Genomic DNA, 72089 nt, shown 5'->3' with positions numbered 1-72089 from the left:
GTTTGTGCAATGCTACATTGATATGGGTGATGAATGATGGGTGAGTTGTGGACACTTCGATTAAGAGGGGGTGTTGAGAGATGTAATCGTGGTGATGTGTGTATGTGGGAAAGCACACGAGGTGCAAGATATTGTGGTGAGATAGGAATGCCACATGTAATATTGCATGGTGTGTGAGAGTTGACCAAAAGAGTGGAAAAGGAGTTTCCACATGGATGATGATGTGTAAAGTGGGATAAGGCTAGAAAGTCTATATCATTGTATGGTTCATTGTGATATGCAATACAAGTGAATAGAGCTATTGTTGAGTGTGCAATCTCTCTCTCTTGTCATGGAGTTCTTAGTGTGGTTTAATCCACCTTAATTATGTTGCTTAATCTATGTCCTTCACCATGATCAATCCCATTTCTAGAATCTTAACATGGTATCAGAGCTTGGGTGGGCTCTTGGTCATGGTGTTTATTATGTATATTAGCTTGGTTGTGAGTTTCTTTGATTAAGCATTATTTTTAGCTTATTATGAAAAAAAAATTGTGCACACTCATATTATCATTTGGATTTGCATTTGTGAGGATTTGAGAGAGATTTGGAGCTACCATTCTCAAGTTTGAGAGGAGATTTGCAACAAGGAGGTTGCATAGAAGCTGCCCAAGAGAGTTGCAAATAGAGTTTTGCAACATGGAGAGCTTGCTCATCATCAAGGAAGCTGAAAATGGAGATTTCAGCATTATGAAGGCTATGGAGTCTTCATCATCGTCGTCAAGGAGAAGCTGCCAAGAGAAGATATGCTGCTGATTATGCCTCAAGAAGGTTGGTTTTGTGAAGTTTTGCCTCAAAGTTTTGTGTTTGAGCATAGAAGAATGCTCTATGAAGGGTTACTATGTATGGGATTTGTGTATCCCATGAATCTTGTGTGGAGGTGCATGCTTGTCAAGATGATGGCAAGTGAGATGGTGGACTCAATGGAGTTCACATGTGTGTGCATCAAGAAGAAGATGCACTTGTGAATGTTTGCTCAATGAAGGAGAGCAAAGAAGGGGATGGAAACCATGGCAGTTTCCACATGTTTATGCACCTTGGTTTCTTGTGGGAAACCTTAAGTGAAGCACCCTTGAATGGTTGCATGAAAAGGAAGAGCATGCAGATTTGAGAGCTCAATAGTAAGCTCATGGAAGCCATTTTGGATGGCTTGTCTCACGGAGGTTCTTGAGGAGAGCTCTGTGAGAGAAGATCCCTCGACATGTAAAGGGACAAAAGAAGTACACTCCACTCCCAACAACAGAGGTATTGAAGCCATGATGGTTGCGATGAAGAAGCTCATGGTATAGTCTACGAGGGGCCCTGAGAAAATCAGAGAGCACGGCATGGTTCAGCTTAGCAAGACATCAGCAGGTGACTAAGCAGATGGAGTTCAAGCGAAGAAGAATGGGAATAGTCCTATACGAGTGCAAACATCACGGTCAACACAGCTAGATAACTTTGAGTGCATCAGACAGATAGTGCTCACACAGAAATTACGGCCGCCCTTAGAGGAGGACACGTAGAACAATACTCTCACAGACGGGTGAAGTGGGAGAGAGCCCATGCACATTGTGGAGCCGAAGGTCCCATTAAAGGTCAAAGGAGATTTTGCACAGAACTCAGTGTGAGAAAAAGGAGACGAAGCATAGCTAAAGCAAAAACAGCAGCAGTGAAGAGAGAAAGAAAGCAGGTACATTGAGAGGATGGCGAAAGCTGGAATAGCAAAGAAACGGAGCATTGGATTTGAGCTCCAGGTGTGGCGATGCAGAGAGTCACAAGCAGGTCATGGAGAGAGAGGCTGATGAGCTATACAACCACGTGGAGAAGAAGACGACCACGTGAATGCAGGTCCCAGGTCGTCAGAGAGCTAGCCATGTGCATTTGCTGGTTTTATTTGGCCGTGTAGCAGATGTCCCCATCGGCTTGTCATGCTATATTCTTTTAAAGAGGGGTTTTTAAACACACCCTTAGGTCATATAAGGGTGGTTTTACACGTGTATTTTTCCACAAGAAGATGTTCACACATAGATGTTCACACATAGATTCCTTGCTTGGTTGTGGCCACAAGCAAAATTTTAATTATCACATAAAATTTATGTTACCTTGAAAATACCATGAAAATATTGGCTTCATTTGAGATGGGTGCCCTGCCCTTGGCTTCATTTGAGATGGGTGCTCTGCCCTTGCATAGTGCATAAAAAGCATAAAATTTATATTACCTTGAAAATACCATGAAAATATTGGCTTCATTTGAGATGGGTGCCCTGCCCTTGCATAGTGCATAAAAAGGATTGTATTCTCTCACACAGATTTTATGAGGGTCCGCTACCTGGATTTGGTCAAAGGCATTGTATTTTTCACCCATGTATGAAAAGGATAACCGTACCTAAGCTTGAAGCTCAAAACGAGATATGTATTCACCCATGGTATGAGGGTAACCATGCCCGAGCTCACCGAGAAACTCAAAATGGCTGTTGTTGTGATGTGTGCATGAGCGATGTACGTGAGGTGCATGCGCATGGGTTAGTTCCCACCCGAACTTCTACGTTCAAATCGGACTCAGTGGTTCTACTGTGAGCGAGTCGGCTCAAAATGTACTATGTGTCTAAGATGGTAGACACGGGCACACATGTTTGGTTGATTGAACACTCCAATGTATCATTGAGGGGGAGTGTTGCGAGGTAGCGATTGCGTTTGTGCAATGCTACATTGATATGGGTGATAAATGATGGGTGAGTTGTGGAACACCTCGATTAAGAGGGGGTGTTGAGAGATGTAATCGTGGTGATGTGTGTATGTGGGAAAGCACCCTAGAGATGCAAGATATTGTGGTGAGATAGGAATGCCACATGTAATATTGCATGGTGTGTGAGAGTTGACCAAAAGAGTGGAAAAGGAGTTGCCACATGGATGATGATGTGTAAAGTGGGATAAGGCTAGAAGGCCTATATCATTGTATGGTTCATTGTGATATGCAATACAAGTGAATAGAGCTATTGTTGAGTGTGCAATCTCTCTCTCTTGTCATGGAGTTGTGGTTTAATCCACCTTAATTATGTTGCTTAATCTATGTCCTTCACCATGATCAATCCCATTTCTAGAATCTTAACAATGTGGATCGGGGTAGATGTGAATGGATGAGATGTGATGTGATGTGATATGGATATGGGTAGATGTGAATGCATGAGATGTGATGAGGATGGATGTGATGTGAGGTGATGAGGATCTGAATAGATGTAATTGGATGCGATGAGATGTGATGTAGATGAATGTGATGTGATGTGGATAGATGTGATGAGATGTAATATGATATGATTGGATGAGAATGGATGAAGATGATGGGAATACATATGACTAGATGTGGAATAAGTAATGTGAATTGATGTAGAAAAATGTGGAATAGCGAGAAATGATGTGAAACACTGTGGAAAGATGAGAGTTCGTTAGAAACCGTATTTATGACCTATTTTTAAATGATTGTTTTATGTCAAGAATGCTGGGAAAGCATTTTGACCATCTTGTGAATGAGGTCGTGTGAAAACCTAAGTGATAAAGTTGCAACAGCTGATGGAGAGTCAATCGGAGGACATCTCACGTAGCAAGGTCGGCCAAGGTCTTGACCAGTCTCGGTTTGATTTAAATGGTGAGCTTCCGGTACAGTGGATGAGGGACCAAGGAAGCAGCCTATGAGTGAAGCGCTAGGTGACCTGCGAAGGAACCTAGAGAGTGCTGACCATACGGTTCTCTGGCTCTGGGTCGCCAAAGATACCCACGCGTGCGTCGAGGAAGAAAATGAAACAAGGAGTTAGAGTTGTTTTCTGAACTCGGGCATGGATCTGGTTGATTGTCCTTATTGCTGGTCCTCAACGGATGAGTCCATGGCTCTTTTATATGGATCTGTTGGTTGATCTTGTTGATCTCCAACGGAGAGTCCATCTGGATTTTCTTTTATGTGATTATATTACTGGGTACTATGAGAGCTAGGAACTATTGAAAAGGCCCCTGAGTGAACAGGTGGTGAGCGTTCTGGTTGCCAATGATGCCATAGGTACATCGATGAAGGAATGATTAGCAGAATTCAAGCTAGATATTTTGGAGGATTATGATCAGTGGTACTATGGTTTCATTAAAAGATTGTTTTAAAGACAGCTGAATCTGTTAAACATGCAATTTCATATTGGGTGCGTAAGTGGTGTGACTATCTTGAAGTTTGCTTAAAGCACCGGCTAGGGGGCCTGGGAACTCTTTTCCCTGGTACCCGGGGCAAAACATAACCAAATTTCTAAATGGATCCTATCACTACAGTGGTTGGCTGGCTAACCCATGGGATTGATGGGGTTAGGCTCGACTAATGGATCCCTAAAATGAGACTCAATTTTGTTAAGTTACGATAGTTGAAGTAAATCCCGAATAACCCTTGTTCTATGGAAAATAATCAACGGTTGTGCCTCTTGATCAGAAAAAAATGTTGGACTCTATGATCCAAGTGCAAGTCTTTTCCTTGATCTGGCCAGTGAGACTTACGGGTTCAGTCGGATCAGTTTGGTTAGTGATGACCTTGACTACGTTATAATAAAATTATCCTAGAGGAATTGCCTATGTGTGCAGGGCGAGGGAAGTTTTTCTGGGTTCGGTTTTGGAAGAACCGAGGGATTAGTCTCTTGTCCAAATATCCGTGGTGGGCGAGGCCTCAAGTGAGAGGATCTAGCCTATGCAAAAAGTGCTAGCACCCCTGAATTTGTTGCGCGGAGGGTGCAGGGATCTTTCAGCTGGTACCAGAGCGAATTAGGTAAAGTGGAACAACCGAGAAGCCAGAAATGTCAAAAATTTATGAAGTACTAGTAAAAGATTGTAATTGTGTGATGAAATTCATACAAATTGATATTCAGAATGAAGATTCATAAATTGGAAATTGGGTCTTCAGATGAAAGTACCGCAATTGTATGGAATCCCTGACTTGCTTAAGGCCTAGATATGATGGTATTTACCTTATAGCTCCAAGGACCATGACTACCCGTATATACCATGGGTATATTTGTAGCTCTTTACTGACAATATATACGAGTAAATCTAAGACCTTGAAATTATAAGCAAAAATGCTATCCAGAGGATGAATTCGAATGCTAGTTGATATGATTTTAGAATTTTGGTTGAGAATCGATGAGTTGATTTGGATTCTGATTGAAAGATGATGATTTCTGAATTTTGGTTGTTGAAAGAAGATAAGTTGAACAAAGCCACAATGAGGATGAATGGGACAAATCCTAGTGATGATGTTAGTAACTCAAATGATGATTATGACTTCAGAGCAAATCACTATGAGATTAGTGGATTATGCTGACAGATTGCTGCTGTTAACCTTTGACCCAGTGGATCTAATTAAGGGATGACAAATTGAGAACCTGCATAACTGAAATTCTCATGGAGGAATGTTCAGATGAAATTTTCGGTATGATGGACCATTATTGTGTTAAGGATAGAAATGATATGTTCTAAATGAATTGTTCTCTCTGATAATGAGTTCTGTGTGTTCTTCTTGTAGAAGGGATCTTTATCCCAGGATTCTGTGAGGGTTGACCAGACTATAAGGAACCCCAGAATCAGTTAAATCTTAAGGTGAAATAGTTTTTCCTCCTGCTTGAGATGAGGACATCTCGCGCTTTTAAAAGTGGGGTAGGATGTAAGATTCCTCCCTCCAGCTTTTGAGGTGTAAAGGTAAGAACCTCCCCTTCTGTTCTTGAAATTATTCCCTTCTCTGAAATAGGAGAAAGATCTTGTTTTACCCTGTTTTGGCCTAGAGAGAGAAAATATCTAGAGAGAGATAATCCAAAATTTAGATATCCTTGGATATAAAAATCCTCCTAGTGTCTAAAATGGATTCCCCTGAAACAGAAGATCAAAATGAACTTTCCAATGTGCATTAGGAATTAATTGAAAAGGGTATAAGGGACCTTAGCCTAAGGGTCTCCATTTTCAGAAATTTTTGGATTATGGTCCAATTAAGGTTCCTATGGGCCAATTGGATTAATCCAAGTGTTGGGATAAGATAAATCCAAAGAATAAAAGAAAATACCCAAAAATGAGTAAATGCTCACATAAGATAAAGAGTTGACTGAGTAGAAGGTTTATTAGTTAAAAATTATGAGATATTACTAAAAAATTGAGAAATTTTGGAATAAAAATTATGAGATATTCCTAAAAAATTAAGATATTTTGGAATAATGATGCATTTTTGACACCTTGGTAAGGAGAGGGGGACTCTTGAGGTAGGTGCCTTTTTCACATGTGTGGAAGGGTTTTTAATTCAAAAAAATTGTGATATTTTTATCTCTCCTCTCTCCTGGATTAAACCAAATCAAAAACGGAGCCAATCTGGTCCAAATCTTGTCCAAATTGAGTCAAACTGAATCTGAAAAATTCTAGAACCCAATTGGACTTGGTTAGTGGCCTCCCTCACCTATAAATAGACCCTTAGTCTTTTGTTAAAAAATATTTTAGCTGTACCATGCCAGTATTATATTAAAATAATCATATTTTCTATTATCCCTTAAATTTTCCTCTCTCTTGGGAGCTTGGAGCTCTCTCTCTCTCTCTCTCTCTCTCTCTCTCTCTCTCTCTCTCTCTCTACAACAACTCTTGGAGTTACTCTTCTCCTCTTGGTGGACTAATTGATTGGTCGGGGGCTTCACTGCTAATAGAGAATCAAGCCAAACTTGAAGGTAAAATCAATTTTTATGGTTTTTTCCAATTTATCTCAATGACTTTCTTCTTCTCAACGCCTCTCAAACTTGAGAAGCTTTCTAAATAATTGTTTTAATTCAAATCAAGCTTTCTCTTAAAGTCTTAATGCTAATTAAGAGAAAGTTAATCTTTATGCTTATTTGTAATGCTTTCTTAAGTAAATCTCTCTCTCTAAAAGAATAGCCATCTTTATGGCTAAATCCTTTGAAAAAGGATGCTTCTCAATGATAGTCTCTTAATTCAAATCTAAACTCTAGGCTTGATAAGCTTGAGATTAAGAAAATGGTATTTTTATGATTTTGTGTTAACAAAATAATGCTTATTTCTTTTAGATTATTTAACTACTTATGTATAAGTAGTTAAAAACTACTTTGATTGATTCTAAATGAGAAATAGATTATCCTATCAATTTGGGAAAAAGAGAAATAATGGAATCTAGTGGGATAATCATAATTAAGTTTATGATTATGATTTAAATTCATTATTTGATTTTAAGCATAAAAGAGGAACTACTATCATATTTCCATTACAAGTTTTTATTCTTTAGAAAAATTTGAGAATTATCAATAATAGCAGCGAAGCTATGGTAAAATTTTTAAAAAATAATACATATCTTATTTATATGCATAATGCTAAAAGAGGACTTCCTACCATATTCTAGGATTGGACATCCTATGCAAAAAGAATGATTTTCATCATATTCATGAGAAATAATTTTTTTATAATTATGCTTAATTAATTGATTAAGAGAAAAGAGTAATTTTTGGTAAATTTAGTTTATGCCAAAAGAGGACTTCCCATGATATTTGAGATCCAAGTAATTAAATGGTAAAAGAGGAATTTTTGGTAAATTTATTTTTATGCAAAAAGAGGAATTCCCATGATATTTGAGAATCAAGTAATTAAATGGTAAAAGAGGATTTTTTTGTATATTTTTTTAATGCAAAAAGAGGAATTCCCATGATATTTGAGATCCAAGTAATCAAATGGAAAATAAAAAGAGGCGAGTTTTTACCAACTGTTGTTTTGCTTCGTGTGCATCCCCTGAGCAATGATTGCACACTAAAATCTTCAAAGAGCTCCACCCTTACATGCTTGATGTAAACCTAAGAGTATTTCAACCAATTTGAAGTGTGCTCGTTGAGTTTCTCATATTAGCATAAATACCTATAGCGTCTGGAAATAAGCGAGCTATGCATGATAGAAAGCAAATTGGCCCAATTCCTCTGGTGATTAGAAGCACCTTGATGTGCCCAAGGTGCCCACAAAGTTTTGTCACAATGGTTGAGTGTGCAAAGAGCACCAACAAATCCATGCTCTGGTGGTCCAAGAGAGAGAAATGGATTAATGGATATGATTAATGAAAATGCACTAATTTAGACCAAATTTGTCAAGGCAAAATATTGGGCTTGATTCCAGGCTTTTGCTTTGGTACCATGTTAAAAAATCACAAGGCTAAGGAGGATTGAAGATGATGATGGACTTCATTGTAGAGAGATAGCAATAGTGAAAGAGATTCATCTCTTAATCTTAATGCTAATCAATAACCAAGGTTTAAGACTCACAATCCATAATCTCATTGCAATAGTCAAGGTACATACACACATGTTTATAGTGAAAGAGATTCATCTTAATCTTAATGCTAATCAATAACCAAGGTTTAAGACTCACAATCCATTATCTCATTGCAATAGTCAAGGTACATACACACATGTTTATAGCCTTCGGACGGGCTTCCATCCACACTATGTGTGCACCCTTGTCCTAACCCTAAATAAGAAGGTGTTCACACCACTAAGGACACTTGACTAGACTCAAGACTAACTCCAAAGTACCCACCAACAAAGCCCCTTTGGAGTGATGGTGGAGTTGTATGTATAAGCTCCAATAATCCCCATACACAAACACAAGGAAAGAGACAAGACATGGTCCCCCATTTTAGACTCAGAGACTAGTAAGCATGTCTCAGAGGCCAATGATGTCCCCCACTTTAAACTCAGAGGTTAGTAAGCATGGCTCAAAAGGCTTAGGGGCTAAAAAATCATGGCTCAGAGGCTTAACAAAAGCATGGTCTTTTGCGAAAGACTTAGAGGTTAAGTCATGTTTTGGGAGACAAAGACAATCAACATACCAAAACACCCCCCCCCCCCCCCCCACGCTGAAAGTAGGGGCAACAATGGAATGGAGAGGAGAATTTTATAGAAACAAGGCATTATAAAATCCAAAAGGATCCAAAATATATAACTCATGGACAAGCCGGGCAAAGAACCCTACAGTCAAACTTAAAAAACTAAAGTTGAGGAAGATTTCCCTCTCAATGTCAATGAAGAACCTTTTTTGGCATTGTTTCCAATATTCTAACAGTTGATGGGAAAGTGTGGGACAACTACTTTGCAAGGAGCAAATGCTTTGTGATGGTGCTTGTAGTATAGATGATTGAAGTCCTTTTTGGCACGATGGTGGCTAGGGCAAAGGACTCGAGGTTCTTCCATGATACTTTATGTCAAAAAACTAATGATATGAGCATTGAATACCTTATGACAAAAGTAAGTTGTTGTAAAGGCCGATGGAGCTAAAGAGAGAAAAACCTTGAGACCGGCACCGAAACTTTGATGGTGTGGAGGAGCTCCAATTAGGAGAAGGCACAAAAAAAATTTCTTCAACAATATGCTATTGTTTGAGAAACGTAGTAGTGACGATGATGTTGTTGATGGTTGCCTACTGGTCAGCACATGAAGTGGAGTAGATGAGAACATTAAAGGCAATTGAGATTGCGGGTAGTTCAAAAAATGCAAGTAAGAGATTCATCATGCCAACAACATAAAAACATAGATTTGCATGATGAGGAAAAATCCAATATCTTGAGAAACACAAGACTGATGAGACTGTTATATGGGTGCAAGTTTATGGCATCTTATGTGGGTGATGTTTAAAAAAATGCACAGCAGCAAAATGTCAACTATTTTTCATTAATGTTTGGAAGGAAAATGCAGCATGAGAGGTGGATAAAAGTGTTGCTCTATAGGGCTGAAATGCAACATATGTAGCTTTCTATAGTGCATTGTAGTGGATTAGATGAGGTGGCTTAAGGGGGCTAGGCATCCAAACAAAAAAGGTAGAGATGAGGCAAGCATCATATCAAAAAATGCAAGTAGACAAAAACGCAAGGATAAAGCGAGGAAAGCATGGTGAAGGAATCAACTAGGCTCTAATACGATGAAAGAAACCATGGTGCTAGGACCAAGAATGAGTGAGAGTGGAAGAAAGAGATGGAGAGATCAAGTCATAGTGTGTGGGAGCATGGCAGAAAATGCAATTTACGATGCCTTTAGCTCCAAAATTGTCCTCTAAAAACATTGTATGCCCTACCCTCTGGCACCGATGATGTAGCCAAGGTAGAAGAAATAGCCAAAATTTGTAACCCTACTCTTAGAAGAGACCTCTAGACCTAAAAGATAGTTCAAGTCTCTATCAAGGGTGGCGACCTCACTCTTAGAGATGACCTCTAGGCCTCAAAGATAGGTCAAGTCACCAACAAGGGGGGGGTTTTAAGATTTGAGGTGACATGAGAGCTAGAGAGAATGTGATAAGAGCTGAAAATTATCCCACATGCAAAATAAAAGCCAAATTGTACACTTCTTGTATAAAAGGGAGACATTTCAAGCAATGGAACATAAGCACAACATCTCAAGTATTTTTATGAGTACAAGTTTCCATATTGTAACCTAACTAAACTTGATTCTAATTTTAATTAGCACACACTCACAAAATGAGTGTCCATTTCTATCCACCTTAGATTAGCAATGTCATTAGATTATATTAGTGTGTGATTAGGATGCGTAGTTAGGCAAGCTCGATCCATGCTTTTGAACAGGGGAGACATGGAGCTCCTCTTGGACTTAAATGAAGGGTCAGATTCAAATCAAACAGCCTTTTACTACCACCGTCTCAAGTTTCTTTCTAGACGTATGCTTGTAGACTTTGAGACCATGGTGGTGGATACAAAGTTCAAACAGCCTTTTACTACCACCGTCTCAAGTTTCTTTCTAGACGTATGCTTGTAGACTTTGAGACCATGGTGGTGGATACAAAGTTCTGGGCCCCAGGCTTTCAGAAGGACACAACATACTCTCAAGCTATGGCATTTACATTAGTTGGTATCCTCTAAAAAATTCTTGTAAAATGTCTAGTCAAGTTGTGCCAAAAATTGGCCAACATAAGCATCAAGAATCAGAGTCACTGTTAATCTTGTTGGGCTGAAAGCATAGTCTTTACTCACACTGCACACACACACACACACACACACATTCAACAAAAAGATACTATAAAAGTTTTTGTGCATAGTCGCCAGTTGGTTTTCCAACCACATTGGCATAGTCCTATTTTTTGCATAAGCATGTAGAGAGTCATTAGTTTAGGAATTTAGCAAAAAAGTCTAAAGGCGTTGTGCCAAAAATTGGCCAACATAAGCATCAAGAATCACTGTCACTATTAAGATCGTTGGGCTGAAAGCAAAGTCTATACTCACACTGCACACACACACACACACACACACACATTCAACAAAAGATACTATAAAAAGTTTTCATGCATAGTCACCAATTGGTTTTCCAACCACATTGGCATAGTCCTACTTTTTGCATAAGCATGTAGAGAGTCATCAATCTAGGAATTAACAAAAAAGTCTAAAGTCACCTGAGATTTTAAAGTCAATGGCACAGTCCTGCATTGAGTCTTTCTAGGTAAGCATCTCATCGATGGTTTAGTTCTACATTGTATGAAGGGTACATCCCTATAATACTTTGTGGGAGAGGGAAAAAAAGGCTTTCCAAGTCTCATCAAGATTTTTTAATTCAAACAACCTCTTAGCTAGATCATTCTCCCTTAGACGTTCTTTCATAGCTATCCTTAAGCTAGGCACTAAATATTCTATAGGTGTCAATGTCTCAATTCCATAAGCAAGCCAAATAGGAGTTTGTCTTATAGCTACCTTATATAGGAGGTCCTATAGGCCCACATTGTTGCTGTTAGCTTATGCTCCCAATCGTTCCAACTTACTTCTATAGTCTTGGTCAAGATACCACAAAGTATTTTAGTCTTGGTCAAGATACCACAAGGTATTTTATTAGTGTTTTCTATCTTGAGGGTAGTAAGGTGATGACTTACAGTGTGCCACCATAAATCCTATCAACAAGTGTTCAATGACCTCATTAATAAAATGAGAGCTCTTATCGTCTTGACTAGCCCTAGGGGACACCCAAATCTGGATTTGATATTTTCGTATAAAAATTTAGCAGTTCTACTAGCATATGCCTTTTGAGTGGCTTTTGCTTCTACCCACTTTGTGAAATAGTTTGTGGCCAAAATTATATATTAGGCTTACATTTGTCAAACAACTAGACTAATTGGTCCAAAGAAGTCTATTCCCCATTCCTCAAAAGGTTCCTACATAATGATCAAAATCAAAGGCATTCTATCTTGTTTGTGGGGAATGCTAAAGCATTAACATTTGTCAATGTCTGACAAATTCCATGGCATCACCAAACATGGTTAGCCATAACCTAGCTTACAAGATCGTTCTTGTTATTACTTTGCCTGCAAAATGTCCACCAACGATTCTACTCTGAGCCTCCTCTATAATGGTCAGGAATCGGCTCAACATGTGATCTTTGCCTAACTTATACAATTGACCAGAGCTATTAACTGATAAGGTGTATCTAACTTAATAAGTCATTGCATCCTATCCTTTTTTAATGGCTTGTCACATGGAAATCCTATACTTGTTTAATGGCTTGTCCTATGGAAATCCTTAGGTAAGATACTCAAAGATTTATTCACTCCATTCGAGTACCAGATCTAATTTGAATAGAGAAACATCTGGTCATTCCATCAATACCAGTTGTAGGTTCTCCATTAGGTATTCTCGACATGTGGTGGTCTACCAGTACTTGTTGTGATCCTTGCCTTACTATGATAGTAAAATCAAAGTCCATTAATAGTAACAACCAACGAGTAATTCACCCAACCAATAATGCAAGGTTTGTTGTTGACAAGATACAACAAAGCTTGATGATCCACAAAGAAGATAAACTTATTAGCCTAATAAGTAGTGTGTACTTTTTTACTGCATACACCATGGCTAGTTATTCACTCTCAGCTATGGTATATTCATCTTAGCTTCATTGAGTTGTCGACTCACAAAGCAAATTGGGTAATCCATTTTATGCTCCCTTGGCTATGCCAGAACACACTCAATTGCGAAGTTTAATGGCCTTGAACCTTCCATGATAGGAATGGTATGTTGTTGTACCACTTCTAGCACTCCCTTCATGTCTTTATAGTTCCAAGAAAAGCACTCTTGGAACTCTTTTAAAAGGATTATCAATGCCTCTTCCTCCTACAGTGTTAGGTCCCTAGCAATGAAGACTAGTTTGGTGTCCTCATCACACTCTATAATATCTGCCTCTTTTACCTTCGCAAGTCCATCATATGAGGTCCCTATTTGATCACCCTTTGAACATTGTGCCCATAGGTGAACTACCTTTCTTTCATCAACATCAAAAGATTTGAAATGGCTTGAAACCTTTTGCAAATCTGGCTCCTCGTCATTCTCCTCCTTGCTGCCAAGGCCCTTTTTGCTTCTCATTCCGTGTCATCCCCAAGGCTTTGTTTTGTTTCCTTCTTGCCAACCTTGTGAACTTAGGAGGGTCTTAGCTCACTTCTAGATCTTGCGGTGTTTGTAACATTACCTAACTTAACTTTTCTCCCCAATTCTTTTAGAATTCCTTGTAAATTTCAATGGCTTTGACGTATCTTAGCCATTGTACATCTGTGGGTTCTCTTATAAGAATTTCATTGCAATTAGCTCGGCAACGTTTCTTCTTTAGCCATTTCTAGAATTTCAACCTTGTAGCGAAAATCAAGGCTTCTTTCCCATTATTGGATTTAGACTCTTTCTCTTCTGAAAAGCTTTCCCCTAGCTGGCTCATCTCATTAAGAGATATCAATCACCACCACAATATGTATGATGGGAACCTCCTTTCTAGTTTTTCCCATGATGTCTACTATCATGGCTAATATATGCATCCAATTCTCGTAAAAATCATCATTCAAAAGAGAAGCATACAATATGTGATGGTTCTAATTGCTCATGGGTTGTACATAGTCACACCGAGTGTAGCATTATATGGTAGTGATGTGTGTGAACACACTTAGGACCATCAGGGCACTTTTTCCCTCACAGGAGTTTTTTTTCCCTTGTGTGTATGTACACCCTCTTATCTACTCATTTTGGGGTGTGTACTTATCTTTTGTATCTGGCACACATTTGTTCATTCTAATCTAGTGAGTTTGTGTGCTCTCAAGCTTCTCTATCTTGTGTGTGTGCATTGTTGCAACCCTAACCCTAATTCCAACAATTGGTATCAAAGCTAGCTTCCTTGACACTTGATCTAGTAGTCCGCCTCCCTCTTCACGACCCTGTTGTTTTTGTCTCCGATTGGGATACCCTCTTAGGAGAATAAGGTATTATTGTAGTGTGTCGTATACAAAGTATACAGAAATTTTCGAGGTCCACGATGCGATTCGGGCGTGTTTTGGGCGTCACATGGTTTCTACAAACGCTTTCAAGAGGCATCTTTTTGGATTGGTTCTACTCGATTTTGGGGATTTGGGCTATGTAGCGGCAAAGATTTGGTATGCAGCAACAACATCTACATTGTCTTCAACAACATCAACCATCATACTTTCGCCCTAGTAACACTATTCTCTACTCTATGTTATTTTTTATACACTTTGCAAGTGATTCAGTCAGTTGGGCAGCCATCCAAGGTTGCATTGAGTGAATACTTGAGTACTTGTAGTGTGTTGAAAGAGTTTGCATTTGGTAGAAAGTCATGGTGGCTAGCAGTAGTGATGTATTCAACATATTGTCTGCTGAGGATGGAACTAACTACCCATTATGGTCCTATATGATGAGGCATGTATTGGTTGCTAAAGGCCTTTTGGAATGTGGTCAGTGGTAGTAAAACTTGTCTTGTTTCACAACTACCAATGCAACCAGGTGCTGCAGGTACATCTGAAGTAGAATCTGATACAGATGTGGCTCCTCCACATGCACCACCAGTACCTCCCATTGCTACTCAAACAAGATGGGATGGAAGAGATGCACAGGCACATGCATTGCTTGCACTTTTTATATGAAGCGAAGCATTATTCCTCATATTCGGTCATGTAAGACTTCAAAACATACATAGGATGCACTTGTGCTGCATTATACCAGGTGCGCAATGAAGCACGTGTTGCATATTTGCGCAAACAGTTAGAGTCTAAGTACATGAATGAGGGAGACTCAATGGATAGCTTCTTGACCAAGATCAAAGATTTTAAGGAACAACTTACTAGTGTGGATAAGATATATCCTAATAGTACATTGGTCCCACAGTTCTCAATGCATTGTTGGATTCTTATCAAAGTTTTGCCTCTATCCTTAGACTCATGTGATGAAGGGAAATCCAAATGCCCTTACATTTAATGAGCTAGTTTCAGTACTCTTGGAAGAAGAGCAGTCTAGGCAAAAACAGATCTAATATGCGAGTTGGTGACCAAGCTTTTGTTGCCAATCAGAAAGACAAAGGTAAAGCTTCTTTGCATGGTGGCTATAAGCCAAAATAAGAATCCTCACATAAGGATGCAGAGAAAGAAGGTGATAAGCCTAAAAAGAAGGGTAAGTGGTGTTACTATTGTAGGAAACCAGAGCACTACATACATGAGTGCAAGAAAAGGCTAGAGAAGGAGAAAAAGAAAGAATCGGGCATGGTTGTGGCTAATGCATCTGCACCACGTGCCGAGAAGGAGTCTACAAGTTTTACTTAAGATGATTGGGCATGGACTGTACATTGCAGTTATGACCCTTCTATTCATGATGTATGAATGCATGTCAGTGCAGAATCAGATGCTTGGTACTTTGACAATGGTGCTAGTAAGCACATTACTTCACAAAAAAAAATTGTTATCATCTCTGGAATCTATGCCAAGTGCAGGTACCGTCGCATGTGCAAACGGTTCCTCGTATCTTGTCAAAGGAGTTGGTAGAGTTGTGCTCACTACTGCAAATGGGGGCGCATTTACTCTTTTGAAAGTTTTATATGTGCCAAGCATTAAGAAGAACTTGTTATCAATTTCAGCCTTAGCCTTGTCATGCTTGACCAGTGAAATTTGTGGATGACACATGTACAATTCAAGATAAAAATGATGGTTATTCTATCATTGCCTCAGGTACCTTGTTTCATGGCCTATACAAGATGGATGTATTTGAGAAGTTGTAGCATGATGCTTGCTATGAGTGATGCAAAATTATGGCATGCATGATTTGGCCATCTAAATTATGGCAATTCGTTACGCCTTTAAAGGCATGATATGGTGTCTGAGTTGCTAAATCTTGAGACCCCTACTAGACTTGTATATGAGGGGTGTATTCTTGGTAAAATGCATCGGGCATCATTTTCAAAGGATGGATCTGTGAGAGCTGTTAAGAAATTACAGCTTATACATAGTGATATATGTGGTTCTATGAGGACACCATCTATTGGGGGATATCTCTACTTCATCACTTTTATTGATGATTACTCCAGATATAGCTAGATTTATCCATTAAAGCACAAGTCAGAGGTTTTTATGTGCTTTAGGCACTTCGTATCCATGGTTGAAAATGCATGTGAATGTAAAGTTGGCACCCTTCATTCAGATCGAGGGGGGAAGTATATGTCCAAGGAATTTCATGCATATATGGCTGGAAAAGGAATTTCATTCATATATGGCTCGAAAAGGAATAAGGCATCAATGTACAGTGCCATACACACCTCAGCAAAATGGTGTGGCTGAGAGGAAGAATAGGTCTCTCATGAGATGGCATGATGTATGGTGAAAGCCCAAGATTTACCTCATGGTTTTTGGTTAGAGGCAACTATGTGCACAAACTATGTGTTGAACAAATGTCCTACCAAGGCCTTGAAGTTTAAAACTCCTTATGAAGCTTGGCATGGCAGGAAGCCTTATGTGGCTCATTTGCATGTTTTTTTTTGTCTTGCTTATGCTCTTGTTTCTGAGTAACAACGTAGTAAGCTTGATGATAAGGTAGTTAAATTTATATTTGTGGGATGATACAATTCAGAAAGTAAGGGATATAGACTCTACCATCTGGGCTCAAAGCAGATTTTGGTAAGTAGAGATGTTGTTTTTGTTGAAAACTCAGTTCAGCCCATGCTTTCATGCAAAAAATAGCAGAATGTATACTAACAGGACATGTTTGATTCGCTCCTACCTTTGTTTAATGGAGGACAGCCATATGTAGAGAAATTGAATGCTCAACCAAGTGCTGAAATTCAACCTTTGCAAGTGCAAAATCCGCCTGCAAATCAGCCTTTTGATGAGGCAATTATTGAGGATGTAGTGGATGTGAGAGAGTAGCCATAGAAGAATCTAGGCGTATGCCAAAATGGCTTGTGCAAACATTAAGGGATAGCAAGTTGGCAGCCCCTTTACCTAGCAAAACTCGTGCGGGTTCTCATCATACAAATTATTCTCATGTGGATCATGTTCTCATTTCTACTTTATGTAATAAGGAGGAACCTGTTTCCTCCTTTGAGGAAGCACAGGAGGATGATGATCATTGGATGCATGCTATGCAAGATGAGTATAACTCTATACTCAAGAATGACACCTGGTATTTGACAGATCTACCTCATGGCAAGAAGGCCATTGGCACTAAGTGGGTTTACAAGTTAAAACGCAAAGCAAATTGTAGCATTGATCTACAAGGCCAGACTTGTCGGGTATGCCCAGCAAAAGGGCATTGATTATGATGAGAACTTTGCACCCACATCTCGTATGACTACCATTAGGTGTCTCATTGCTTTGGTAGCACATCATGGGTGGAATGTACATCATAGCTAGACATTAAGATTGCATTCTTGAATGGGGACTTACATGAGGAGGTGTATGTATCGCAGCCTCCTGGTTTTGATGTGAAAGGAGATGAGTCTAAAGTATGCAGGTTGAAAAAGCCTCTTTATGGCCTTAAGCAGGCTCCTAGAGCATGGTATGAGAAGATTCATGCATACATGGTTGCAAATTATTTTTGCAATATTCCAACAGAGAGTACCCTCTATGTGAAGAGGAGTAAGGACACATTTTGGTCATCGTTCTATACGTTGATGACATGCTGCTCACGGGACCCGATATAGATCAGATTTCAGCCTTTAAGGCTGATTTGCAGCCATCATTTTTGAGATGTCAGATTTGGGGCCCTTGCATTATTATTTGGGGATTCATTTTATGTAATGCAATGATGACATTGTTATGCTGCAGTCTAAATATATATAAAAGCTATTGAAGAGGTTTAATCTTGAAGACTGTAAACTTGTGGCTACACCTATGGAGACAGGTACTCGACTTCGTCTTCAAGATGCAAGAGACTCTTTTGATGCTAGTTTGTATCAGTAGGCTGTTGGATCCCTTCTTTATATACATAACACAAGGCCAGATATACAGTATGTGGTCTCACAGTTGATGAGCAGATTTATGGATAGCCCAGGTAGAAGCATTGGCAAGCTATCAAGTGGGTTTTTTGCTATTTGCAAGGCACTCAGTATTTTGGATTGTTTTATCCAAAGGGGGGTGAGTCATAGTTGCATGCTTTTAGTGTTTTAGATTGGGCTGGATGTTATGACACACACGAGTGTCCACTAGTGGGTTTTGATTTCACCTTGGTGATTCATGTATGTCATGGCTCAGCAAAAAGCTGCCTATAGTTTTCACTTCCAGCTGTGAAGCTGAGTACAGGGTAGCTTTTATAACTACAGTAGTTGAGTGTGTGCAGCTCAGACATCTTATGTGGTTGATTTGGGTGTTGGACAGTCGTCTAGCACTACGATTTTCATTGACAGCCAGAGCGCATTAGCAGTTGCGAGGAACCTAGTGTTTCATGCTCACACTAAGCACATTGAGGTGTATTACCACTTTGCCAGGGAAAGACTCTCGACAGTAGAGATCATATTGGTCTATGTGCCTACACATGACAACATGGTAAATTTATTCATGAAGGCTCTTCCTTGTGAAAAGTTTGAAGCTTTTCGTAAAGCTTTGGGCTTACTACCTTTTTAGGATTGATTGGCCATACCCTGTACCTGTTCACATTATCACTCCCGGGGGGATTTGTAGCATTATATGGTAGTGATGTGTGTGAACACACTTAGGACCGTCGGGACACTTTTTCCCTCACTAGGAGGTTTTCCCCCCTGCGCGTTTGTACACCCTCTTATCTACTCATTTTGGGGTGTGTACTTATCTTTTGTATCTGGCACATCAAACAGCGCTTTTTAGCTTTATCGAAGCTTTTTTGCTTTCATTTCTTTAGGATTTGGCCCAAACTGTTTGGCAGATTCCCACACGTTACGCACCTCGGTATAAAGCACTAAGGAGAAGACATAGATCATATTCTGTAAGCTTTGGATCGTATGTGAAATACAGTTATTCTCAAAACCTATTGTCGGGGTTGGTCCCCCGCCGCCTAGGCCCTGAAGTAACACTCTTTATACCCCGACGGATACTAGAGTGCAATATGGAGGAGCAGGTTGTGCTACTAACGGACACATTTGTTCATTCTAATCTAGTGAGTTTGTGTGCTCTCAAGCTTCTCTATCTTGTGTGTGCATTGTTGCAACCCTAACCCTAATTCCAACACCGAGGTGGTCTTATCTATAGTTTCTTAGTCATTTCCAAATAACCCCCCATCCATGGGATGCATCTTCCAAGTACACAAGCCTACTTTTAGTATTTGTGAATTTTTTTAATAGGTAAATGTGATTTGTGGCCCAATCATATACTAGCTTAGCACTTCTCATATAAAAGGTCTTCCATATGAATCCGCAAGTCCCATAAAATGCATGACCGCAAACGTACGGCATTAGTGAAAAGAGAAGAATTTCATCTTCAAGTTCTGCGGAACTCCCATAGGTCATGACATGGTATACTATCAACCATTTTTACAATAAGGTACATCCACTCTAAGGCTGGTTTTTTCCATTTTTCCCAACATTTCTTTGTGACCATACTTACTTCAATCATCAAGGATTGCAAGATCTTGATAACTCTTATGCACCGCTAGAAGTGTTGCATTCGTGTCATTACTCTTCTAATACTTTCCCATTTAATTAACCGAAAATTGGACGACTTTGGGTAGGTCATTTCTTCCTCCCTCTATGTCTATATCCTTGTTGAGGGGGGCAAATGTATTCCCTCATTGGTTGAGGATTGTGGCCAGCATTCTACCTTCCACCCAATCCTTTAAATCAATCCACAGTTGGGGATGTTCTAATTGGCATCTTGATCTCTACAAAAAGAAATGTTGTTTACGGCCATATCCTTGGGTGCTCGATTCCGCCCAACATCATTATTATATGATTCTAGAATAGGATTTGCCGAGTCATAAAGAGGATATTCTTCTCCTTCATAAAATATCCTTGAGAATAGGTCGTTCCTTCCTTCTTCTTCTGAGTTGGTTTTACCCTCACTGCATTCTGAAATAGTGTCTAGCATGTTCAGCCGTTTGGCTTTCCTCATGGATTTTTACTCATCAAGATAAAATGTTTCAATAGCTCGGCTAGCCTGCACAACAGCCATTCCTCAAACCTATTTTGACTTTCTTGGACTAGAGCTTGTGCAGCCTCTAGTTTGTTGATCTCTTTCTGAGCATATGGGTATTCACCCACTCCCCAGGGGTATGGGGTTCTTCCATTAGTTCGGTTTCGTTTCGTGCTACTTCTTCTTCTTTTCTTGTCAACACATTTTCCTTGCTCAACTCGGTAGATGTAGTTTCGACTATTCCCTCATTCGAACAATCTTGAATCACCACTATAGAGTCTCTTCATCCCACCTTCTTTACTCTTCTTCTCCTTCCCATCGTACGTGTGGAATGTAGGATTGAGTAGGGAGTGGGATGCAGAGATGAGCAAAAGCAACACGTTAGAGGCCACTATAGGTCGAGTCCCCCGTCCCCAGATCTTGATAACCCACCATAAAGGTGGGGGGAGCATGTGAGAAGGAGCTAACAACAACGAAGGCCAGTAGCACCACAACCCACCAAGGCTCTGATACCATTATAGGATTGAGTAGAGAGCAAGGCACAAAGCTGAGCAAAAGCAACACCATAGAGGCCACTATAGGGTGGGGTCCCCCTTTCCCCAAATCTCGCTAACCCACCACCATAAAGGTGGGGGGATAGAGGGGATCCGAAGGGGTGGTTTACCCTTAATACTAAGGCTTTTTTATTGAAACTTCAACATGTGTGATATACACACATGGCAGCTGGGAGAGATGCCCGTGAGAACATGAAGGTTTAGCTAATGGTTCTCCCTTAACTTCTAGGGTCTTTAATTCTTGCGCACTAGTTATAACATTAAAACTGGCGTTGTGATTTCACCCCAATAATTCAAAGTCCCATGGTTGGATTGGTGGTTGTTAAAGACTCTCCAGTGCCTTTATAAGGGCAATCCTTGATTAGATGGTCAATTCCACACTTTACATAATCGTGGGTATGTGTTGACTTACGTAGTTTACACTTTGTTGCATTGATCTTATGAGGATACTCAACCACTCGGTGAGGTCCTTGGAAATGGTCGCACTAAAGTGGGGCTCTCCTTGCTATAGCATTAATCTCTTGACCCTTCCATTGCACTGCAACTTGGAACACTAGCGCGCTGAGATATTCCCTTGCATTAGAAAATACTCTAGGGTTACCTCCCAATTGTCATCTATCTCTTCCATGTTTGAGCGAGGCTCCCATGTATATTCTCCTTCCTCTAGCACCTCTTCAATGATCATTTGATTAAATGGCCTTATGTGAGGTACTGGTGGTAATGGTGGTAGAATAGGTGGTGGTATAGGTACCTTGGGTACTCCATACATTCCCCTCGTCTAGTTTTTCATGCTTGATAGATTTTCCCCTGATGCAAGCCCTTGCCCAAGTTGTGTAGGTAAAGTTAGTTATTGCCATGTAGAAGGCAACTAAGGTACTTGAGGTACTTCCAGTTGTTGTGTGTCTAACATGGGTACCTACACATACTTGAGCACTATACCAACTCTTGCTAGGGGTATAAATGTTGGTTTATGGGTGCATCCCTTACCTCTTTTAGCTTTATCTTATCAAAAGTGCATTAGTCCTTAGTTCATCTAGAGTCATATCCTTTATTCATCTCTTTGAGGTTGTCGTTCTTGTTGTTTGGCCCGATGCATACATAATGGAGCTACCGTGTGACTAATTTGGTGTCATAAAGTTGTGGTAATGTTATCCTCAAAGTTCATGGTGGCTAGCTTGCAAGAATCATCAAGCGATGTTGTCTTGGCTAACAACAAGTAGTCATGTAATTTAGTATCCCTCAACTTTGGAGAGACTTGTCCAACTTGACTAGAACTTAAGATCCCACACTTCTGAACCTGAAGAGGAGGAGGATGAGCCATGCCACATTGATAAGTCTTCTTTCATACCACCCAAGATAAAAAGAACAGTCAAAGGTGTGCATAAACAAGCTGGGACACTACTTTGAAAGCGATGAAACAAATGCTATGTTGCCTATCATGTATAAAGGCATAACGATCTCACACCCAAAAAAGTTTTTCTAAAAAGGTCAAAAATCATGCTTGATACTCCATAAAGGTCAGAGGAATTAAATTCTCAATGCAAAAGCATGATACATTGAAGTTTGGTGGACATGAAAAACCAGTAGTAGTAGATACTCATGAGATGACCATGAGTATCTTAAGTTTTTTACGTCCAAAAAAAGTTTTAAAAGGTATGAAAATCATACCCACTAACAAGTCCAAAGGATTTTTTGAACCAAGAAATCACCTCAAACAAATTAAAATCAAAAGTTTTTTTGATGTGAAAAATCAATAAAATTTCATGACCGTGAATATCTCAAGTTTTTCATGTCAAAAAAAGGTGTTGGTTCAAAAGCGGTAAAAAGCATGCAAAGTCTTGAGACAATGATTGGGGGATCCAGAAAATTGGCTCTTAGAGATGTGAAACTCAAAAATTTCCATCAATGTGAAAAACCAATAGATGTTCATGACTGTGTCAGAAATTCCTCCACTCCAACCTAACACTTCTAACCGCTACCCCCACCTATTTTATTGGGACATTATTCACACTTTTCGTAGATGAGAAAATCCTTGCCTCTCTAACCTAAGAGCATTTCACATTATATGTAACCATGGACCCTATTGTTATAACAAATTCCCAACCATATATATAAATAGATATCCACTTAAGTTGGGTGGTCAGGTAAAGTCCTTATGTATATATACAACTTTTGATAAGGTGAATGGATAGAATCAATCATTTCTTTGTTACAAGGCTTTCTTCTTCTCTTGTTCTCTAACCCTCTTGCTTACTTGCAGTATGTATGCTTGTGTTATCACTTGTAGTGTGATTGAGTGTGTATGCTTGATAGCTTAAGTGAGGGAGTAATTAAGGTAGAGTGAAGTGGATAGTGGTTAAGCTAGAAGTGAGGGAGTGATCAAGCTAGAGTGGAGTGGAGAGTGGTTAAGCTAGAAGTGAGGGAGTGATCAAGCTAGAGTGGAGTGGAGAGTGGTTCAAGATTTCTAGCTTAAACATTCCCATTGGAAGGTCTACCTTAGAGGATTGAGAGTTGAGAAAGAGCTCAAACAAGAGGATTGACACTCCTCTTTGGCCTTGTAATACCAAAAATTTCTAATTATTAGGTATGCTAATTATCTCCCCACTTGGTTGCTTTTGTCATTACCATGAGCATAAACCTTAGATTAATTAGAAAATTAATGTAAATTAGCATTTTTATTTTTATTTTTGCCAATTTTAGCTTAATTTAGCCATTGATCTTCGCATTTGTTCTTTTTTGAAGCATTGAGTAAAAAATAATGACATTAGCGTATTCCTAAGCGTCATGCCAAAACAAACCCCCCAAAAAATAAAGAACAGTCCTAAAAAATATTTTGAAAGCATTGAGTAAAAAATAAAGATTAATTTAGTCATTAATCATTGTGATTGTTGTTTTTTGAAGCATTGAGTAAAAAATAATGGCATAGAATATTCCTAAGCATCATGCCAAAAAATACCCCTTTAAAAAAATACCCTTAAAAAATCCAAAATATCTTCAAAACTACATTTTTTACTCTATGAAATGTTTGGATCATCGATCATGAAGGAAATCAAGGTGGGAAGAGATTTGAGCCATTCATAATATGAGAAATCACTGCAATGCTTCATTACCAAATGTGAGTGCTACAGGGGCTTATATAACCTTTGGATCCAATCTTGGATGACATCACTGATGATGTAGATGAGCTAGATGCTTCTCCTAAAGATGCTCCATGACTCCTTTGATGTAGGGATGCCCCTTGACATGTGGAGTGATGCTACACACTTTGATTTTAGCTTAGGCTAACATTTAATCCTATGCACATTTGATTTATGGCTAAGGGACAAGTTGGGCTTCTATTTCTAACACCCTCCCTAAGCCAAACTTGGCACTTTAGTAAAAGTTTTGAGCCTAACAACATCTCCCCTTGATACATTAGAGTCTCAACCATACAATAACAAGGTTTGAGTACTCTATAAACAACAAGAGAAAGAAAACAACTAAGGCTTTTTGACCATACAAGAGTGGACAGTGACAACCTTTTTACAAAGCATAGGAATCATCATTATCTCCAGGTCCAACAAAACCGGAGACTTCTACAAAGTGCTTTTCTTCAATAGTGTTGACCTTCTCTTTCTTCTTGTCCTTGAGATAGCACCTTTGATGAATGATTTGTCTTTCCATAGTGCACACAAGGGTTGTTGGTGAAGCAATCCTTTGTTTTAGTCCTCCCACAGGTTACACATTTCTTCTTGTTGTTGATGGTGGAGATGGCATTGAACTTATCTGGACACTTAGAATTAGAAGCATTTAATAAATGTGGATGCCATAGATAGGTGGTCTTACCCGACTGAGAAGATAGACTCAAGGCAGTGTCTATAATCCCTTTACAAGAGGTGGCATTCAAGCTTCATAACCACATACACATATATCATCTATGTGGATAATGAGATGTCATAATGATTAATCCAAGTAGAGGATTAGTCTTTAGTGCATGAGATAACATTATTATGATCATAAAAAAAAAGGATTAAGCAAGATCATTACCACCAAGCATTAAAAATTGCTTACATAGAAAATCTGCAGGCAGAACCTCCGTCTACAAATCGACTTGGCATTGGAGATTGGCTATACCATTTGGCAAGCTGGGGCACACTTATAGCTCAGAGCATAATATGAGAAATCACTGCATTGCTTCATTACCAAATGTGAGTGCTAGATGGGCTTATATAGCCTTTGGATCCAATCATGGATGACATCATTGATGATGTAGATGATCTAGATGCTTCTCCTAAAGATGCTCCACAACTCGTTTGATGTAGGGATGCCCCTTGACATGTGGATGGACATGTGGAGTGATGCTACACACTTTGATTTTAGCTTAGGCTAACATTTTATCCTATGCACATTTGATTTATGGGTAAGGGACAAGTTGGGCTTATATTTCTAACAGATCACTATTTGAATCATCCACCAGCATCGGGATCATCGATCTCAAGTTTATACTGTTGGACCAAAGTTAAACTTTGCTAATGGTGGTAAATCATCTTCATTTCACATACTTGCGCTATAAAAAATGGGGTTGTCAAGGTACCAATCAAATATTTGCTTGTAAGAGGGTATAAATTTGTGTAAAGACCCTGTTGTACCTAGAAAAGTACATAGAACCAATGCCAACTACTGTTTTAAATGCACTTTTGGATTGCTAATCCCAAATCTAGATCTGATTTATCACCACTCCTAGCTCATTAGTCCGGATTGCTGACGATTTGACTTTTAGATTGTTATTGATTTTAAATCACCAATCCAGCTCTCAGGCCATTCACGATCCAAGTCGTCCCAATTTTTGGATCATTAGTTTTTTGGATTTACCCCAATTTTTAGATTGTATGTGGTGTAGATCATCGATCTAAGATCCACATCGCCTCGCGACTTAAGAGTCCCAGTCTAGATCATCAATCCGATTGGATTTCCAAAAAGCATAAAATTTTAAAAAAAAGGTTAAAAGAATAACATTTGCATTGTTGATATGTACCTTGCACATTTTTGTTCATTTATTAGTATATTTACTGTTTTGTTGTGAAAAATCTTGAAAATATAAAAACATTAAAAAACCATAAAAACTCCACAAAAACACATAATACACTCATAAAAAGAACTCAACACAAAGTTCTAGTGCTGGATCAGGTGCTTATATATTTGTGATGAGTCAAAATCATTACTCAATGCTATTCTAACTCGACCTTTGAATACGAGACTTCACTGTATGTACCAAAGTTAGGGAGTGGTACTAGACCACACACCAATGTTATGGAGTGGAACTACACCATGCATAGAGTTGACCTCCTTGATTTGTCCAAAATCTAGCTTAGAAGTAAACCTTCACAATGGAAGAGACTAGATCAATGTTATAGGGTATAAAGCCTGTAGCTTTTGTTAGCTACAATAAAGTCTAGTGAACACCAAGTATTCGGTGATGAATCATCAAGAAGGGCCAAAAGGGCTCAAGTGGCTCACCAAATCAGAGTGTTAACCCAATTCTAGGGTTAACAAGATCTACCACCATTATCTGACATCAAGGAGTCATGACAGATACACCAAAGGGTCATACATTCAAGATATGAAGTAATAGTGTCCAAAGCTACAACTTGGATAGGCGCTCGTAATGGTATGACAAAGTATTTATGGTGATTTTTGCTTCAAGAGCGTGTGGTAGAAAGATAGGATGAAGTCCTAAGTGATATACTTCATGGATATATTATGAGAGTAGACATTGTAATAGCATTAGGCCTCTTATGAGAGTAGACATTGTAATAGCATTAGGCCTCTTATGAGCCAAAAAGTGCCCGATCGGCCACAGTTTAAGTGAGTGTGAACACTTATGGCCATGTATATAAGTGAATTTCTCTCACAATACAATATACTTTCCCATTATGCAATTGAGTCTTACTCTTGCTAATCCTCTTGCTAATCTCTCTCCCTAATGCATGCTAGTGAGTGTGTGAGTGAAGTGAGGTGAGAGGAGGGACGAGTACTCATAGTGCAATGCAGTGGTGTGACAATGCTCGCGGGAGGCAGGGTGGAATTGCTTCTCAAGGAGTTGTGGAGCTTGGAAACCTCAAGGGTTATGAGCTCGGCCATTGAAAAGATCCTCACGACAGTTGCGGTTCACTAGGTAATCTCTTTTTGGATGTGTTTCAAGGAGGGCTAGGGTGAGCCTAAACATTTTTGGTGCCACTACTGAGGAGCCATCCCTTGGCTTTTTCCATTGTTTTTCCTCTAATCTACGCATAACCCATTGCCCATTATCTTGATTAATGGTTTTCCATGAAAAAGATGTGGATTTGATGGGGTGATTTGTGTGAGATTTGGTGTAGAATAGCTCTCTTTTCTGTTTTTGAAAAGAATACCTTTTGCTTAATTTTTAGCCAATTGGTTATTTTTGTTGTTGTTATTGTGGTTTTTCATGTTCTTAGGACTTGCACGTAGTTTGCATTAGGCTTATCCTGCATCCATTGCATCAAACAATGCAATAGAATGTAATTTTTTGTGAATGCTAGCTCTCTTTAGTGTTAAACATAAAACTAAGATCATTAATTTTAGTTTAATTGTGTGTTTGCTCTTGAAATTATTTGGATTAGAGTGTTAGTAAGCATTAGGAGTAGCTTAGTCTTTCAAAAAATTTCTTAAAACCATCAAAAAACCCTTGAATTAGACTAATTTCTCTAAATGGACTGGTTTTTGTCATTAAGGGTGATTAATCTTGTTCAAGAGGCAAAATGTTTTTGAAAATGTATTAATTGGGTTCTAAATTGATCATATTATGAGTAGTCCAAATTGATGTTTTTGAGTGTTTTGAGAGCATCTAGATGCATCAAAACACCTACTTACATCAATTTTTTCATTAAGAGTCTAATTAATCCCTTATTTTAGATTAATTTACGATTTTGTTGATGCACAAAGATTAGCATTCCCTTGCTCTATCCAATGATGTGCTCAATCGTATGAATAAATTAGGGATTAGAGTCTTTGATTAGTATAAAAGAGAAAAAGATTAGTGGAAGAACTAATCTTGGATTAATTCTTAATCACTTTTTTACATAACTCATTAAGGCTAATGAGAATTCAATGAGTATATGCTCATGAGTTGTCAAATTATCCATTTTGGAGGGGTGTCATTAAAAGGTTGACTTTTTTTATTCCCACTTACCTTTTTGGAAAAATGCCCATATTTCTTTCATTTTAAATTCAAAAAATATCCCCCCCAAAAAAGAAAAATTCATATTTCCAACTAGACTCCTTTATTTAAAAAAATCAAAATGAATATATATGTGAAGTTCGGTTCACGACGTGAACCATTTTCTACAACTTCACGGCCAAAGGCTTCACACCCTTGGGAACCGCACAAAAAAAAATCAAATTTAATATTTTCGTGAAGTCCAGTTCACGACGTGAACCATTTTCTGCAACTTTACGGCCAAAGGGTTCACGTCCTCGGGAACCGCGCCAAAAAATAATAATAATAATTTAAAAAATAAATTTAATATTTTCGTGAAGTCCGGTACACGACGTGAACCATTTTCTGCAACTTCACGACCAAAGGGTTCACGTCCTCGAGAACTGCATAAAAAAACAAATTTAATATTTTCGTGAAGTCCGGTTCTTGACGTGAACCATTTTCTACAACTTCACGACCAAAGGGTTCACGCCCTCGGGAACTGCGCCCAAAAATAAATAAATCTAAATTTATGAAACCCCCATGAAGTCCACTTCATGACGTGAACAGGGGTCTGTCGGCTGAAAGAAAGAAAAAAAAAAGAAACTCTCGAAAACACCCCTGTTTGGAGGCCCGTATCTCCTAAACCGTATATCCGATGAAGAAGCTCTATGGCTCATCGAAAAGCTGACATCGAGCTCTTCGACTTTGGACGTAGCTGTCCAAAGTCAAAATCGACCATTTTGGCCTCCGACCAGCAACCTCAAATTTCAACCCAAAAAACCACGAAAAATCGCAAAAAACAGTGCGAAAACGACAACGAGCCATATTCGGGCTACTTTTTGAGGGTCCAAATGACAATATCACGGACGACTCAAGGAAGCAAAGTTGTAATACTCCAAAAATACAACTCCCTCATATAAAGTTTTTCAAAATTCCTTTTGGAACAGCCTAAAAAACATGCTACGAAACATGGAAAAATTTCTTGAATTTTTTTTCCGACTTGAGACAGTGATGGAAAATAGGTTTTAGGACCTCCTCTTCCATTTGGGAAGCTACTAGCATATGCTTTTTACAGAAAATTATATCTAAGGTCATTCACATGCATATAGTGCCTAAGTTATTTAGGGTGAACGGACACCCGTTTGACCCAACGAAGAGTACGCCAAGCCTCTTGAGGCTAACGGGCCGTAGGAGAATATAAAAAGCAAAAAAAAAAAGTGTTTGCTCATTAAGGAGCATTTAGGCACTTTGACATGGCCACAATAGAGGGATTGCTAGGGATCACACAAGGACTAAACCCAATGGTGGCTGACATCTTCGAGCCATTGAGATCTATGCCACAAATGCACCTCCCGATCAATCACCATCACAAACTCAACTATAGGTGCAATTATAAAAGACTGAGAGATCATCACAACAGAAAAACAAGAAAAAATATCATCATTGATATTAAATCAGCATCGTGGATACTAAGCCATGCAAGACTACAGTTAAAACTTTTGAAAAAATCAAAATGCTCAACTAGTCTATATCAAGCCTATAGTAAACAACCATAGGGCATCGTAACATGGTTTTTAGAGGAAAAATTTATTATGCACAGCTCTGTATCCTCAATGTGTGTATAGGAGTTTAGGGCATCTAAAGATTAGATTTCATGATGTGCCCATAAGTACAATGCCAAGATCGTCTTAGCTAGAAAGACTCGACAGTAGGTGTAGCATAAAGACTGAGAAAACTTCTCAACCAAAAACCTAGAGAATATATTATCAGAATTTGGATATTGATCCACAGATAGGATTCCACCAGAGGTCACTATCCATTCATGCATCATAAGTCAAAATTTCCATGAGCAATCTGAAGCAAACGCAATATGGACAGAGCACAATATGGGTTTCAACCTAATCATTAATCCATAATTTTGTACAAAGCAAAGAGATTTCCATTGACAGGCATTATGGGACTTAATAGTCTATATACCATCACTAGTATATCAGAGAGGTAAATCCATATGAGTTACTTGCACAGGAGACATGGCAAAAGAACCCAAAGACACAGGCTAAGTGAGTGTATAAGCACTCACCTTGCGCAGGTTTATATAGGTAGAGCCGCATGAAGCTGCTAGTTGTTGCCTATGAAAGCTCCTCACTAGCGCGCTTGCCATGCCTATAACGAGTGTGTCATCGGGTTTTACACTCCCTATCACTTCGATCCCACCGGGCTGTGGTCCCTTCCTTACCTAACATTCTCGCAAATCCTATAAGTACCAACCCTTTCCTGGATGCCCATACAATCTGTAGTAGCAATGAGTTTATCAATCTCCTCCTTTACAATTGTTGAGTACTTTGGATTCATTTTATCCACGTGAAGTCAAGTTCGCCCTTTCACATCGTGAAAAACCAGCTCACATAAAAAAAATTTCAAAATTCAAAATTCAATATCCACGTGAAGTTCGGTTCATGCATGAAAAGTGTTTCATGGCGTGAAACAACAGTTCAACGCGGGTGGGAAGGAAAAAAAATGAAATTTAATATCCACATAAAGTCCGGTTCACGCGTGAAAAATGTTTCACAACGTGAAACAGCAGTTCACGCAAAAAAAAAGGTTTCACGGCGTGAAACAACAGTTCACATGGGAAAAAATTTCAAAATTTAATATCCACGTGAAGTTCGGTTTACCCTTTCACGTCGTGAAAAACCAGTTCACACAAAAAAATAAAATAAAATAAAAATGAAAATAAAAATAAAAAAATTAATATCCACGTGAAGTTCGGTTCATGCGTGAAAAGTGTTTCACAGCGTGAAACAGCAGTTCACGCAAGAAGGAAAAAAATGAAATTTAATATTCACGTGAAGTCCGGTTCACGCGTGAAAAGTGTTTCACAACATGAAACAGCAGTTCACGCGAAAAAAAAAAGACTCTGGAAAACACCCCTCTTTGGAGGCTCGTATCTCCTAAACCATATATTCGATGAAGGCGCTCTTGGGCTCATCGAAAAGCTGACATCGAGCTCTTTGACTTTGGACATGGTTGTCCGAAGTCAAAATTGATCATTTTGGCCTTCGACCAGCGGAGCCCCAAAATTTGACCCAGAAATCGAGATAAAAAATAACCCAAAAACCACAAAAAATTGTAAAAAATGACACAAAAACGACGACAAGCCAAATTCGGGCTACTTTTTGAGGGTCTAAATGATAAAATCACGGATGACTCAGGGAAACAAAGTTGTAGTACTCTAAAAATACTACAACTCCCTCATACAGAGTTTTTCAAAATTCCTTTTGGATCACCCTTAAAAACGTGCTGCGAAACAGGGAAAAAATTCTCGAAATTTTTTTTGTTTTGAGACAGAGATGGAAAATAGGTTTTAGGACCTCCTCTTCCATCTGGGAAGTTCCTAGCATACATTTTTTCCATAAAAATATCTCTGTCGTTCACGTGCGTATAGCACCTAAGCTAATTAGGACAAACGGACACCCGCTTGATCCAACAAAGAGTGCACCAAGCCTCTTGAGGCCAAGCTGTGGGAAGGTATAAAAAGCGAGAAAAAAAACTATAATTGCTCGTTAAGGAGCATTTAGGCACTCTGACATGGCCACAATAGAGAAGGAGTACTAGGGATCACACAAGGACTAAACCCAATGGCTGACATCTTCGAGCCATTCAGATCCATGCCACAAATTCACCTCCCAATGCCATTGGCCATGCCTATAACAAGTGTGTCATCAGGTTTTGCACCCCCTAGGCTTTGGTCCTTTGCCTAACCTTCCCGCAAATCCTATAAGTAGCAACTCTTTCATGGATGCCCACACCTTGGACATACTGACTAGTCTAGGAAGGGGGTGGCCCAAGGACTCAGTGAGTCTCTCCCAACAAGAGCACTCACATATGGTCTCAATGATTTATATAGAAATACAGCCGTACAAATTTCTAAAATTATGGACAAATATGACGAAACAACCCACCCTATTCAATTCATTCAAATGTTTAAACAGAGATGTGAAGCCTTTGGAAATCCCAACTACCCCACTAAGGTACATGCATTGAACTTATGCTTAGAAGGAAAAGCTAGTCGATGGTTCATCGCATGAGCCGGCGATCAAGACCTTGAAATCAGCCTTTATACATGGCTTTTCCAGACAAGGTGATCGATGGAGTGCAGTAGCAGAACTCTATTCAATTGAGCGTCAACCAAATGAATCCATTAGAGACTTTATCCTTCTTCGGATAAAACTCTTGGACTCACGTTTTGAGTCATGGAAAAAATTAAACGATGTTCAATTGAGAAGATGTTTCATGATGGGCTTAAAGAATAACAACTTACACAACTTGATCATTGTATCCAATTCGTAAACATTCGATCAATGTTTCAAAGAAGTAATATGTTTAGATGACAACATGCTAGAAGATGATCATGCTACGAGGTGTTCCTCATCTAAACCAAGTGAAGCAATGGTAAAAGAAAGATCGATCTCGGAATTGACATTCCCAGAATTTTATGCAGCCTTGCTTAAAACATTACAGCAGACATCTATAAGAGAGGATGTAAACCTTCAAAAACCGAACATCCTTAATGCCTATAAAAGTGACGAGCGAAATGCCTTGTGTTGAATGCAATCAATACGACCATCCCAATCCCCATTGTGCATACAAGGCACTTGTTCTTCTATACTACACATATTGTAAAACCTTTGATCATGATATGAAAAAGTGTCCCGCTTCATCCAACAATGGACTCAAAACCTCCATCTTCCATGCACCAAACAGAAACTATCCACCAAAGGGTAGAAACTGCTTAGGAAGTAGTTAATCGGACACTTCAGTGTTTCTATTATCGTGGACCTCACAAGGTGGCAGACTACACAGTTTGGAATACTTCTATGCCCATAGTCACTGACACCTTGAGACTAATGTATGAACGATGTGGCATTGATCACATGTTCCAAGATTGCCCAAGACGAGTTGCTTCAATGCAACTTGTCTCACAAAACACAACTCTTAACATCTTAAGTATATAAAACGGGCAATTGGCCATGGTGCCCTTGAATGTGCTTACACGGTTACAAGCCAAGGCATGACAAACAGTAAAAAAAAAGAACGTAAAAGACAATACCTCAACATGGGTAGAAGAACATGATTTAAAACAAAACCCAAAAGAGAAAACAAAACCTTCTAAAACCAAGAAAAACAAAGGACAAAAATTTATCGAAACCAAGGTCGAGTTGAAAGATAGGGAAAAGGAGTCTGTAGAGGACATAATCCCAGAAGAGCCAAAAGCTATACATGATGCAGAAGCATCCACCTCAAAGACCACCACACAAACCTTAACACCCATACATGCGACACAGGATACAAAAAACCAAAAGAAAATTCAATCTTGTCGCATGGGTAAACATAATGAAAGACTAAAAAACCAAAGAAAGTCAAAGAATGAAACAAGTTCTAGTACATCGCTCTAAGTGAGGATAAAACAAGTTCTTACTCTTCACTCAGTGCACCAAAGACCAATCAAGAAACTAGAACCCACCCAACCACCCCAAATGGATAATAATGATTACATGACATATATGGAACGCAAAAAAAACGAGCTCAAGAGTGTATGCTTAGCATGGTTGAATGTCTTACAGGGTCACCGGTTGTGATTGAGCCTCATAATGCCAAACCTACACCAACCAAGATTCAAAGCCTAGAAGAGTACTGCTTCCCCTTTCAAGAGGAAGACATACTCTCTACAGAAGAGTCATTTTAAACAGACTATACGAACTATAGGCTTGAGAAAGCACGTAAGGAATTCGATAATTCCCTTACAAGATTAAAATAGACTCTCAAAACCTCATTTGGAGGAATTCTCTTCTCTCATGAATAAAGCCAGCATCACATCAACACTTGTACCTTTAATGGTTCAACTTGAGTTATACAAGAACATAACGAACTACATAAAATAGGAATGTCAGGATTCGCAAGTTTCCAAACAGCCCTCATTAAAAATTGTCAGAGGGCCAAGTGTGCCATTGTACGCATTGGGTACTCTTGAAAAAGCTGAGACCCAAACAGAGGATGAAAGTGAATGGGAATATGAAACAGACACAAGATCTGAAGATAAAACAATAACCAAAACATCCATGGTTCCTTTGGAAGATTCTATCACGGTATGGTTGGATTTCCCTATAGGCAATGATGTTCAGTGCAAGCACGCATTGATTAGCCCTTGAGCAAGTCATAACATCATGACAATAGACACTTGGGTGTCATTGGGACAACCTAACCTCACCCCGACAAGCAATAGTCTTGCAAAAGGAACCAATGAACAAAACATTGAAGTTCCAGGTTACCTTACATACACTACTTGAACAATCGATGGCGATATGGAATTTACATTTCATGTCACCCTAGATTCCCTTGAGTATGATGTCATCATTGGCGAACCTTGGATAAGTGAAACGTTGTATTCACTAGATGAATCCATGCAAACAGTCACCTTGAACACTCCTGCATGCAACGTATAATTTCTATTATACGGGAGGAAGAAACCTTGCATGATCTAGAACTTCCAACATATCGTACTGAAAAGATCCCTAGGATTTTGGTTGGATTGGAAATTGCAAATGAAATCACCACAACTCAAGCACAGCTTTATCCAACACAAAAACACAATCTCATGACCCTAGAGCTATGGGATTTGTTAGGTCAACCAACACTCACGGCCCATCCTGAAAGGATTACCTTTACACGACTTGAACATGCCATGTCTAGGGTACTTTAAACATACAATGTATATTGAAACTAACCCCCTCACTTGCAAGTTTTTTGTGGTTGAGTATGTGTTGGAAGCAGATTTGATCTTGGGACATAAATGGACTGTTGCTGCCCAAGCACCACTGTGCTTTGCTCTAGTTTTGGTCTCATAGGCCATTATGGCCTCTTAGAGACGTTCATATATCATTTCATTTTCTCTCTCCGTGCGTGACCTGCAGCCCAAACATCCTCTCTCTCTCTCTCTCTCTCTCTCTCTCTCTCCCCACATGGAACACCTACCCCCCCTTGAGTACAGTTTGGACTCCCCTTTTCTTCGGCTGTCTCACGAGGATATCAACCGGGTTATCCGGTTAGATCTTCTTAGCCTCTACACACATTGCACATGGATCACACCTTCAGAGCTCCCCACGAAGACGCACTTCTACAGAGATCACTTCCTCACACTCACTGAGGATGGATTCATCCAGCAGCCGGGCTACTTGAGTGTTCACATGTCCCATGCCATGCGGATTGCGATTGGCCAGATACGGGTTTCATCCCACCGCCTAAGAGTGGAGATAGGTAGAGTTGAGCGCAACTTCAGAGTCGGGAAGCTCATACGGAGACTCAGAGAAGAGAGGATCTGCCGACTATGCCACACAGAGGTTGAGACGGAGGAGCATTACATATGGCGTTGCCCAGTATACTATGAGATCCGTGGGAGGTTTCACTTTCTATTTCGTGAGGGATTTGGTCCACTGTCCAGGATCATTGACTTCCAGGACGAGCATTGCCTAGGCCTCTTCTTGCTTGAGCTCCGCAGACACAGGGACACCTTCTTGAGAGAGCTTCGACTCCAGCCACCTCGCCAGCCAATCATCACTAGTTTCTTCCAGACCCAGGAGGTGGAGGACACCGACTTAGTGGATCTTGTGGACCCTCCACGAGCTGCTGTGGACCTACCTCGCCCGAGAGGAGTTACCTCGGACCGAGCCTCTGCACTCCAGCGTGCCTGACGCCCTTGGCCCCACAAACTTTCCTAAATAAGGATGAAGTATAGTGTTCATTATGGTCATAAAAGTAGCAGGAGCATTAGTTAGACCAAAAGGTATAACTAAAAACTCACAGTGCCCAGAAGATGTCCTTAATGCTGTTTTGGCACATCTTTAATTCTAATTCTTCCTTGATGATATCCAGACCTTAAATCTATCTTACTAAAATATTTAGCACCTTTGAGTTGATCAAACAACTCATCTATCCTAGGAATATGAAATTTATTTTTTATTATAATGAACTGAGATGAGAGCTCTCTTGAGCTCCATGATGAGGACTCTTTTGCTGAGCCTAGAGCTTCCTAGCTCAGTGATGGTGATGATGCAAAACTTTTTCTCTTTTTTTTTAAATAAATAAATCTTTCCGATGTGCTTAGCCATGGCAGTTGCGCTTTGTTGGCACTATGAACGATACAACTTTCATATCCAAAAGTGCTAATGCTCTACTTGTGCTTAAATCAATTAAAAATATGCTAAGCCCTGTAAGACGATGAAGTGACAATTGTAGATGCTAGCAGAGTCGTCGAAAGGTCCGAATTGAGCTTGCAAATCCTCCAAGATGAATGAGACCCGTAAGCTGATCGTAGCACTCCACCACTAGAGATTTGTACACTCTATAGAAGATCTATGCTATGCTTTAGATGAGATGTTTGTAGGTATGCTGAGCTTTAGAACCAAGCGATGAAGCAACACACAACTTAGGCATCGTTGCAATCATGTTGAGCTTTAAAACAAGGCAATGAAGTGGCACACCACTTAGAAGCGATCCTTCTAAGATGGAGTGTCATGGTGTCGAGTGCTGTGCGAGAGCTTCGAGAATAAGAGCGTGGTGGCGTGGAGCAAGTATCAATGGGTGAGCTAGAGAAGCAGATGACCAGAGCTTTGAGAATGAGAGTGTGATATGGTCAATGACAAAAAGTTGACAATACCATACTGCCAGGAACAGGATCCAACTTTAATGGGGATATCTATGATGCTGAACGAAAAAGGATACAAGCCTCTTCCACAAAAGCCCCTCTACACAAGGACCTACAATTTGCGTCAACAACCGACTCCGATAAAGCCTCTACTCCTTCAATCCCATCCTCACCTACGAAGTTTGATGCCAAGACCTCGTAATCGACATCTATTCCTAAAGAAATTCCCACAGCCAAACCACCTATCTCTAATAGGGAACTCAAAGGAAAGGCCCCGGATCCTATGCATCTTCATCGGCAAACCTCATCAAAGGAGACAACCATATGCTCAAAGGCCTCATCATCGACAACCACTCTACAAGAGACTCTAACCTCATCATCCACAATGCCAATGAGTCTCTAACTTGCAGCCTCAGTGCCAACCACAAATTCAAGGAGGGCCCCAAACCTTCCACATCAACCCTAAAGAAAACTCCACCAAGACTACCACAATCACAATATCTTAATAGTATAAAATGTGGGTGGAGAAGCAACTATGAAGGTGCCAATTAAAATTGGGTGCCTCGACAGTCAAAACCTCTTCCTCAATGTAGCACTCGAAAGCCAAGGAAAAAGAAAAGTAATCCACAACAACGTCCATAAAAGCCTATGCGAGTTCCTCAAAGAACTCATCCAATGCAACAAGTGTGGGTACCAAAAACATTGCTACAAGCACAAGGGTACTACCAAAGAAATACCAAATCTTGGGTCCCCAAGTGCATCACAAAGTCCTCTAAGCTTGCACAAAAAAGAAAGCCTCAGCACCAAGCACATCGACCACCACTTTACAATGTTCATCAAAGATGGGTACATGTGCCTGTGCTTTAACAACAAGGATACTATGATGGTAATTCCATCATATGGTTGCCAAAATTGAAAACCTCACCACCGACTTCAACCCCAACAACTTCACCTAAAGTTCTATAAGAATGGATGCCCAAGTAATAGCAAGCAAACAAAACCACTCTCGTGCATTCAGCACCAACACAGTCCCTGCAGTTTCACGTCTGCAGATTCACATCTTGGTTGTTCACGTCTTAGTCCTTCACATCTTGGACTTTCACATCTGCTCTTTGATGTCTGACAATTCACGTCATATGTTTCACGTCATGGTCTTTCACGTCTTGGACTTTCACGTCTTGGACTTTCACGTCTGCTCTTTCATGTCTTGGACTTTCATGTCATGGTCTTTCACATCTTAGTCCTTCACGTCTGGTCTTTCACGCCTCAGTGTTTCACGTCATAATCCTGCATTTTATATCCATACTCATGCACTAGAGAACATTTACACCAAAGCCTCACCATCGACAACTTCCAAGTGCATCTCTAGATGGGGGGGCCATGGTGGGCGAAAGCCTGTCAATGGTACATCCCATCGCCTGGAATTTTCCTTCAAATCACAAACCTCTCCAAACGATGCCACCATCTTCACAAATCAATGATCTTCAATCCTTAGTGAAGATATCTATATTAGCCTTGCAAGTCAACGTAATTCTTTCAATCCTCACCAACAAGTGGCTACTTCAACACAGAGCAGTTCAATAAGAGTCTATATGACTCAATTCTTGTACTTCGTGAAAATCTACTTCTAAGAGCACTTAATTATGCATAAAAACATAAAAAGCACATGGGCAGAAGAAGACAGGATCAGGTCCTCCTCAATAACATCCTGCCACACAAAGGGACATCATCACAAGCCAATTACTTCAAATGATGAATGTTCCTTCAATGAATCAAATGAGGAACTGAGAATCACCATCCCGTTCTGATGATTAAGTCTACATTCATTTGGATCCTTCTCTCTCTTGTCTCCCATTATTAACATCTCTTACTATCCCCCCTAACAAAAATCACATGTAACTTTGCCGATGATTGCCACAAACAAAGTGAGCCAAAAAAAAAGGGCTCACACAAATATAAATATGCAATCATTCGCAAAAGTCTCCCACCCCGTTAGGAATTTCCAATACAACACTAACCTCTTCATTCATTAACTAGCTTTTCTTATTTCCTCTAGAGGAACAAAGACCATTGAACGTCATTCAACATCAAGCCATCGACAAAGCTTGTTCATTCTCCCCACACAAAGGTCTTCAACGCGATCACACGGACGCGATCGTCATCTCAGGAAGGAAGAAATGTTAATCCAATTCTAGGATTAACAAGAGCTACCGCCATTATCTTACATCAAGGAGTCATGGTAGATACACCAAAGGGTCATACATTCAAGATATCAAGCAATAGTGTCCAAAGCTACAACTTGGACGGGCGCCCGTAGTGGTGTGACAGAGTATTTATGGCAATTCCCACTTCAAGAGCATGTGGTAGCAAGTTAGGATGAAGTCCTAAGTGATGTACTTCATGGATATATTATGAGAGTAGTCATTGTAATAGCGTTAGGCCTCTTATGAGCCTAAAGTGCCCGGTCGGCCACAGTTTAAGTGAGTGTGAACACTTATGGCCATGTATATAAGTGAATTTCTCTCATAATACAAGATACTCTCCCATTGTGCAATTAAGTTTTGCTCTTGCTAATCCTCCTGTTAATCTCTCTCCCTAATGCATGCTAATGAGTGTGTGTGAGTGAAATGAGGTGAGAGGAGGAACAAGGACCCATAGTGCAATGCGGCGGTGTGACAACGCTCACAGGAGACGCGGTGGAATTGCTTCTCAAGGAGTTGTAGAGCTTGGAGACCTCAAGGGTTACGAGGTCGGCCATTGGAAAGATCCTCACGACAGTTGCGGTTCACCGAGTAATCTCTTTTTGGATATGTTTCAAGGAGGGTTAGGGTGAGCCTTAACAGCCTCACCCTCAAACAATGATTTGATGGTAATGAAGTTGCCACTCCACAGTCTAAATATGCCCGTATTGCCAAAATCATTAAGGCTACATTCAACGCTCAACAAACAAAAAAGGACAGTAGATTAGCCATCATACTTTTTCTTTTGTCAAATTTGATGGCAAAAAGGATGTCGTCTCGTACTTTCATGGTTAAGTCGATTGGATTATTATTTTTCTCATGAGACCTTTCAAAACTAAATAAGGTCAAATGTATTGCCAACCACATGGTTGATCGTGCATCGTTATTGCAGATCGTTCTTCGTAAAGGTAGCGACAAATCAAGTACTTAGGTGGAATTCCATTGTAAAGGTAGCGACAAATCAAGTACTTGGGTGGAATTCCAATGTAAAGTGAAGTCTAGCTTTTTGCCACCCTATTTTAAATACTCTTATGGAATACTTTGACTATGTCTGATTATGAGACTATATCACAATACACAGAGAAATTTTGGCAAACTCTACTTTAACTCCGTATGCTTGAAGAACTACCTGAAAATACAATTCAAAGTCATTACAAATCAAGACTCAAAGAGACTATTTAAGCCGAGGTAAACATGTTCAAACCCCCTACGCTTGATGAAGCTATTTCTTTAGCCCATGATGTAGAACACAAAAGAGGTTTGCTCAAAACCCCTCCACACAATTCAATGCTTTTTCATCCAACAATCAACAAACTTCGAGTTTCACTAACAATCGATAGCCAATGCCTTGTCATTATGGTACTCCTACTAGGTCATGTTCTTTTAACAATTTTAATGCAAATAGAAATCTTTGGATAGCACCTAACAATATACGCACAAATCCCACTCAAAATGTAAAGACTATTAATGATCAAAGCAATTTATCTCAACCCAATCCTATTAGTCACAATACTAATATTGCAAACAAACCTCGCCCTCGTCGATATTGGAAGAATGTTAGACCATCAACTGCTCCACTTCATAACATCGAAGAGGTACCCAACAATGATGGTGATTATGCTCTAAATTGGTCCAAAGACACGCTACATGATGATGGTAGTCCTGAACAAAGAGATATGCCATGTAACCCTATTTTGTCTTATTCTTTACTTAAGATGGAGGGTAAAATCAAAGGTTATGTTATTATTGTGTTGCATGATGATGTTAGTATGCATGATTTTATTTCAGAATGTGTTGTTAAGAAGTTGTAATTAGAAACACACCCATCTTTTTATAAGGTCAAATCTGCATTCCAAGGTACATGTTACAATGGTACTAAGAAAATTAGGCAACTAGAGAATTTCATTGGTCCTTATAAAAGAGAAAAGAGAATTCTTAATTGCACCATTGTATACCAGTGATATCATTCTAAATATGCCCTTTCGTCATCAATTCAATCCTCAAATTGATTATAACACACATACGATGTGGATCACACACCAAAACCAAACTTTAACTCTTCATAGTAGTGTGATGCCACCGATGAATTTTTTCCACTTCTATCACACATACAAGCTAAACGTGCTTTATGTAAACAAGACAAAGCTTACATGATATATGTAAATGAAATTGAAGCAATTGACCATAGTTTGTCACCTAGTCAACATCTTTTTCTAGATCAATTCAAAGACTCCTTTATCAATGATCTACCCCCGGGACTACCTACATCTTGTCCAAAAGACGACATAATTGAGATTATCCCTGGTAGTCAACCACCTCATAAGGCTCCTTATAGACAAAATCAAATTCAATAAAAAGAGTGCTATAAGAACCATCCGGCCGACCTCCAACACTAGCCATGTTATGTCCACACAACACATGACATAACAATATAGATATACTACCGATGCTACACAAGTCATAAGCTTGGTATTTCGATGATCATCCAACATGTAAGCTTGGAGATATCCTAAAATCTAATACACGAAGCACTTAGCGTGGATATAAAAACATGTGGCCAAAAAAGGTGATGATAGAAATATAACGCCATTGCCTTAGAGTGTTTACACACTTGGGTGGAAGCCCACGAAAAAGTTTTGCCCAACCAATCAGATCATCACAATCACCCGCCCATTTGACATTTCTTTACAGGCTGTGACCACGCCCATGCACCCTCAGCGCTGATGTGTTTGTTGACTAGAGCCCAACAATCACCGCTCCCCACATCTCTCTTGCAGGACGCCTTTTCCGTGGGCATGTGCCCATAGTCTGTAAACACCCATACTAGTAGCACCAAGAGAACATGGGCATCCGGGCGTGGACGCCCAGGTGACTTTACGTGCTCTTAAACACGTATGAATGTATACATCACTCTTTGTCTCTATCTGGGCGTATTGAAGGCTGCCCTTCCACGTGGAATTTTTTGTCTGCAAAATTTCCCGTTCCCGCCTAGCTACGCATGTTTCCCTCCTCTCTCTCTCTCTCTCTCTCTCTCTCTCTCTCTCTGTGTGTGTGTGCCGCCTCCTTAATACAACCCAGTTCATTGTTGTGGGTTTGGAAGGTGCCGAGCGATCTTTCGACCAGGACAAGAGAAGCGTGTGCATTTCTGCAAGCCTGCGACCGAGGTCATCTTTCAAGGTCAGTGTGCTTCTCGTCTGTGGACGAGAGAGAGAGAGAGAGAGAGAGAGAGTGGGTTTACCTTCCGTAACCCTCTTCTTACAAAAGAAAAGCCTAATTTGTTATTTATTTCCTCACAATGCTGTCTTCCCCTTGTCAATGTTCCTAACTGTGTCCCATGCTTTTCTATCGTTCATGATCATTTGCAACCACATTTCCTCTTTCCCAGAAGATGAGGGCTATATCTGGTAAAAATCTCCATTTTTGTACACATCTTGGTACAAGTTCCATAAGGTCGTAGACATCAAGCTCCCCATTGAAATGTCACACAGAGGCCGTTCATTTTTCTAGGAAATGACTATCTGCCTGTGTTTGGTGACCGTGTAAGACAGGGTTTTTATTTTCTTTGTCAGCCCAAATGATTTCTATGGATGGTTATACCTATAGGGCTATGCCCCCATCAGGGGTACACACTATGGCCGCCTGCCAGTGAAGGACCGGCAATCTTGCCCATCCAAACTCCCGCCTTCCTGTGAGTGCCCTATGCATGCATGTACGGGTAGGTACTCTGGCAGCATACTAGAGAGAGCGTTTTTTCCTCTGGTCGGCTTAAGCAATTCTTACGTAGAGTCTCTGGCTGATTGCTGCTTGGTAATCTCTATTTCATCTGCACTTGATGTGTTTTTGTTTTCCATCAAGTAAAACAGTGATTGCTATAACATGAATGTCTACCACCAGAGCATTTTGGTGCTCCTTGAATTTTTGCCTTATATTTGTGTTTTGTATGTGCAGAAGTTCTTGCACTAATAGCTCAAGCAAAACTCATATCCAGTCTCTCCTTTCGTTTAACAGCGATATGCATGACGCCAACGATCAAGCTTGGTACATGAATAAGCTTTCTGGTTCAGGGGTGGTCAAGTCTCCAAATGAAGTGCAAAACGGCAGCAAGCTAAGATCAATGGATGATATTTTAGGGTGTTTGTCAGTAAAATGGAAGAATCAAAAGCAGGAACAATCAGCTCAAGGGGATGAAAACGGAGCTCTGATTTCTGTAAACAAGGAGAATGACTCACATGTGCTCAATAGGGCTCCAAATGCTTGCAACGCAGATGGAGGTGCTGGGACCCAGCTTGGTCTGTCAAGGACATCATGGGCTCAAGCCTTTACCAATGAGAATGTAGAACTGGAGAAGATGACCCTTAAGGAAATGCAAAACTCTCTCAAGAAAGCCATTAAAAGTTCCCTGAATATTGAGGGTTGCTTTGTCTCCACCATGCTCCCTTCAAGTACTTACTTACATCCCATCAGCTGCCCTGGCACCCCATTGAGTGTGGATACTGAAGTACCCACGGTTGGCTTGGAGCTACATTTGGAGGACTCTACATCCGACAGTGCAGGTTCTAGCGATAATGTTTCTCTTGGAGAAGATGCTGTAGGCATTGCATCTTCGTCTGATACATCTGGAAGTCTGCTGCATGAAGCTAGTGTTCAGATCTCAAAGGCTGGTGTTATTGAAGGATCGACATCCCATAGAAGAAAAGCTTTTATAGGCTCTGCAACAGTGGTTCTGGCTAAAACAGAGGTCAACGAGGATGATGAATGGACTCTGCAGATGTGGCAGCAGCAACATTGTTGTCGCCGAAGAACCAAAAAACACAAAAAATTGCAGCAGAAACTTCCAGAGAGCATCGGAAAGGTTGGCTCTGTTGGCCCTTCTTCAATTCTGAATACTAATTCAACTTGCTCTGCCAATTCAGTTCCAAAAGTTGACAAGTATCAGTCGGATTCTTCTCCAAGCATTTCTCTAGGCCATGCTTTACCAGAGAATGTGGTAGTCAAAGGTTGTAACACAGCTGGTCATGCATTGAGAGCTGGTGAACCCAACGAGGGCTCTGGGTCTTGCAAAAAAGAACTACCCACCACTGCTAAAGCTAGTGGTGTTGAAGACAGCCCTGAGATGTTGGTTTCCCCCCTCACTCATTCAACAGTAAGGTTAGAACTAGAAGATGAATCAGACATTGGCACATCAAAAGCTGCATTGCCTGAAGGGTTGCAGACAGGCAATTTTGGTACTTGGGGAATGAAAACATGTTACAAGACCCTCTCTGCCACACTCTCCAATTCAGATCTATCACAGATCAGGGTTGTTCGCAAGCCCAACTCACAAAATCCATCTCAGAAAGCCTGTTATTTATCGGACCTTCAACAAGGTCAAGGCCATGTTAAGTTGTTTGGGCAGGAAAAGACGTCTAAAATGTCAATGACCAGGGATATCAAGGTAAGCCTCTCTCCTACTGGTGCTGGTGGTGGCGAGCAGCCAGGACCTGCAACGCAGTTGCATGACAGAAAAGGAGTTTGCAAGCTTCCCAAGGATGCAAGTGAAGAGCTTATTCAGAGTGAGGAAAGATACAGGTCCCCTGAAGATTTCCCTGAGGACCACATCTCTAGCAGAACTGACTCTATCACAAAATGTATACCAACGATCAGTCCTTTAAAGCAATCTAGAGGCAATTTCAGTACGGTAAATAATGAGGGGTTATCTGAGCTGCCGGCTGGCTTGAATGGGATTGAAAGCTTCGAAATCGAAGAGGAGTGTCAGCAGAAACCTGCGAAGATTCCTTGTAAACGAAAAGTAAGTTGGTTTTTTTGGGTCTTTGTACTATGTTCAAATGCGGTCACTAATTTCACGTTTTTGAAAGGTCTTCTGTTTGCTAAAGCTTAGAGACTATCTGCAGGCCATATCTCCATTTTCTCAAGAGAAGCTTCTTCAGGCGTCCAAGCTTGGAGAGTTTGGCTACACCCTGGAAAACAGAGGTATTGTTGGGCCACCAAGTAACCACAAGCTTTGTTTTGCGCCGGAAGAAAGTTAGGAGATCTGTACCTGTTGATGACAGATGGGCGCTTTTTTGCAGGTGTGAAGAGGTTTCCTCATTCTTTCAAGGGCTTCATTGGGCAGAACAGCTTCAGTGAAAAATGGGTTGATATGTCCAGCCGGAAAAAAAGTGAAATTAGCAGTGAACCCTTTGGTGCAACTGAGATGACTGGCCACAGAGAGGAAGCTATACATGGGTCTCCCTGCCACAATCGGCAGAAACGAATGTTTTTGAAACCTTACCAACCCAAGGCCTCATCACCAACCCCTTCCTCGTCTGATAGGCATGTTGCAGGACCAACAGCTATTGCTTTTCGGCAAACACCTTCACATCCCCAGAAGCACTCTCTTGTATTACACACTTCACCTTCTCCATCCCCCCAAGAGCCTAGAAAGGCTACAAATGGAACTTCACCTGTTGGATTATCCCCTTCAATCCCAGCAAAAGGAATCCTGAGATCAACCTCCCAGGCCTGTCAGGGCCCATGTTGTTGTGAGGGATGCGTCTCTGTGCGGTCCCGTGCTGAGAGGGCATCTGAGTTTTCTCAACGCCAAATGCAAGATATTGAAGGGCTTGCTGTGAAGCTCATGAAGGATTTGAGCATCTTGCGTGGTATAGTAGAAGATAGGCTTATTCAAAGTTCTGTTAAACAACGAAGTCCATCTTCTGTCTTGAGTTTAGACCAGGTAGAGAAGCTTACCCCATTACTTGTGTGAATGCATTAGTGCAAGTGAGTCTGCAGATGAACTGGGCTTTTGTATTGATGTCACTGATCATGGTTTTTTCCAATGTGCAGTTGAAAATGGCCACGAGTAATGCGCTAGAAACGGAAGAAACAGCTAAAAAGTGGCTGGTTAGAATGGCACGCGACTGTAATCGCTACTGTAAGATCATGGTATGTCTCATGTCCCCATCTCAGAGCTTGCCTGCACGTGTCTTGATAAAGCTTTTTTCCTCCTTTGCATCTTGCATGTACTTATCCTCCCTCCTAAGATGTGCATGCATGCAGAGAGAGCTTGCATAGCATGCATGCAGAGAGGGCTTGCCTACATGCTTTTAGATTGATTATATTAGTTGTTGTTGCTTTACGTGATGGCATTATGATCAAAGCAAACAGCCTGAGAGCTTGTGCTTATGTTGCAAATTGTCTGTAAAAGCATGGGAGAGTTTATTCTTTGTCCTTATTACCACTTGACTGAGCCTTTTTCCTCTGTATCTTGCCTGTACTGTAGCACCCCTCCCCTTCCCCCAACTCTCTCGTTCTCTCTCTCCCCCCGTTCTCTCTCTCTCTCTCTCTCTCACACACACACACACACACACACACACACACGCATGCATGCTGTGTGAGAGAGAGAGCATGCTTTTGGATTCCAGAGGCTGTTGCTTTGCGTGATAGCATTAGAGTTTGCAAAAACCTGAGTGCATGTGCTTATGTTGCAAATTGTGACTTTTCTACCTTTTTTTTTGGGTCCCTGGTGTTGTAATTAAATCTTGTGGGCTGGTTGTATGTGATGTTTTAACTTTTTTGCAGCGTATGCAAGAGAGAAAGCTCACCTTTGCAGATGAATTGGGCGGTCAGCTCTGCCATGTTAAGGTGTTCCACTCAGATGCCCTCTCTGACTCCACTACAGAGCCCCGTAGGCCAGCTTTGGAGGCGAGCAGCAGCATCCTCTCTACTCATGATGAGCAGCTTGCAGTTGATGCAGCTGAGAAGAAGAAAGGGAGCTGTTGAGGGCAATCTGATCAAGCTAAGAAGAAAGGCTTGACTTGTTCAATTCTTCATCACCATTTGTGAGTCGTTAAAGGACCTAACAACTGCACCTATTCTGTGAGGGTTAGAAGGGCGCAAGCTTAAAGTCTTGGACATGGTCCATGCAATTATAATCAAAGGTTGTGTCAAGTGCTTCAAGGCTATTTTTGGGTGGAGAAATAGAGTTGAAATGTCTAAAGCTAAAATCTAAATTGATGGGCATTGGTATGCTGTGCGGTTAGCTTTTAGACATGCCATCATCTATGAAGGCAAGGCATTTTCACTTCTATGTAGTCTTCTCATGATGCTGCTTGTTCATCGAGAGAGAGAGATATATATATAGAGAGAGAGAAAGGATGATGATGACGATGGTTACTTCATGGTCCCGAAGGAAAGTAAGAAAATTCAAGTTGTTAAACGATACAGCCCTTTCCGTAAGCATTAAGCATGCTTAACCTTGTCGAATTTTCTGATTTTCTGAATGAAATAGTAATGCTCAACTTCTCTTTATTCTCCTTTTGACCTACAACGCCTCCTTGAGAACTCCTTCTTTTGATAACATTTCTTAAGAGCTCTCCCTTTTTGGGCAACGCTCTTGGTCTTGGGATGCTTCACAATTCCACCTTGGCCTTTGTTGATGTTGCCCCAATCTACCTTATCGATGAAAGGCTTGACAAGTTCCTCAAGCTGTGTTTGATGCTGTGCTTCTTTCTCGTTTTGTCAATGGTCCTCTTCCGTGGTCTCGCATATCTATTTGATCAGGATTATATGAGAAGAATGTGGGGCAGAGGGTGAGCTTGAGCTCATTACAAGCAAACACACACACACAAGAATGCGGGGGAGATGAGCTTGAGCTCCTTGCAAGCAAGCACACACACACAAGAATGCGGGGGAGCTTGAGCTCCTTGCAAGCAAGCGCACACACACAAAAGAGTATACAAGCGTGCAAGAGGTTGAATTTTTTTCATTTTTTTTCTTTTCTCTATAACCGTTACATAAAGAGATAAGAGTACATACTATAAAAGAAAGATACTCTTACTACAACATACAAAGAGAGGTCCATAGTGAATCCAATTACATGAGTTGGTGTTATAACTATGTCATAACTCTAGTATACCAAAGTGGTTGTGACATAACTTATAAACTAGTATATCATTCATAATCTAGTCAGTGGTACAAGTGCAGAAGCTATCATCTAAGTGGGCATCAACGTCCACAACACTAGTTAAGCTCGATATCTCAACACTCTCGTAAGAGCTCAACTCTAACACTTTGAAAAGAAAACATAAAGCTATTAGTAGATCTTTTATTTGGTGCATTACTAGTTCAATCAACATCTGAATATTCATGTAGCTATATCTCTTTGCCAGTCTCATAGAAAATGCTATAATCAATAGTGAACTTTATGTATATGAGAACCCATCTAGCTACATCTAAGTGTGGTTTTTTACGAGCTTGCATAAATTGACTCACAAGTCTAAGAACATAGTTTAAATCTGGCCTAGTAATGATCATGTAAATCAAGCTATTTCACTATGTATCTATACATAGTGGGGTCTTTCAAAAGGTCACTTGTATTTGTGAAAAGATTGATATTTTGCTCCATGGTACTAAAATAGACTTACAACTTGTCATACCAGACAACATGTCAAAGCTATACTATCTCTATAATAACAAAATGCCATTAAGTGATCTTACCATCTTTATACCAAGAAAATATTCTAGCTCACTCAAATATTTTATCTTAAACTTATGCTTCAAAAGCATCCTAATATCATGTATGTAAACATCACTATTATTAGTTATAATCAAGTCATCTACATAAATGACTAACAACATGAATGACTAACAACATGATCTCTTTACTTGTCTTTTTTACATAAAGTAAAAAATCTGCATTGGATATTCAATGGTAACAAGATACTTCTCGATCTTGCTTGGCCATGCTTTGGGACCTTGTTTCTTGTGTGCTTTACATAAAATATGGATGTACATCGCTCTTATAACTTAGTGGCTATATCATGTAAAACTTATTCTTGTAAATCACCATGCAAGAACACATTCTTTATATTCATTTGATGTAGAGACCAATCCTTCAACCATAGCAATAACTCTTACAGTTATCATTCTCGTAATTAGGTTAAATGTCTCCTCATAGTCAATGCTATATGTTTGTGCGTAACTCTTGGCAAAAACCAATCTTGCCTTATATTTGTGTTTGACAGATTTATTTGAGTTATGCTTGACCTTATACACCTATTTGTCTTCTTATCTTTAGGCAAAGACACTAATTCCCATGCTACATTTGTATCTAAACCATCGCCTCATCCATGGCATCTTCCCATTTGTTATTTTCAAGTGCTTTGCTCAAAACAAGTGGACTCTATCTTATATTGCTTTAACCATGTAAGCATAGTGATGGGATGTATATCCATCTTATCTTAACCTATCAACACAGTATCAGACTCGAGAAGATCTGCATACACCTGGATCACTGTCGGTGTCTTTGAAATAGCCTTGGTTCTCTATTCACTAGGAGTAACCATTGACGAAATGTTAAGCTTCTCATCAAGGCTCTGCTTGGAGCCACTAAAGTCACCATCCATAGAAGAGTGACATGCTGATAGATTAGGTGTAAAAGGTTGATTTATCTTTTTTTTTCTTTACGTGATACATGTATACGAGCACTTGTAGTACCATGAGATGATGCATCTACATTCCTTGCATTTGTCCTCAACTTGCTTGATTATGGACTAACATTGGATCCACTGTTAGAGGACTCTCTAGGTTTACCAGGTACTTGTGATTGTTGCTTTACATGTGGGGCATTATCATTACTTCTTGCATCTGTAACTTCAATTGCTTTTGTTGGTGCATACCAGCTACTCATCTCATCAAAGACAATATCTTTGCTTTCTTGTATCTCATGAGTGGTAGGATTATAGCATTTATAACCTTTTTGCTTCAAAGCATAACCAATGAAGATGTATTTCTCTCCCTTTGGATCTAACTTGGTTCTCACACTCCATTAGGAACATGCACATATATAATACATCAAAACACTTTCAAGTGAGATACATTTGGTTTAATGCCTATAAACTTTTATTCAAGCGTCATGCCATGAACATCTATAGTAGGGATCCTGTTCATGATGTAAATAGCAGTTGCTGCTTCAACCAAAAAGAATCTGGTTTATTCTTTTAAAACATGAAGGTACAAGAAATTTTTGCAATGTGCGTGTTTTTCCTTTCTACAACACCATTTTGTTTGCAAAGTATATCTTCTCAACCAAGGCTTTAAATCTCTAAAAGGGAGAAAACACCACACTTTTCTCTTTCATGAAGTAAACCCACACTTTTCTCCTTTATAAAAGGGACCAAACACCACACTTTTCTCCTTTATAAAAGGGACCAAACACCACACTTTTCTCCTTCACTCTCATGAAGTAAAGCCACACTTTTCTAGTATGATTATCAATGAATGTAGCATAGTATCTACAACCTGTAATTGTTGCATTCTTGGTTGGTGTCCATACATTAGAATGTATGGCCTTGCCTTGACGTGATTTGCATGGGAGAAAGCATGTTTGGTCTACTTACCAAGTTGGTATGGTTTTCACACACTTCTACATACCATGTTTACCTTAAACTTTGGTAAACCTGCAATAATATTTTGGGCCTACATAGACTTTAGCTATTATATATTCACATGACCAATGTGCTTGTACCATATGTTAATACGCTTAAGTCATATGGTAATATCTGCGATGACACCTGTTCCATGTACAAACATGGCTGTCTTTAGGCATCTTTCCATTTCTATTACCCTTTTGCAACTAAGTAGCATTGATTTTTGAAGCCTTCCACAAAGTACTCTTGAGGATTGAACCTCACTCGTAGACCTTCCATCTTTCCAATAGAAACCATGTTTTTCGTAATGTTAGGAACATGAATATGTCAGGTACTTCATATGATAAGAATAAAAAGAGTCCCAGTTATTGAGCCACTCCATGGGTCCTTTTAAAATAGGAGAACACTTTAGTCTTGCATCGAATCAAGTAAATGTGGACACCGATTGGATACATAGCTTCATTTTGAAACCTTTTCACAAAGGACAATGATAGGCTATCAAGTCTAAAGTCCCACGATTGGAATAACTTCTTGTAAGTATCATACAATTAAAAGCTTGCTTACCTTTCTTATTTTTTATAACATTTATTCTTATTTTATTATGATTATTTATTTAAATATCTTAAACTTTGTACTGCACTTTATTACATGTTTTACCACTGGTCATTCGTGACTATTTGACTCCTAAAATATGCAATATTATTTATAGACGAGAACTTGTGAGGTAATAATTCAAACACACTGTTTACACTACTAGGCATGCTTGTAAATTTTACTAATATATATGGAAAAAGAAATACCACATAGCTTCTTTGACATATAAGTGCATACACTCGAGTATTCACATCATGGATGAAATATCACTTGTGAGCATTTTAAGTAGCCGCTGATGGATATTCTTCTTTGAGCAATTTTTGAAAGCTATGAAAGGGTTTGTACATCAAAGAGCATGACCTAAGGACTCCATGGCACAAGGATGGTTGGTTCACCAATCACTATGTTATATAATACATGGAGAATATGGATCTAAATGCACCAAAGATGTAGACAGAATAACAAGATGAGAAGATGATTGTGAAGGTGCTACCAGGCAAAGGTAGGCAAGTTAAACTCTCGTACAAGCTTCATGAATAAATTGAAAAGATGATCGTGAAGGTGCTACCAGGAAAAGGTAAGCAAGTTAAATTCTCGTACAAGCTTCATCAATAATTGAAACCTTTGTCATATACAATATGCATGTATGAAATAATAGATTGAATTGTATGAGAAATAAAAGATGCTCTTTGCAAAGGAAAGAAGCTTCAACTATGCCTCGCATAGTGGATTGGATTTCGAGAGACTCTAAAGAGGATGGAGAGTGAGGGAACAATATTTCCTCATGAGATGAAATGGAGATGTCCTTAGGATGAATTACATACAATAGTAATGTTTAACCAATATATTTTTACTTATTTTGGTAGGTATGATTTCATAATAGTATGTGGCCATCTAGCCAACATTTTTGCATTCAAAGCGTTGATTCACGTAGAGTCACAATGGATTCTAACATTATTGCCTCATTTCAGTAACAAAGTCATGTTAGCATCACATGGATATGTTGGTGTGCTTAAGGACATCATTTACGTTGGCTATAAGAACTTCAAACAAGTACTCCTAAAGGTACGATGGTTCTAAACCTGGCAATGATTATGGAAAAGTTGAAATTAGTAGAAAAATATAGGATTTGTGGCCAAAGTTCTTATCCCCTAGATAATGAATATTTTTTTTAGATATACCATCATCTTACATTGTATCTCCCACATGAGAATTTTGTAGTATAGGGACACTACACATGAGTATGGCTAACATTTTCAACACCTCTTCCATTGGCGATGCCAATGGATTGAGGATAAAGAGCACCTCTTCATGTGGAGAATCCAATGGATCCACGATAAAAGGAAGTTTATTAAGGAAATAAACTTGGCTAAATCCTTATCCCGTAGATAATGAATGTCTTTCTAGATATCATAATCTAACATTGTATCTCTTGCATATGAGAATTTTGTACTACATGTACACTAAAATTAGTTTCTCTTATTTGGATCCTGGAGATTAGATCTCAACTAGTGTAATACAACCTTGAAACTTAATAAAGATGTTTCATTTACGTTATTAAAATTTAGTAAAAAATTAACTATACAAATAACAACAAGAACATGAAGATGATATATATCCAAATTACTGTCTCATGAATTAATCTCATATCATTGAGAAAAGGAACATGAAGATGATATAAATCCAAATTACTTTCAAGAATTAATCTCATATAATTGAGAAAAAAACATTACTATCAAGAATTAATCTTATATAATTGAGAAAAAAACATAACGTGATAATTTCTTCTTTGTGTAAAACCCAACAATAATGAGTTATGCTTATTATAATCAAAAAAGTGTGAGACCTTCAGTGTGTAGGCCCTTGATGTGTGATACTGTCAAGGAGGCTCTTTGTAAGGCCCAACTAGGCCCCTTGGGAGAGATGGAGACTTGGATTGATTCCATGGATGAGGACTTTGATGTGGCTGGCTATAACAAGAGAAGCAAGATGGATCTTTCTCATTTGAAGATCATTCGATTTGCTCAAACACGATGGAGGAAATTTTGAGAATCTAACAATTTGAGAATCAGATTTAGTTAGGTCAGAACGACATGAAAGCAGTATCCCTATCATAAGTTTTATCCTCCAAGATTCCAAGAGGATAAGATGAATGAGTTCTAGTTCTTAGAGTTGACTTAAGATGTGAAGATCATAGAGAAGTATCATCAAGCCTTTGCTAGTATCCTCCATTTTTCCCCAACAATGAATAAACCTTCCCTAGCAACAATGGATGAAATAAACCTTCTTCATGTGCAAGCTCAATTCACCTCTTAATATGTTGCTCAAGAATGCAAAGATTTCATCAATATCCAAAGCCTTTCCACGTGAATCCTCCCGGGAAGCCTTTGTCCCCTCTTACCTTTGCCAAGAGACCCTTTATTCCAAGGAATGTTTTCAATCTCCTTGCACCAAAATAGAACTATGGGTAAATTAGAGTTAAGGAAAAGGGTAAATAGGGAGTAGAATTGAAGGAACTTTTTACTCTCAAGTGCCAGCTACCATTTTTGACAAATGAGCAGTGAAGTAGGTTCCCCATGGACTTAGAGCAGCAAGGAGAAATTAAAAAATTAATAGGAGCCTTGGAACATGTAATTAGATCATGCATAGATGTACACATGGACTTGGAGTAAGGAAAAATTCAAAAATTAATAGGAGCCTTGGAACATGTAATTCGACCATGCATAGATGTACACATGCACCCCCTATTTAGAAAAGTAAAGGAGAAACCTTAGTGAATTATGGTATAAGGATTAAGTGGGTTAAATAGATTAAATATTTAAATATCATATGATGGGACTGGATGTAAAAGGAAGAGAAATGAGTGGTGAAAATTGAAAAGAAACCAGGTTGCCATCAAACTACTAATTTGGAACTAGATAACTAATGTTTATTTACACACACAGGTGGGAGTTGAGTTAAAAGGTGGCACTAGTTACGTTGCATGTCTAGACCCACCTTGGGGTTATGAAAAGGACCCTCTCTCCCATGAAAGTAGGCACATTTTTTCCTTGATACCCTACACATTTGGGAGTTTACATCATCATTCCCATGGTGATTTTTGAGGCTAGAGGAGGTTTTTTCTTTTAGGTGTAGAAACTGGACATCCTTCCTCATATTTCTGAAGCAAATCAATAAGCAAGCAAGTGTTTTTGATCCCTCTTGATTCATTTTCACTCGGTTATTCAAAAGTATCATATTTTTTTTGAAAGAAAATACTTGATTCATGCCTGTAAACTATAATAAGGAAACACTTTTAAATTCCTCTAGTTTTTGGATTTTGGATTTATTATATTCATTTATTGGTTAAGTCCATAAATAGCGGTAAAATTTAATAAAGGTATCTTTAATGGAAATAATGCCCTTTTCACCCAAAATCTTTGAGGAATTATGTAAAGTAGATTTTCCTTATTCTAGGAATTATAATTAAAATTGCACATTCGAATTCATGGAAAAGCGCTTGGAAACATTGCCTCTCTAGCCTTGGTGAGGATGCATGCCCTAATGCTATCTGTGTCTTTGCTGCTATGGCCACAATTTGAAAATGGGTCCCAAGAAGGTAATGCTTAGGTATTGATAGTATAAATCAACTATCTACACCTCCCCACCATCATATGAAAAATGAAACTTCTTCGGTGTTGCCCTTGAGGTATTAAATATTATAGGTTTGGTCTTCCCCAGATTCACTTTGAGATCACGGTCCACACAAAAATCCTCAAAGCCTCTAGAAATCTTAGCAAGCCTTGTGCTAAATCTGATATCAAGATAATGTCATTGTCATCATAAAGAAAGATAAGACCTAATGTCTTAGCCAATGTGGATCCAATGAAGCTCTCAATTTTATCAATGTAGAGTCCAAAGAGGGCAGGTGAGAGTGGGCATCCTTGTTTCACACCAATAGTACTTTCGACCTCCTTTGACATACCTCTAGGTGTCACTCTTCCTATCTCATAAATTGCCCTCATAACTTCAGTACCCCCCCATATCAAATTAGCTAGGATCTCTAGCTCCTAGAGTATCCTAAAGAGAAGGGCTCTCGAGATGTTGTCAAAGGCCTTAAGGAAATCCACAAAGCCACAAAAAACCTGCTTGCTCTGTACTTGGCCTCATTGATGATAGCATGTAGAGTGAAGATATGATAAAGAGTGGATAAGGATCTCCTAAATTACTTTAGATTGTGAAGAACCACCTACCAACCTCATCTCCTTAGACAACCTGAGAGCAACCAATTATCCTAGAAGTTTGGAAACTTGTCCCTCTCCACTGCTGACACCTCTGATGCCACGAAGTTTGACAAGATTTTGAGCACGTGAAAGTTCATAAAAAACATTCACGCCGTGAACTTTTTCAGATTTCTTCATGGCGTGAACCAATTTGTTCACGACGTGAGTCAATTAGAAAACCTTCATGGCGTGAACCCTTTTTTGTTCACGACGTTAGCTTTTCCTGCAAACTCACAGTTTAGTCTAATCAAACAAACAGTCAAGCTAAGGCCCGAAGGTCAGTAAGGGAGGGACGCCTACAAACAAGGACGAGGGTTTCTGACCCTAAAAGTGAAAATTTTTGAACACGTGAGTGCAAAAAAATGTTCACGACGTGAACCATTTTTTGACACTTCACGTCGTGAACTATTCTCTGCAATCTCACGACCATAGAAACAGAGCGATAGAATCGGATCAAAATTAAATTGGGTCAACAAAGTAGCTTATCAAATCATACATACATGCACTTAAGATCTAGAAAACTCATCGGAGACAATCTTACACCTGACGATAGTGCATCGAATCACCCAAGATCTTCCTATCAAAAAAGTGTGGGTTCAGGTCATTCAACAAGCACACACCTGAGTGTCTTAAGGAACCTAACCACCATTGAAACTAGTAGTGAAAAATCCATGGAAGAAGGGCTAAGGTACTTTGGGTTTGGGGAAGAGGAGAAACCACCCTCCCCAACCAGGTCTAGTGGTATCATTGATATCGCCCGGGGATTTTTTGGTCTCCAAACCAGTTACGACAAAGAAGCGTAATCTGCGGGCATGGGTTCATCAACCAGCGCTAGACTCGGTCCACGACAAGAAGTGCCCATCCAAACGTCGAATTCTAGGTTGTCGAACACACTGGCACCCCCCGAATGAGACGGGACATGGACACTGTCGGAGGAGGTAGAGTTAGATCTCAGAAGGAGTGAGGTGGAATGACAACTATGTGAGTTGAGCTTTAGGAAATAGGAGCTTGATACTCGACGGGCGAGATCTGAGCAAAAGGAAACGAGAAGTTTAAACCTACTCCAATCACGGGGGGTAAGGAACCGGAATTGGTCATGGGAAGAAGTGAGGGAGAAATTCCAGACTTGGAACCCATAAATGGGGAGCCCAGAGCTGAGCAAGGGTTTAAAACCATAGAAGAAGAGAATAACCTAGAAAGAGTGCGAGCGAAGTGGAGGACCGTTTGTACACCAAAAATAGATATTGAGCAGATGATCAATCGTCCTACGTTCCTTACAAGACATGGAACTTCTAATTCTGCAAAGGCATACAAAGGCAACTAATGATGAGCCACTCCAAGGTACAGTGGTGGCAGGACCATCCCATGGACCAGAGATACCTAGAAGAGCCAATATAGGAAGGGGACGAGGTCTAGGAAGGGACGGAGCAATTCCTCAAAGGCCAAGGATCGATCCAACCATTGACCTTAATGCAGCAGCCACAAGGACAGATTTGCTAAATATGGCGATGGAGATGGGCCGAGGAATGGTCAGAGAACTAGGCATTGCTATAGAATCCCGACCCTCCCAGATGAAGCCACACATCATTTCCAAACTTGTCCAAAAATTCTCTAGGGATGGAGATCCTATCCAACATGTAGAGATTTTTGAATCCACACGTGAAACCTGCGGACCTGTCAGTGTGTGACAATGATTCATGCCTTCTCACTGACCCTGGAAAGGGAAAGCACATCAGTGGTTCCAAACCCTTAAGCCTGAGGATAAGGTTAACTTCACACGACTCAAGAATGTGTTTGTGCCACCTAGCTTTGCCTCGAAGTGGTGACAGATGGAGCCCTGTAGCACAGTTACATAATATCAAACAAAAGGAAGTTGAGTCGATAAGAGACTATGTGTCTCGACTTAAGCACTTAAATTCAAGGTGCAAACTACGGAGAGGTTAACTGACAATCAGTTATTGCCTTGCTTCCAGAGAGGGGTTAGAGACCACAAGATGCATGATTATCTGGTACTAGATCGACCCGCTACTCTTGATGCATGCTGCAAACTGGCAATTGCATATGAAGATAATATGCTGGAATTACCATAGTCAGAAGATGTCAGAACATCTTCAGCAACTATGACTTCACGTGTCTCGAGTCACCAAGAAATTGGAACTTGAAGCAAGCAAGTCGGAAACATGACTATGGACAAGATCAGTAATGCTGTATTAGAGAAATTGAAAGTAAATGAGGGAAGAGATACATCTGGGCATGGGCATGGGCATGGGCATGGGCATAATCATCTTTACCCCTGTATAGGGAATTGGTGTGGTGCTCTATGTGGAGATTGAATCACGCTACCACCGAATGTCCACAATTAAGAGCAAGGCCATTACTCTATTATGCCCACTGTGTAAAATTAGGGAATCATGATACTTCAATGTGCAGATATCCGAGATTCCAAAATGTTGCATAGCTACCAGCACTTAGAACTCCATTGGCTTTACCTGCGCCAACTGTACAGATCACCGCTACTGTTGGACAAACCAACTATTCCTACTGACCTAGGGGGATGTTCCAGGTACAAGACGCTTCACCTCTGCCACCACCAGCTCTACCACCATAACCACCACAAGAGCTAAAATCAATCAAGTATTGATTGAAGAGCCGTCAAAAGATGTTGATATAGTGCGTGAAGTAGAACTTAGCGGAGAGTACTATGAGGAAACGACAGAGGTCACGCCTGAATTCTACGTCTATAGAATAACACGCTAGTACTTGTGTTTCGAACCAGTATAGTGGAAGGGCAAGGACATGAACTCGAACCTGAGAAGAGGACCACAACAATGTTTTGGCTAGAGGGCTGCACATAGAGTTGCCGAGTGCCCAAACAAGAATATGGTTCATACGCACCAACCCTAACATGTGACTGCTATGCTTAATGACATACAAGTACTCACTTGTACTAAATGTGGGATTGATCATTCGATCAAGGATTGTCTATACCACGCAAGTGGTTCGACTTCTACTGCCAATCAGGCCACCATCCGAACCATTAGTGTGCAACCTAGAAATATCACACCATTCAATGTCTTGACAAGAGCTCAAGCTCAATCGGGAGACAAGGGAAACAACAGAGTAGATGCAACTATTTCCAGAGCTGGCCGCAGGAGAAGAGTGAAAAATGTGGGTAGAGGTGACACAAGGGTCACAATCCAAGATGGATCCGACGAAGATACAATCGACACAGGATCCACCCAATCAAGAGAAGAGTGAAAAACGTGGGTAGGGGTGACACAAGGGTCACAATCCAAGATGGATTTGACGAAGATACAATCGACACAGGATCCACCCAATCGAGAGAAGAGGGGGATCAAAGAATCAATCACAAGGGGCCGGACCTAGAAGAGCAAAGGGAGCAACCAGCAACTCCTAAAGGGGTCGGTGTGAACACCCCAATGTCGATGAGATAAGAAAGCTCGAATACGCTAGGGCCTTAGTCAAAGAATGCCAATGACTTCATGAAGCCAAGCTAAGGGTTAACCAAGTCAGGGATATAATTTATCCACGAAACAAGCCAACCAGGGAAAGGGAATTGGACATACCTACTCCAATTCCAGAGGAAACAGAAGAGGGATCCCAAGCAAACACAATGTCCAGAATGTTTGAGGAAAATGAGTTGGGGGAGTCCATCCATTCCTTCCCTATGGATAAATGTGAGTCACACACCTAGGGAGAACCCTCAAGCTCCAAAGAACCTAGAGACATAAGAAGTCTCGCGAGCTGTACTGTCCATGCCTATACAAATGTCATTAGGGCAACTGTTACACAATTCACCAACCCTATGGACAGACATAAAAGAATGGGTAGAAGGTGGACTAAAGCCAGTCGATACTATAGATGAGTCTCTACCACCTCTGGCAGAAAGAACCTTGAGATACACAAGGAAAAACTAAGTCGTTATTAAGATACCAGTTAATCAACTGGGGCGTTATTACAAAAGCGACAACACAAATGCTATACAATCTTGATTCATCATAATGGTACCAGCAGGCACTAGCTATCCTGGATGGTGGGGCGGGGGTTAGCATCATCACAAAACGTTGTTGGGAAAATTGGGAGAAACTTGATCTAAAAAAGTAGATCTAATCATTCAAATGGCTGACGGAACATCTTCAAGGCCCATTGGACTTCTAGAGAATGTGAAATTCAAACTCTTTACGTTTTGCTACCATCATACATTTGTGGTCATAGACTTCTTGCGCCAACCTAATTCATATGACATAATATTGGGGAGACCCTTCATGAGGGAATCCAAATTGGTGCATGATTGGGCCTTAGATCACGTGTATGTACGTGGGGATTCACAAATTTTAAAGATAGATCTGAAAACATGGAAAGCACACCCCATGGATGGGAAATTGCTTGGTAATGATTCGGTCAATCATTAGGAATTTTTTGGACCCAAAGAGGGCCTCTTGGATTAACTTTTGATTAGGAATGGACTAATAGGAAGAGGACTGGGTGCACATTTTTGACTTCTTTGACCCTAGGGCGCCTAGGCTTTGGTTTGATAATGGGGCCTAATTACTACTCTTGTCCCCCTAGCTCTTGGGCCCAAACTTAGAGGTCCCCCCACCTAGAATCGCGCAGATTAAAAACCCTAAAAATTGAAAATTTTTAATTTTTTTCCCAAAAGTGTGTTTTCCCTCTTAAACTTCCCCCCAACATACTCTAGGTTTGGAAAGCTCATTTTGAACCTCTTTCTTCCTCTTCTAAGCTCTCCATTGCTGCAGAAACTCCATAATTCTCAAGCTCTCCCTTCTTGTCAAGCTCCCTCTCCCTCTTTCTTCCTTTTCTAAGCTCTCCATTGCTGCAAAAACTCCATCCCTCTCAAGCTCTCCCTCCTTTTCTCAAGCTCCCTCCCTCTCAATCTCCCTCTCTCTCTCTCTCTCTCTCTCTCTCTCTCTCTTTCTCTCTCTCAAGCTCCCTCCCTCTCCATTGCTGCAGAAACTCTATCCCTCTTTAGTCTACTCTAGGTTCAAGAAGCCTATTCTCAAACTCTAACCCTCTTTTAAGCTTTCCATTACTGCACTGAAAACCCTAAACTTCTCTCCTCTCCACTCCTCTGTTGCAAAACAAACTTTTCTTTTCCCTTCTTCTCTTTTCTTACCACCATGGTCTCTTCCAGTAATGTGAGAAGACCTAGGGAGAAGGTGGAAGAGCTTGTGCTACATAACACAAGAGGTGAGAATGGAGTTTGGGCTCCAACAAGATTTAGGGTTGGGGCTTGGGTCTACATGCAGCCAAGCTCTAAGGGACCACATCGAGTGCGTCAGCACAGCTGGGGAATATGCTACATCATTGGAAGGGGAGGCTACAAGGCGTCAAGCATACTAAGAAGGAAGGACTGGTTGCCATAGTGCAACATGTGTATACCCTTGGAGACCTGTACATTCAAGGCCAACGACCAAGGTTTCCTTTAAATTGTCAATGTAACATAAACACAGCTTTAACAACATGCTAATATTGGATTTTTTGTTTCAAATTTTCTTATGATTCTCCATTTTCTTATGTCTCTCTCTGTAGATATTTTTCCCTCTAATTATGTTGCGGAACAACCACTCCAAAGCCTCACTGGAGTTTTCTATGCTATGCATGCATCCATTGGAGAGGCAATGTTTGTATCTCAAAGCCCAAGTGATCTTGTACATAGCAATATCTTTTTCTTTTCTCACTCATATTTTGTAGATAAAAAACCAGGTTTATTTGGCAAGCTAGAAGAGATCCCCAACCCCCCTCTTAACAATCCCGAATGGCCCAAACTTGATGCTTGGACCATCTTATGCTTAAAGTTTAAGATTGTAAGTGATATCAAGACATCACTCAAGTTTTCAAAGGCATCTAGGTCAGTAGGGCTAAATTGGTTTTGTCCTTTACATGTTTTTGTGCACATGTTCAATTTCATGCTAATGCACCAAATAAAAACAATGTATATTTGTAAGGAGGTACCGTTTGACCTTATTCAAGGATTACTAGGAGAGGGTTGGTGGGAGGTTAATGAGGGGTCACATCAAGGTGATGTGTACAAGTGCAATGTAGTAGATTCTACAGTGTCTTTCAGGTTCTTGAAGGCATGCTCTATTTTGTACATGCGTCTGCACTACCAAAGATGGATGCAAAAGCACGGGACATGGATCCCACTTTAAGCCTCAGAAGAAGAAATTATGCCTATTGAGGTAGCTGTGATGATGCAAAATGGATGGATTGAGCGAGTGGCAGCAAGCAAGCATTGGAGCCTAGCAGACCTACGTCAACACTTTAGCATCATGGGCTTTGACAATGTGGAAGAGTCAAGTTTCAAGTTGATGAGAAGAAAGCTATATCCGATTCCACTACATGTCTAAAATTAACCCTTACACTTTCTGGTTATTGTGCCACTTTCTATATTTTTACAGATTGGGAAGCGTAAGGAGGGGACAACCATGGTCTCAGAATCATGGCAAATGGAGGACCTTGAATTTTCAGCACAGCAAGGTGCATATCCCTACCAACACAGAGTAGGCATGTGGAAGAGCTTGAAGATGAATTGAGTATATGGGAAAATAGCCTCTGTTTTGATGCACGTGAGGGGCAAGAAATGACCCTGGGAGCCTGAGGGAGCAGTGCTAAAACAGTGCGAATTTTGAGATTGCACTGCTGCTATAGAGCCCAAATTCGCACTGTTTTGGCACAGCTTCCCCAGTCCTTCAGGAGCAATTCTAATGCATTGGATGACAAATAATGTATTTTCGCACATGATTAAAGGTATTTTTATCTTGTAAATTACTGTTTCTCATAATCAATGTACTCAACTTGATTATAAATGCATCAAAAATGATTCTGAGTGGCTGGGGGAGCAGTGCAGAATAGTGCAAATTTTGAGCCTACACCGCTGGTGTAGAGCCCAAATTCGTACTATTTTGGCATAGCTTCCCCAGCCCTCCAGGAGCAATTCTGATGCATTGGATGACAAATCATGTATTTTTATACATGATTAAAGGTATTTTTATTTTGTAAATTACTGTTTTTATAATTAATGTACTCAACTTCATTATAAATGTATCAGAAATGATCCTGAGTGGCTGGGGGACCAGTGCCAGAACAGTGCAAATTTTGAGCCTATACCGCCACTACAGAGCCTAAATTTGCACTGTTCTGGCATAGCTTCCCTAGTCCTCCAGGAGCAATTCTGATGCATTGGATGATAAACAATGTAATTTTACACATGATTAAAGCTGTTTTTATCTTATAAACTATTGTTTCTCATAATTAGTGTACTCAACTTCATTATAAATGCATCAGAAATGATCCTAAGTGTGGCTGGGGGAGCAGTGCCGGAACAGTGTGAATTTTGAACCTGCACTGTCACTGCAAAGCCTAAATTCGCACTATTCTAGCATAGCTTCCCCAGTCCTCTAGGAGCAATTCTGATGCATTGGATGATAAACACTATATTTTTACACATGATTAAAGGTGTTTTTATCTTATAAACTACTGTTCTCACAATTAGTGTGCTCAACTTCATTATAAATGCATTAGAAATGATCTTGAGTGGCTGGGGGAGCAGTGCCAGAATAGTGCAAATTTTGAGCATGCGCACTGCCGTTGCAGAGCCTAAATTTGCACTGTTCTGGCGCATAGCTTCCCTAGTCCTCCAGAAGCAATTCTGATGCATTGGTGGATGATAAACACTATATTTTTACACATGATTAAAGGTGTTTTTATCTTATAAACTACTATTTCTCACAATTAGTGTGCTCAACTTCATAAATGCATCAGAAATGATCCTGAGTGGCTGGGGGAGCAGTGCTAGAACAATGCGAATTTTGAGCCTGCATCGTCGCTCTGCAGAGCCTAAATTCGCACTGTTCTGGCCTAGCTTTCCCAGTCCTCGAGGAGTGATTCTGATGCATTGGTGGATGATAAACACTATATTTTTACACATGAGTAAGGTGTTTTTATCTTATAAACTACTATTTCTCACAATTAGTGTGCTCAACTTCATTTATAAATGCATCAGAAATGATCCTGAGAGTGGTCGGGGGAGTAGTGCCAGAACAGTGCAAATTTTGAGCCTGCACTGCCACTGTAGAGCCTAAATTCGCACTGTTCTGGCATAGCTTCCCCAGTCCTCTAGGAGAAATTCTGATGCATTGGATGATAAACACTATATTTTTACACATTATTAAAGGTGTTTTTATCTTATAAACTAATGTTTCTTACAATTAGTGTGCTCAACTTCATTATAAATGCATCAAAAATGATCCTGGAGTGGCTAGGGGAGAAGTGCCAGAATAGTGCGAATTTTGAGTCTACATTGCCGTTTTGCAGAGGCCAAATTCGCACTGTTCTAGCACAGCTTCCTCAGTTCTCCAGGGGCATTTCTGATGCCTTGGGTGACAAACTGGCAGATGATAGACACTCTATGCTAAACAAACATGATGACATCGAGACATTGTAAGAGAAACTTAAAATTTTAATTATCAGAAGGTTACGAATGAAAGCCAGATAGGCTTGTTACAAAGGGGGGTTTGAAACAAAAGAGTTACTTCAAAAAAAAGGTTAACATCTAAGATCTCTAGATCGTGTCTCGCTCGCCTCGAATGCGCCGAGCTAGTTGCATGTCCTTGGCAGATATGGTAATCCTCTTTGCATGCATTGCAAGGAGGTTGGTGTCTTCAAAAAGTCCAACAAGGTAAGCTTCGGAGGATTCTTGCAATGCTTCAAGGGCAATCCCCTGCACACGGAACTCTGTTCTGTATCATTGGAGAATCTCCTTCACTGTGCGAGCGAAAGGGGCTCTTCTTATCAGCAACTCAGTGTTCCTCTGATAAAACTTGATTTCTTGTAGAGCCCTATGCCCTTGACGCATCCTTCTCCTTGGAGCTCTCTATGTTGTGTTAGTGCATTGGCGAGGTTGGGACTTCCTTCGCTTGAAGAGCTTGACCTTTCTACGCTTGCGCGCACTTGCAGGAATCTCCTCTTGGTCTCTCTCATAGTCTGAATCCTCCTCCTATTGCTATGGTACCTGTGTATCCTCCCGGGTAGGTAGGGGACCATGTCCTAGTAGTAGGGTCTTGCCACCTATGGTGCTAAATATGCACAAAATTGAAAATGAAAGATATCAATTTTTCATGTCACAATACCATGCTTTACAAAGTTACATTAAAGTTCAATTCTAAGCTTGATAAATCAAGGCTTTCTAAAATAAATCAAAATGTGCACAAGTTAGCACATGTATATACAAAGCTTGTTTACAAAAATGTGTGCCAACAAATAATATTATGCGTATTCTCCTCAATCTTCCGAATCCTCTTCACTTATAAAATAACCCCCCAACAAATTGGTAAAAAAATATTTCATAAGTATATAAACTATAACCACACATGATTGACAGGAGTAAGTAGCCTAGGAATCACCCTTCCATACAAACCAATTGTAATAAGCATTGGAGGCCCCAACGATACGTCAATGTATACCAAATGTATTAATATTTATACTGGCATCACCCATGATATTAACATGATTCGGGATGACACAAAGATAATCCAAGCGTCCCCAAATTACCTAAGAGAGAAGAATAATATTTTCAAGAGAGCTTAAAATATATTCTCGTAACATTCCCTCTTCTTTGAGTTTGCAATTTCTCTCAATTACGGGTTTGTTGAAAAGAATGAAGGATCTGAGGGAAGGCATGAAAGTATTTCTCAAGCATCTATCTTACATCTTCATGAGGATGATTTTGGAAAGTCACCAAATATTTGATATATTGATTTCTAGTACGAGTTGATGAAATTAGATGATCAATGATAGTATCTAGAATCAAAACTTCTTCCTCACCCCCCTCAATAAGAGGTGGTTCCTCATACACAAGATGAGTGGGACGTGATCCCTAGAAAGGTTTTAACAAACTAACATGAAATGAGTTATGAATTTGCTAATCAGAAGGTAATTCAAGTCTGTAAGCAACATCATTAACTTTGTGAATCACCTTAAAAGGTTTATAAAATCTTGGGGCAAGCTTAATAGTTTGGAATTTTTCAACACTCTTAAGTCCACACTTCTCAATTCTCAAAAGTACATAATCAATTTCAAAAGGGATAGCTTTATGTTTATGGTTTTCTTTCTTAACATATTGTTCTTGAGCATGTGAAATAGAATATTCTACATAAATCAAAATGCTACTAAAATCGATCTTTAATTGATCAACAGCTTTGATTTTGTGGGAAAGTCTAGTAGTTGGAATAAGAAAAGGTTTTCCATACACAATTTCGAAAGGTGCTTGACCAATAGCTGAATCACGAGTATTATTGTAAAAAAACTAGAGAAGATGAATGTACTTATCCCATGAATTAGGTTGTTGGGTGCAACACCGGCTCTGAGTAGATCCAAGATGTGCTATTAGTAACCTTAGTTTGTCCATTCATTTTTGGATGGAAAGCTTTGGAAAAACCTATCTTAGTGCCTACGTTGGAGAAAATAGTGATCCAAAAATAAACATAATTGCGGCTTGCCCGAGAAGTCAATGTTTTCTTACAAGGTAAGAAATAAGCTTGTTTACTTAAATGGTCTACTATAGTCCAAATCATGTCATTATGATCGGATGTAGTAGGCAAGCTTGTAATGAAGTCCATTAATATTTGTTTGTAATAAGTATCATGAGGGATTGGTAGAGATGTAAGAAGTCCTTGGGTCTTACCTTTGTAGCTTTTACTTTTTTGGCAAATAGAATATTCAGCCCACAAATTTTGCTACATCTTGTTTAAGATAAGGCTAAAAGAATTCTCTAGAGACTAATTGTAAAGTAGATGAAACACCTCGATGACCCATGTAAGGTGGTTGATGCATTTCCTTCAATATGAATTATCTAAAATCTTGTGTACAATCTCTTTTGGAAGAAAAGGTAACCATCATGGCATGAGTAATCATCAATAGTGTTCCAATTATTATCTCTAAGCTTAGTCCAAACTTCAGAAACAACCGAGTCAATATCATAAGATTCTCTCATAGGTCTCAAAGGTTCACTCTCATCAATAGGGTTCCAATTATTATCTCTAAGCTTAGTCCAAACTTCAGAAACAATCGAGTCAATATCATAGGATTCTCTCATAGGTCTCAAAGGTTCACTCTGAAATGACGGAAAAGTTGTGAACACTAGGAAGTTTTGATGTGTTGGGGAGACGTACCTCTATAGCTTGTCTCAACACACCATTGTGAGGAGGAAACTAATAACCAACACCACAACACCAACAAAAAACACAAAAGTAAGCACCATTCCACTCATTGATGTCTCCTAATCTTCAGCTTTGACACAGGCGGATATGTGAGTACTCTCCAAACTATTCAAACTAACTATATGGGCTACCGCACCTCCCAAGAGAGAACTCTACCCATTCACAATCAAAAGAAGCAATAGACAACAACTATCGTTGGGTACTTACCAATACTTCGAGATCATGTCCCTTGAGGTTATCCAAGATCACTTTGGAAAGCTCCACTCCTCCAATCTCTACCTCCACACTATCACCACAGAGTTTCTCACACCACAATGTAAGGCAATCTTCCTCTCCCTCTCCAATGCACATGCATAGAAGAGGAACATGCAGTAGAGGACACACACACACACACTCTCTCTCTCTCTCTCTCACACACACAAGACAAAGCAAGAGCTCTCATAACACAAAGGGGGATTGTGTTCTTTCATTTTTATGAGAAATTACCTTTTATACATCTGGCCCTTATTCACACGGGCACCCAAAACTTACTAACTAAGGCCTTGGGTGGCCAATATCTCAAAATGTACAACTTTTATAGTGCCTTTAAATAACACTTATTAATGTCCTCAAATTGGAGGAGCATCTTTGTTAATCCAAAATGGGATTAACACCCCCCTACTTGATGTAGGTTTTGTCCTCAGAACCTTTTACCTAGGCCAAAAGAACTGGTCATTGAACTTGTGTCTGTAGAAGTTCCAGCGAGATTGAAGCTTTTTAAGGGTTCTTCTGAATGCTGAGTGTGACGTCCAAAACTTGGTTTCTACCATGTCTTCGAACATGACATGCATGTAACTCGAAATACATGTGAGGCGATGATAATAAAGCATCATGCCTCGTTGAGTTGGGCCTCTATTCATGTCGAAGCAAAGCTGCTCTGCCTCAAATCCATCATACCAAGTTCTTTTGGTTGATCAATAAGAACTACAATCAACTTCATGAATCTTATAGCGGCTACTATGTTTAGATCTGGAATTTTGTGCCATGCTCGTATCCATGTGAGCAATTGTTATCGTTGACTTGTGATATCCTGGAATGTGGATGGCGAGAAGTGAGGGAAGTTGTAATAGACATGAGAGTCTCTTTTCTTTGCTTAGTGGAACTGGAGTGGAGTGGGTCGTCTTTTGATTGGCATGTATAATGGATCCACTTGTTCTATTGGCGGGGAGCACTAGTACTGAAAACTGTATTCTGGCACTATTAGGAATTCCGTGCGCCAATCAGGTTGTATGCCACCAAAATCCTTGAGAGGCGGGGGCTGGTATCATCTATTATGATTGTTGTGTAGTCTCCCCTTGTATGTACTAGGTGTTGTTTGTGCCACATCCAAAAATAATTAGCTGATCTGAACGAATGTTATAATTCGGATCTCCAACAGCAAATCGGCCAAGGGTGGATTGGCCAGTTTGGTGTGACGAGCCACATTCTCCCGCAATGTCCCCTCTCCTCCCATTGGTGGTAGTAGCTCTTCTAATTCTTGCATAGGGGCTTCGAGAGGGTATAATACATAGGGCTGCCTTCATGACTCCATGTTAGAGTATGCATCCAGCGGGATTCTTCTGGTAGGTTTAAATGGTGTGATTCACATGAGCACTTTGAACATGAGTTTAGGCTTCAAGAGTGGATTGCCTGCTTGGATGAAGCCCTCGTACTCTGTCAGCTATATGACAAAGACTCAAGGACATTTACATCAGTAAAAACTTGTATGACATCCTGAGGGTGAAGATCACATACCTCATCGAGCGGCCTTGGTGGAGATAGAGTTGGTGCCGACATCTCTTCATTCTTTTCACCCACATATGTTTGTGGAACTTGATGTACCTTTAGAGCTTGTGTGGCTCCTATCTCATCTGAAATGGGGAGATCCGATAGTGGTGAGAGGTTTTTGAACACATTGGTGGCCGGGCTGGTAGGTGTGTTTGTATGATTGACTCAGGGACTATGTTCATGCTCTCCACTACCAATATTGTTGTTGTTACCCCTGGCATTGGTTGGTGTTCCTCAAGAGCCTATTGACACGATGCAATCTTGGAGGCTACTTCTTCTTGCAAGTGCTTTGTCTCCTCTTCCACCCGTTGTAGGCTACCTCTCATCTTTTTAGGCTTCCTTGTCTTCTTACCTTCTTTGACTTTTTTGGCCATTTCCTGTTTTTATCAGCTCCTTTGTCTCCTTTAGGACAGCTTGTCCTTGCTGCAATTGTTCTGGAATGTGAGTAGGTGGTTCCATTTCTCCTTCAGCCCTGCATTATCTCTGCTTCCTAAGTACCTTGGGGAATGGGGATGTTTCCTACACGGCTGAGTATCTTCGTGAGAAGGTAAAGATTGCATACCTTTGATTGGTGAGACTTCAGTTAATTCTCCATCTCTCTGTGTATATACCATGCCCAATCTTTTGGTTTCTCCTCATGTACCCTTGCGATTTGATGAGGTATCATGTTGTATCTGTCTATGGGTTTCACTTGCACGAGTATTGACATTTCTCTGCAAGCTCTCTCATCTGCTTCCTCTTGTATAGTTTCATACTCTGCCCCATTCGAGTTGTAGGTGACCTTCTTCAGCATGTCGTTCATGGGCATCTAATCAAGTGGATGGGCATGTCATTCATGGGGGCATCTAATCAAGTGGATGGACATGTGATTGAATTGGTGGGGGCAGCTATAGAGCCTCACGGATCATGTCCTTTGTGATGAGAATCTGCATTCTTGTAAGATTCCTCCCCAGCCTCTCAGGATGTCCATATCTTCCCCTATAGTCAAATCCCTCTTCAGTAATATAAAAGATCTTGTTTCTACCAGTTTTGGCCTAGAGAGAGAAAATCTTCTAGAGAGTGGTAATTCAGTTTTTAAATATTTTTGGATGGAAAAATATCTCTTCTTATTAAAATAAGTTCCCCCGAAACAGAAGTTCAAAAAGATTTTCAAAAGGTGCATTAGAAATCAAGTATAATCTGTTCAAGAGGCCTTATCCTGAGGGTCAAGATTTTTTTGAAATTTTAAATTAAAGTTCCTATGGGCCAATAAGATCAATCCATGTGTGGGGAGGAGATAAATCCAATTTGTAAAAGAAAAATACCCAAAAATGAGTAAATGGTCACATAAGATGAAGAGTTGACTATGTACAAGGGTTATTAGTAAAAAATATGAGTATTACTTAAAAAATGAGATATTTTGGGTATAATGATTCCATTTTGACACATGTGTAAGGAAGGGGAGTCCCTTCAAGGAGGCGCCTACTTCACATGCTTGAATGAGTTTTAAACTAAAAAATAATGTGATATTTTTATCTCTCCTCTCTCTTGGATCAAACCAAATCAAAACCGAATCAAAAAGGAACCAAACTAGGTCTAAATCTAGTCCAAATTCAACCAAACTGAATCTGGAAAATTCTAGAAATCAGCTGGTCTTGGTTAGAGCCTCCCTCTCCTATAAATAGAACCTGAGCCCTTTGTAAAAAAAATAGGAGAATTATACTATGCCAGAATTATACTGAAATAATGATAATTTTTACTAAAAATTCTCTCCAAATTGAAGAAATTGGAGCTTCCCTCCTTCTTCAATCTCCATTGGTGGCTCCATCAACACACCAAACTAATTGATTGGTTGGGGGCCTCTACCGTGATCAAAGAATCAAGCAATTTGTAAGGTAAAGGGTAAATTTTGATCTTTTTCTATAATTTCTCAATGTTTCTCTCTTCTCTCAACCCCTCTCAAGCTTGAGAAGCTTAATTGGAATGGCTTTTTAATGCTATTGAAGTTAATTGTTGAATGGTAGTGAGGAAATACCTAAATTCCTATTTATGCTTAATTTTAATGGTTTTTATCATTTTTGTCTTCTCTAAAATGATTATGATGTTATGCCTCATTGAAAAAAGGCATTCCCCTCTCTTCTTTAGTAAATCCAACCATTCTTTATCCTAGATGAATGATTAATGGATAGAATCAAGTTTTTCATAATGTTTTTCTTAAATAAGTAGAAATTGTTTACATTAGAATGATTTAAATACTCTTGGTGAAATTCTAGTTGATTTTAGAGAGTTAAAAATTAAAAAATGGTCAGCCATACAAAGGAGGTTATGGCAAAATTTTCTAAAATTGTGTAAAATAAGTTTTATTTATTTTTATTCAAAAAGAGTAATTTCCATCGTATATGTATTCTTAAAGTGTTAATTTTTATCCTAGGTATAAGAAAATACATACTAAAAATATTTTATTAGAAAGTGGATGTGGATGTATGAATATGGATGTGGATGTGGATGTATGAATATGGATGTGAAAATGGATGTATGGATGTGGATATGGATGTATGAATGTGAACGTGGATGTATGAATGTGGATGTGGATGAGGATGTATGAATGTGAACGTGGATGTATGAATGTGGATGTGGATGTGAAAATGGATGTATGGATGTAGATGTGGATGTGGATGAGGATGTGGATGTATGAATATGGATGTGAAAATGGATGTATGGATGTGGATGTGGATGTGGATGTGGATGTATGAATGTGGATGTGAAAATGGATGTATGGATGTAGATGTGGATGTGGATGTACAAATGTGAATGTGTATGTGGAATAATGAATGTGAATATGTATGTGAATGGATATGACGTTGAGATGAGCGAATGGATGAGATGAGATGTCATGTCATGTGAATCAGAATGTGAATGAATGATATAAGATGTGAATGAATGAGATGTAATGAGAAATGGATGTGATGAGACGTAATGTAATTTAAGAAAGATAGGAATGGATGTTATGTGAAGTGAATGAATCTGATGTGATGGGATGGAAAATGATGTATCTGGTTAAGAATGGATACGCATATGTATCTGGTTAAGAATGGATATGCATATGATTTGGTTTTGGGTTAAGTAATATGGATTGATGTGGAACAATCTGAAAAGATGAGAGTTCATTATAGAAACTGTATTTGTGAATTGTTTGTAAACTATTTGTAAATGACTGTTTTATGTCAAGAATGCTGGGGAAGAATTTTGACTGTCTTGAGAATGTGGTCGTGGGTGGAGACCTATCTGATAAAGTTGCAAACTGCTGACGGAGAGTCAATGGAGGATGTCTCGCGTAGCAAGGTCGACCGAGGTCTTGACCAGCCTTGGTTCGATTTAAATGGTGAGCTTCTGGTACAGTGGATGAGGGACCAAGGAAGCGGCCTATGAGTGAAGCGCTAGGTGACCTGCGAAGGATCCTAGAGGATGTTGACCATACGGTGCTCGGGCTCTGGGTCACCGAAGATACCCACACGTGCGTCGTGGAAGATATTGGAACAAGGAGTAAGAGTTGTTTTCTAAAACTGAGTATGGATCTGGTTGATTGACCTTGCGAGTCCTCAACTAATGAGTCCATAGCTCTCTTATATGGATCTGTTGGTTGATCTTGCTGATCTTCAACGAGGATTCCATCTTGATTTTTATAA

General features: G+C 39.8%; 1 protein-coding gene across 1 annotated transcript; it reads left to right on the top strand.

Annotated features, from left to right (window-relative positions):
• Positions 1–42161: 42161 nt before the first annotated feature.
• LOC147617314 (uncharacterized) lies at positions 42162–47201 on the top strand. The gene is made up of 6 exons (XM_086776964.1): positions 42162–42273; positions 43045–44884; positions 44988–45066; positions 45165–45811; positions 45922–46020; positions 46657–47201. The coding sequence occupies exons 2-6, from the start codon at positions 43109–43111 to the stop codon at positions 46855–46857; spliced, it is 2802 nt and encodes a 933-aa protein (XP_086633090.1). The 5' UTR covers positions 42162–42273; positions 43045–43108; the 3' UTR covers positions 46858–47201.
• Positions 47202–72089: the final 24888 nt, after the last annotated feature.

Source organism: Cibotium barometz, chromosome 37 (genome assembly GCF_041138505.1).
Source record: "Cibotium barometz isolate CiBa-2024 chromosome 37, ASM4113850v1, whole genome shotgun sequence".
NCBI lineage: Eukaryota > Viridiplantae > Streptophyta > Polypodiopsida > Cyatheales > Cibotiaceae > Cibotium > Cibotium barometz.
The sequence above is the reverse complement of the archived record's forward strand: the minus strand, read 5'-3'. Positions and strand labels throughout refer to the sequence as shown.

What these genes read in the sequence shown, in the direction of transcription:
- LOC147617314 (XM_086776964.1), top strand. Translation starts at nt 43,109, where the DNA reads ATGCATGACGCCAACGATCAAGCTTGGTACATGAATAAGCTTTCTGGT. An exon ending in AGATTCCTTGTAAACGAAAA is followed by an intron (nt 44,885 to 44,987) that starts GTAAGTTGGTTT and finishes GACTATCTGCAG; the next exon opens with GCCATATCTCCATTTTCTCA. An exon ending in CTACACCCTGGAAAACAGAG is followed by an intron (nt 45,067 to 45,164) that starts GTATTGTTGGGC and finishes GCTTTTTTGCAG; the next exon opens with GTGTGAAGAGGTTTCCTCAT.